This window comes from Aethalodelphis obliquidens, unplaced genomic scaffold, assembly GCF_003676395.1.
Source record: "Aethalodelphis obliquidens isolate GAN/ISIS:26980383/991018 unplaced genomic scaffold, ASM367639v1 scaffold60, whole genome shotgun sequence".
NCBI lineage: Eukaryota > Metazoa > Chordata > Mammalia > Artiodactyla > Delphinidae > Aethalodelphis > Aethalodelphis obliquidens.
The window spans coordinates 2826500-2898588 of NW_020838004.1; the positions used below are offsets into that span (position 1 = coordinate 2826500).

Genomic DNA, 72089 nt, shown 5'->3' on the forward strand with positions numbered 1-72089 from the left:
ACCAAAGAGGTTTTAGACATGTTTTCAAGGATCTGAATTTTGGTTCAAAATTTCCTTAATAATGAAAAGACTTTAAAGACTGTAAAGACTTTCTGAATTAATTTAATCAATTCCTCTTGCTCCAAGCTGAAATCTTTAAATCTTCTGCAGACATCTCAAGATAACGCACTCCATCTTTCAATAAAACATTTCCATGCCTATCACACTTTTGGGAACTTCTTTTTCACATCTGACCTGCTCTAATTTGAGCTTGTCTCCTTTTTTTTGTCTCCTTACATTTTTAAGGAGAGTAAAACTACCTGGCAGCATTCGTATAATCACCTAAAGAAGTTACTACTTCATTGTCTGACTTTTGAAAAATGCCAAGAGCTATTACCATTAAAGCTGAATAATGTCAGAGGATGATAATTAATTTGATCCCTTAACTGTTCAGTGTCATTGTCCTCCACAAAGAAGTGATAAAATATGATATATAGAGTTGTCCCTCCTTATCCATGGGGGATTTGTTCCAGGTCTCCCCCAACCCCAATACCAAAATCTGGGGATGCTCAAGTCTCTTACATAAATGGTCTAAGTGCCATTTGTGAAGTCAAGTGCCCCTAAGCCTTGCTGAGCCCTATTGTGAAAACTCTTTAGATGAAGTGCTTGGGTGGCAACTCTCAGCTACCACTGGCGAAGTGACTATCAGAAATAGCTGAAATAATTCCTAGGTTATTTTATTCTCTGCATTGGACTTCCATTAATGGAGTCTAATAGAGACACAAAGCAGCAGGTTAGAAGTAAGGAGCAAGATGCCAAACCAAGGGGTTAGACAGCACTATACTCAGGATGCCAAGTGAGGCAGATTCTTGGGGGTGAGAAGCTGGTGGAAAGGGAGCATGAGGACCTCCATCTCTTTCTGATGGGAGCCATTCTGTGCTCCCACATAGACGGACAACTACCAGGCTTGAAGACCTCAGGCTGAAACTGGAATCCTCCAGAAAGAAGGGAACACAATTGATGTGAACATAAAATGATTACACAATGACTTCTCACATTTGTTGTTTTTAAAGTTGTAAGCAAATAACTATGCTAAAAAACAAACCTACTAAAAGGCTTTTAGTGGATACAGGCAAGATTATCCTAAAATTTATGTGGAAAAGCAAAGGAACTAGAAGAGCTAAAACAATTTTGAAAATGAAGAATAAAGTCTACCAAACGTCAAGACTTATTCTATAGCTACAATAATCAGGACAGTGTGATATTGGTAGAGGAATAAATTCATAGATTAGTGGAACAGAATAAAAAACCCAGAAATAGACCCACAAATAACCCCAAATGATTTTTAACAAAGGTGTAAAAACAATTCAATGGAGGAACGATAGCCTTTTTATTGCATGGTGCTGGAGCAATTGGACATCGACAGGGGAAAATGAATCTTGACCTAAGCGTCATACCTTAAACAAAAATTCACTCAAAATGGATCATGGACTTAAATGTAAGAGGTCAAAATGTAAAACTTGTTTTGAAAGTAAGAGAAAATCCTTAGGATCTAGGTCTAGGTGAAGAGTTCTTAGACTTGAAACCAAAAGCATGAGCTATAAAATGAAAACTTTATAAATTGGGCTTTATCAAAATTAAAATCTTTGCTTTGCAAAATACCCTGTGAAAAGGATGAAAAGGCAACCTACACTCTGGGAGAAAATATTTGCAAACCACATAGGGTTAATCTGTGATTTGGTAGGGTCTGCACTCATTGTAAAGGTTTGGTTACTTTCATGTTTACCTGTTATCTCCAGATGTATTTATTCTAACTGTATTAAATTATGCTTTTTACTTAACAACATGAAACTTACAGTAACTACTTGAAGTCATGTAATGATTACATGTTTAATGCTATTGAAATTCCAGACAATTGATTCTCAAAACAGCAAGTTTAATGATTGACTTTACCTTTTTAATGAAAAATGACCGGGTGCTATACTCAGGAGCTGTCAGTACTGCAATCCAATTCTTTACCTCTGTTCCTTAATTCATCAAATGTTTATTGACACCTTGCAGTGTTCAGAAGGGACTTTTAAATTTGGTTCAGTGGCTGCATTCCTTGTTTGATTCTTGTGCAGTTCTAACCATTATGTTGAAGAGAAAAATTACATACAAATTTCAGGAGTGAAGCATGTGTGAAACATCATTCCATATTCCTCTCCACTGTGAAGTTTCTCCTCTCCTTTTTTTAAATTGTTAAAGTCTGAACAGACTGGATTCCTCCACCCCTTTTACAACAGCAATTAATCTTCAATCACCTCCTCATTTTAGGTTCCCATGTTGAGGTCTCTTTGTTCAGATCACAGTGCTAATAAGATCAGCACCTCAGCTGTTTCCATCTTTCATGAGTCGGTTATGTCCATTAATGGAATGATGGGACGGAATGTGTGAGAGGAAGCTTTGTGCTAAGTGTACAGATCATGTACCTGATCCTGACTCTCTGATGTTGATTAATCACCAAGATGAAGATGAAAACATGTGGCTTGCTCAGTCTGAGGACATTGCTAGCAACTTCTCAAACTTCGTTACTGAGATATCTCTTCAAACATCAGCGTGCGAATGTGTTTTCTCAGGGGTCCATAGCTTAACTCCATCGAAACCCTTAAGCTCAAAATTTGTTTAAATTATTGTGCTTTATTTTAAAAATTTACATGATTTTTGGATCTTAATAGTATAATTGTTTTTTGGTGTAAAATAGTATTTTTATTACCATCTCTAGCTGAGACTTACTACATGATTGCCAACCCCATTCCCTCTTCCTGGGCAAACAGAAAGACTCTCCTAGTCCCTCTTGGAATTAGTAACACAGACCATGTGATGAGGTTCTAGGCAATGGGATGTGGGTAGAAGCGATGTACCCCTCTTCTAGGTCTGGCCACAAAGCTCCACTAAAGGTTGTCCATGCTTTCTCTTTCTCTTCCTTGGTGACCTTGGAGGCCATGAGTTTAATGTGGCAGTGACACAAGATGCAAAGAACTTATTATCACTGTATCCCCACATGGGAGAGGCGGGTCCAACGTACAGCACATTGTGACATGAGCAAGAAGTAAAATTTTATAATGAGCAAGAAGTAGTAATTTTTTTTTAAGAAGTAGTAATTTTATAATGTTTACAGCTCCTAGGAGCACATTTTCCCTCTGCCTAATTCTACAGGGGTGATTTAGAGCAGCTATATTACTTGTCCCGACTAACATACCATTAGAACAATCTTTTCCTACCAGCTATACCCATCATGATGCAATTTCATCGAGTTAATCAATTTTGAAAATGAGGTTGAACTGAAGGGTGATAATATTATGAGGTTTAGTATCTAGGGAGTTTCTCTCTTTCTTGCTGTGACAATATTTCTAGACCTAAGACTAACAAAATATGTGGATACCAAAAATATTTGTTCTTTCACCTGTTTCTTTTTTCCCAAAGCTCAATGAGCTTTTTCACGGTAATCGTTGAGAGAAGATGCCCCGAATACCGTACAAAAAGCAATATTGCATTTTGAAATTTCGGCAAGTGAATCTTCTTGTCAGAGGAAAAATTGTTTGCATTGTTTGGCAGATTTAAAGGGTTTCTGATCTATTGTCATTCTGTCAGTGTCTCAATTTTTATTGAAAAATGGTGACTAATGATGCAATTTATTTTACAAAAATGTGATCATTTCCATCACTTATATTTTAAGTCTCGAAAGATTCAGTCATCCCCATATTCGTTGTCGTCACCAACGGCAAATGCCGACATTTGCACCCGTTTTCAGCACTGATTCCCAATTTTCCATGTCCACAACCAGGGAAAACCACCTGGGGGCGCTCTTTCATTACTGTCAGGTCTTCTGTAGCCTAGCCAATTCCCTTAGCCATTCCTTCCACCAACAGTCTCTCACCAGCATTTCTCAAATTTTTGTTATCCCCAAACCACCGAATGGTTTACTCAGTGTGCTCGTGGACCATTAATTTTAATTGACTAGAAAGAGACATGATAAGTATTTAAATTATAAAAATGGAACATAATACTAATGGTAAGATTAATTATTTCATGTCAGTGGAAGAGGGATGATCTCATTGCTAACCTTTTTCACTTTGGGCTCAATAATTCAAGCATTAGGTTCTACTCTACGTGCATTACGTTTCTTTCCTGCCTCTTTTACTGCTGGTAAATTAGAGGATTAAAATGACAATTATACGTGATTGGGGATGTAAATGTTTGATGGCTGCATCTGATAAACCTGGATATTCAAGTCAAACATGGACCCAGAATTAATGGAGAGATTTAATGAGTAGTACCTTGAAAACTCTAAGTCCACAATCAAATCGAAAGCTGACAGCTTATTTGGGGTAGCAACAAACAAATTCTTAATCTACTCTGGTTGCATTGTCTCTGTCAAGCACTTGTTTATATTGTATTGCTGCATCTTGATATGGCTTTCAAACATACCCACAGTTTCTTTGTTTTGTTTTCTCTGAGGCATTTGTACCCTAGCTTGTTTTGTCTTGTTTTTTGTTTTTCAATGAACAATTTGATTGCTATGTGCCTTGGCATGTTTCTCCTTGGGTTTATCCTGCCTGGGACTCTCTGCACTTCCTGAACTTTGGTGGCTATTTCCTTTCCCATGTTAGGGAAATTTTCGACTATAATCTCTTCAAATATTTTCTCAGGTCCTTTCTCTCTCTCTTCTCCTTCTGGGACCCCTATAATGCGAATGTTGGTACGTTTAATCTTGTCTCAAAGTTCTCTTAAGCTGTCTTCATTTCTTTTTCCTTATTCTGTTCCATGGCAGTGAATTCCACCATTCTGTCTTCCAGGTCACTTATCTGTTCTTCTGCCTCAGTTATTCTGCTATTGATTCCTTCTAGTGTATTTTCCATTTCAGTTATTGTATTGTTCATCTCTGCTTGTTTGTTCTTTAATTCTTCTAGGTGTTTTTTCTTTAATTCTTCCAGGTCTTTGTTAAACATTTCTTGCATCTTCTCTACCTTTTCCTCCATTCTTTTTCTGAGGTCCTGGATCATCTTCACTATCATTATTCTGAATTCTTTTTCTGGAAGGTTGCCTATCTGCACTTCATTTAGTTGCTTTTCTGGGTTTTATCTTGTTCCTTCATCTGGTACATAGTCCTCTGCCTTTTCATTTTGTGTATCTTTCTGTGAATGTGGTTTTCCTTCCACAGCCTGAAGAATTGTAGTTCTTCTTCCTTCTGCTGTCTGCCCTCTCTGCTATTCTTCTTAATTTCACTTTCCATTTTTAAGTATTTCTACAAAATGATCACCTTTGCAATCACTTTTCCCAACAGTGATAGCTTCTCATTCTTGATTTGCACTGGGGCCCCTCTCTGGCATATTCTGTGATGCACTTTGACAAGAGGTAGCTTCTCGGAACAGCCAGAGAATACTCTCCTGCGTGAGAAGATTCCAATAAACTGAATGTATGAGTCTTAGCAGCAAGGATACATTAGGCATCAAAAGTTCAGGAAAATACCCTCAGATATCAGGACTAGATATTATATTTTAGACAGACACTTTTTTAGGCAGAAATTGTCCACTTGCATTCTAAGTCAGATGTAATCTTTTGTACAATAGGCAGAAAGTGTAACCTCATTTTTTTTCCCTACAGAACAATCTGCTTGTATAAAACATGAAGACATAAAGGATTGCGAAGAAGGATTTTCAATCTTTTCCTACTTATAGACTTCACATCCATTCTCAGAATCTCCTGAATATGTTCTTAAGGCTTGACTATTTCATAGGATTTTCTATAAGGGACTCAGACTTGAGTGCTTTATAGTTCTGTAGCTGGCTGAGCTCACATACAAAGTGGGAAAAGAGTGTCGTCGGCCACAGTCATTCAATAAATAGATACGGGGTTGGAGAGGCCAGTACAAAAAGCTTGACTTGGCCCCTGCACCTGAAGATTTTATTAAGTGCCAGAACTCTAATATGGGTTTTTCCTTGTTATTTTTGTCATTTCATTCATTCATCCCACAAATATTTTTTGAGCTTCTCCAATGTGACCGACACTCTTCTAGGCACTGGATATTCAGTAGGGAACACAAATGACAAAATTGCCTCCTTCATGGAACTTATATTCTCTAGGGGAGGACAGACAGAGAGGGAACCAAAAAATGAATGTATGTATCTATACACACACACACACACACACACACACACACACACACGGTATGCTTGTAGAACTCCCAATTTAATAGAGAGATGGACACAGAAAATGAATTACCACAGTGTGGAAAGTGGGTTAATGAACCCAAGGTCATTTGCTAGTGTGAAGGAAGGAGTACACAACTCGTTCTGGCTGGGGGAGAGGCTAGATGGAAGGCTTCCTGGTAGAAGGCATGCCTAAACTGAATCTTAACAATAACCAAGGATTGGCCAGGAAACAATGGGGGAGGGAGTAGAAGGAAGTAGTTTCAGCACAAAGACGTGATGAAGTCATGCAGATGAAAACCAGATGGTGTATGGTGTGTTTGTGGTGCAACCGGCAATTTGGTGTAATTTGGAGGCTGAGGCAGGGAGTGAGTGAGGCCCTTGATATTTGCACAGCTGAGGTTGGGGAAGGAGAGAAGATTTACGACAGGGGAGTCTGTAGCACTTAGTCTGTGCCCTCGTGGAGTATTGTCAGGTACTGGAGCTACAAAAGTATGTAAGGCTCGGTAGGTCCATGATCTGAAGGCACTTGCTTCTGCACTGCCCATTTTTTGTTAACTTTCTTGTTCTACTGAAGACCTGCTCAGCCTTGATCCACGTCCAGCATACCTTTCCTCTCCACTCAGTGCAGGCTGGGTGGTCAGTGTCCAGCCCTCGTCCTGTAGCCCGGATCTAGATCCAGGATGGAGGATGGGGAAGTTACTCCCTAATTCCTTGGCGAGATGAATGTATTAACTTTCATGTGAGAAGCATTCTATTATCTCGTACAGGTGGTCCTGTGCTTCATGGCACCAGGTTAACAGTGAAGATCAAAGACCTTCATACCATTTAAGCCTTCAAACAAATCTGTCTCCATAGGGAAACTCTGAACCAAACCTGTTCTTCAAAAACTGATGTACCTTTTCTAAGAATTCTTTCCCCTGGGGTCTGTGGACCCCTTGAAATGTGAACCCCATAAATGGATATGCAAAATTTTGAGAGAAAGTGTGTATCTGTTAAGAACAAACACTAAACATTTTACATTAAAAAAAAAAAACTAATTTTATAAGGTGGCCATATTTAATTTTTCTCCTCCAGCAAGTATTCCACAGGGTATTTCATTGCATTTATACCTGTATGTTATGTACCCAGTCCTATCCCCACTCTATTTTTTTGTTTGGCTGTTTTTTTTGTTTGTTTGTTTTTGGTCTTTATGCTCCTTCTGTTGCTTGACAAGAACATGTACTCCTACTACTAAAGCTTTATAAACTCCTTGTTCCTCTCTCAAAATCTTATTTCTTTTTCTCTCACAGCCTTCCTTTAACTAGTCACTTAAAAACAGTAAAACCCATCTCTTTCTCCTAGCACTATGGTTCCACTTTCTGCCGATCCTCCTTTCTTGGTCCAAAAGCATATTTTTACATAGCTGCAGTTAAAAATTAATTGTATGTATTTATTCTTTATCAAATTACTAATCTTCAATATAACATTAGTATAATTAATATGATCCCCATTGTATGCTAGGCTAAGATATCAGAATTTATGATTTCCTTATTGTTGAACATTTAGGTTGTTTTCAGTTTTTCACTATTAAACATAATGTTGCCAATGCACCTTTAGGTATAGGGTCTTTCTCTTCTGATGAACTATAGTATGTCCTTTAATTAAGTTCAAAGAGCAGAATTATTGATGTAAACGTGTAAATACCTTTATGGTCTCTGATTTGGGGTTGGCATAATGCAAGCAAAATGTATTAGTGGGACTGGTACATATTCTTGACCTTAAGAGAGTGGTAAATGACCTCATGGATGCAGCATCTGCAGACTGCCCTCCCTGCGTTCACTCTGAAGGAAGTTCTGGTCATGGTTTTGAGTACGACCTTTCATTTTTAGTCAACTTCTGCTCTTAAATCCCAGAGGTGCATAATATCAGCTTCCAAGATTGAGGGTCACATGACAAGGAATTAACCACAAAGACTTATTAAAATGTTATTATGAGAATATACTAGTGCCTTTTCCAGTTTATGACCTTTTTCAATGTCATTTAACCTTATAAAAGAAAAATTTATTTAAAAAGGTATTTGCAAGCAAAATAATATTTTATTGAAAATTCAGAAGTTACAGTACTTTAAGACATTTTTTCATATTATAAAGAAAAATAAGTTAAAAGAGAAAGAATGAACTCAAGTGCACTGATATTTAGTTTTCATTCAAACAAACATCATTTTGAAAAACCAAAATCCATAGCTTAATTTATTCACGGTATAAACACATATTTTCCTATTTCTCATCAAGAAAACTAATGGAATAATCTTCAGAGTAATCTTTCAACACATCACCTTCCTGGATCCAATTTAAATGGCAAATTAGTATCTAACTCCACCGACTACTGGAGTGTGTGTATGTGTATACATAAGAACTAGGTAACCTTGATATAAAATTTTTAAGAATGAGAGTGATTTGTCACTTCATTTTATCATAGGGCAATAAACAGCATTTCTAAAGCATGTTTTCTTATCCCCTAGGTTAAAACCAACCACTTTCAGAAAGGTGTTTAGCCTAGTGAGCACTAGTGGCATAAATAAGATTAATTATGGTTAATCATACTGCCAAAGTGTTAGCTATTACAGTCAGCCATTTAGTATTAAGAAGTATCTTGTTATGACTTTTAGATCAAAGTCTCTCAAATTTTCTTATGAAGGGGAGCTAGTTGAGCCAAAAAGATTTAAAGACTCATTTTTTAAAAACTCATTTTATAGTATCAATAGTCTATATTTTTACCAAATTATTTTCTCAACAGAACATATTCATTGAGCCACTGGTATCACTTACATAATTTTATTTGTTATTTCCATTAGCTCTATTATGTATCCTCTCCCTTTCAAATGAAGAAAGGAGTGGGTACATACTTTTAGTAAACAAATGCAGTACTAAGCTGCTGTACTGCCATCTCTGGCATGTCAGTCCCAGAAGATGCCACGGGGAAGCTACAGTAAGCATGTCCACAGCTGGACATGGCACTAATGTAGGACGTCAATTAATATTTGTATAGTACTTTACAGTTAGAGAGCTTTTCTGTAACTACTATGAAAACAGTGAATGAAATCACCCCACGTTAGGACATTTACAACATGCACGTTGCATAAAATGCTTACAAAAATGTTAATTGCATTACATAGGCAAAAGGCAGAAATTGTTTTAATAGAGGAGAATCCAGAGAGGACAGAATTAAAACATAATGTAGCACTTGCTAACACAGTGCTTTTTTTCATTTGGTAACACCATACAAATTTGTCTTTAACTAAGAAAAAACTAGGTCTTCAGTCGTGGAGAAATCTGGCCATGGCAGGACAAGAAAATACTCTGATAAAAAATAAAAAAGGTCTGAAAGCCACTGTTTTGACAAGTTGACTCTGAAACTGGTGAAACCCTTTTGGCTGCAAGGGAACAGTGATGACTGACTTAGCTCAGAGGTCATCAGAGGCGAATAAAGCTTTCCTTCCCCCCCCCCCCCCACTCCACTAGTAGAAAAGGCTCGTAGGCACCTGATTAGCTTTCAGAGAAGAGGGTGATTTACTGTGGTGGCAGATGAAATGCTGAAGTCATTTAAGCAATAAGGTAATGGACCAAAGATACTGGATACAAAATTTGACAGGTGCAATCACTCTCATTTTTCCAGGTCCCAAAGTAAAATCAACAGCTGGTTTAATCAAAATATCTTCTCCAAGCATCTTAGAAAATGTTGTGACTCATTAAAACTAAATTTTCAGAGGAAAAATACTGCTTGATTTTTTGCAAATAAAACACATCATTAAAAATCCTTAAGTAAGAGTGCGTTTATACATCTAAATAGTATTTCTTGTTAAGAATTAAAACTGCTCTCTCCCTTCTTAGCCCCTCTTCCTTTCTGCATTTCAACTTTTCTCTTGTATTTAAAGTACTGATAATTCAGTGAATTGAGTACTGTATGTCGAGTCAGCACTCATTGCTTAAGGAAGCCTGGTTGATAATGTACTCAACATTTGTTCATTGAATTTAAAATTTATATATTGCTATTATCAGCTATTTGAAATTTCATTAAATATGATAAATTCCATAAGGAAAATAAACAAAGGCGAAAGTATAAAAATAAAATATCACACATAGACTAGAAATACTATCTGAAGACAGCTGACAAAAACCTAATAGTGCTCTCTATTAAATAATAGTCTTCAAGTGATATTATACCAAGTTATACATTAAAAAACACCTAATTTACTCTTAGATTCAAGATTATATAACATTAGTTTCAATGACAATTACTTTGCCTATAACTTCTTCCGCATTCTCCCGTGACTAAAGGTTCAACATAACAGATTTGACATAAAAGTGTCACAATTATTGGTGATTCTCAATGCAAATGTTTTTTAAAAAGTTTTGATTCTTAAGAATTTGTACCAAAATAAAGCTTCTGATATATCTTTGGATTATACTTGATGACTCAATGATGTAAGCAAAAAAATACTTGAGCTAACATTTACATATAAAAATATAGAATATATACACTACTGTGATCTTGGTGATATCTTACAGTATTACAAATTAGAGTATCACCAACCTGACTAAAAAGTTCGATGAGTTTTAAAGTATGAATTTAAAAAAAAAATCAAGATTCTTAGTTTTAAACTTAACCATTTTCATATTCCATGCCCACTGAGATTCTTTGTTTTGGTTAATAACTGGGCTTGAAGAATATGGAGGTATAAAAGGTATTTCTCTGGAAGAAGCCTGGAGTGTCTCAGTATCTAGCAGAGTTTATTATTGTCTTGATTTTTTCCTAGGCCTGAATCTTTCTCTTATTCTGCCCATTCAGATCAATGGAAGGCTATGATAAGGAAAGCCATGAGGCCGAAAAGGGTACACAAGTCCTGTATTGTGTCAGATCTCTATTTTTTGCCATTAGGAAAGATAGTGCCTACAAACCTAGAAAGAAAGAAACAATAAGGAGAGCTGAATCCACACACAGGACAGCTGGGCACCTTCTACCATCCAGCAGTTAAACCAGCAAGCATTTCTATTCTGTTTAAAAAGCATTGCTTCTTTCCCATGTTGAGGCTTACATGGCCATAGTGCAGGCTTTTTAGAGTTCCCTGACTTTCTGCTCAGGTCACATATACTTGTCAAAGATCATGACTTACAAAATACTGAAATATAATTAAACAGACTTAATACTAAAGTTAAACAACATAATTGATTCTTTTTCCAGGATGTGAAGTGAAAGATAAAAAATCCTGGACTGGGAATCAAAAGATCAGGTTCTCTTCATCTCAAGGCTGAGTGGTCTTGATCAAGTTACTTAACCATCCTGGCTATTCATTTCCTCAGGTTAAAAAAAACAAGGGAATATGTATTGGATAACTTTTAAAGTCTCTCAAATTTGGTTGAAACACTAAGTCAGAATCTTGCACAGTGCCTTTTGGTTTTCAATATGAAGATCAGCTACCATTAAAGAATAGTGTAAAAATAATTCTGGTTTGGGGGATTTTCTGATTCTTATATTATGGCTAATGAGAGTTTTCTAAACTTCCACAGGGAAAACATAAGTATTTGGCTCTCTAATAAAAACATAATCGAGATATTTCTACATTATATACAAAGTATACTTTAAAATTCATTGGTATGGTCAGATTTTAGTCACCTATACTTCTTTTATTCTCTTATTGTTGAAACCCTGTTCTCTCCTCAACTGGGTGGCAACAGAGTAGCATGGAGGTAAAAGAGAGAATCCTGGTTAAAGTGTTTGATTGAGAGAAGAATAACAGAAGCATTTTCATTCTTTAATTTTTTTAACATTTTAATTTTTTCAATTTTCAGAACTAAAATTTTTGAAATTGCTGCTAACACGTAAAACCACAAATCCGTCGTAGTTTATCAGTATTGGTGAAGAATTATAATTTATTGCCAAAATATCAATGTTGTGCCGAAAGAAAACGGTTTTTAAGTGTATGGCAATGTGTTCCAATGTTCTTATTTTCATCATTTTCAGACTTGAGGCTCATAATTCTGCTTCTACTATTTCAAACCAGATGTAATGCATGTCGAATTCAAATTTAAAGAGGAACTTTGTGGAGTGCCAGCGAAAACTTTGACAGTAGGATAAATAATTTCTTCAACAGTCACATATGCACCTAACAAGAAACCAACAACTCCAGTGAACGCGATAGCAATATTTTTCAGGATCATCCATATACTGTAGTGCTCCTTAGAAAATGTAAGAATTTCAACCAGAGGCGGCAGGATCAAGGCCAATGTGCTGCTGCTCACAGCTCCGACGAAGGAAATCACAATGTCTAAACGAGGAATCAGAATCGCTCCAGCACCTAGAAAATTGAAAATACAAATTTTCCTTATGTAAATCTTTAATACTTATATGAACACTAACTGTAGATACATTCACTACATTAAAATTAATTGATGCAAGTAGGCACTACTGAACTATTGCTTGTGGGAGAATCTGTCACATTCTGTTCTGAGCTAAAAAAGAAAACAAAGAGAGAAACCAAAACAGTGAGTGATATTTCTCGGACTTTGACTTATCAACAGAGTTTCTTACATAAACGACTTTTAATTTTTGCTATGAAGTTCTGGGTGAAGAATGTATTTTCATTACTCTGCCATATAGCTCATTCTATAAAGCACAAAACCTGGGGTGGTGTGATATAAATAAATCATTAAATAAATGAGAGAGAAGAGATAGCTATTCCTTACATTAGAATTCCAATTAACCAAAATAGAAGAAACATTGGAAATAGAAAATCATTATTAAGCAAACACCACGGTAATAACTGTTGCAGGAAAAGTCGATGAAGGATGCTAAAATTAGTGGGCAAAAACTGTATGAGAACAGGATATCTCTCTACAAGATATTTATCAATTATAAAGGGAAAAAGAGTACCTTTACAGTGGAGACATCTGACAGACACCACCTTAACCAAGTGATCAACGTTAACATCACCAGTAATAAGAAATATTGATGCCATGATGTGATGTACTGAGAAGTGCAAAGCATCACCTGTGGCACTCTTGTTAAAAATGCCTAACTTCAACCTAATCATAAGAAAGCATCACACAAATCTACACTGAAGGAAATTCTGCAAAATTACTGACACTTCAAAGACGTCAAGGTAAATAAAGAAAGATAAAAAAAGATAACTGTCAAGACTGGAGGAGACTAAGTAGACATGACAACTAAATTCACGTGGGACCTTGGATTGGCTCCTTGATCAGAAAAAGGGTATCAGTGGGAAAACTAGCAAAATCAAAATAAGGTCGATTAGTTAACAGCAGTGTCTTAATGTTAATTTCCTTAACTATACTGTGGTATGTAAGCTGATAACATTAGAGGAAATTGAGTAAAGGGCTTATGGTAATTCTACTTTCTTTTACAACTTTTCTAAGTGATTTCAAAATGAAAAGTTAAAAAAAAATAATGTACCATTATTGTCAACAGGATTTTAGTCCAAGATACCATCAAGTCTTCTGTAACTTTTGATCTGGAACTTTCTTGATCTTTATCTTACCAAATACCGACAGAAGGTTTGCAAAAATCAAGACTTATATTCAGGACTTCCCTGGTGGCTCAGTGGTTAAGAATCCGCTTGCCAGTGCAGGGGACATGGGTTCCAGCCCTGGTCCGGGAAGATCCCACATGCCGCGGAGCAACTAAGCCCGTGCGCCACAACTACTGACCCTGCGCTCTAGAGCCCGCGTGCCACAACTACTGAAGCCCGCGTGCCACAACTTCTGAAGCCCACGTGCCTAGAGCCTGTGCTCCACAACAAGAGAAACCACCGCAATGAGAAGCCCGCGCACTGCAACGAAGAGTAGCCCCCGCTCGCCGCAACTAGAGAAAGCCCGCGCACAGCAACGAAGACCCAACGCAGCCAAAAATAAATAAATAAAATAAATAAGTTTTTTTAAAAAGACTCATATTCTTTCTCCAAATTGTCCTTAGATGGTTCATTGAATGATCTGTCGAGGGTTGGAGCTGCCATCAGAAATAACAGCTGAGTTTGCTCACATGAAAGCTGTGACAACTATATCACCACTGCCACCAAAGGTGACTATGTAACCACAGTTCCAGCTGTGAGGACTCTAATTATGTATGTGTTGGCTTTCTTTACTTGTCTTCAAAAGGTATCAGTTTTCTCTCCAATCTTTGTTATCCCTCTTTTATTTCTAAGTTTACCTCCTTTTGCTTTTCTTTTTTCTCTGTCTTTGTCTCTTACTGAACTTTCTGTGGTATATGTACAATTTAATTCATGCTCTTTGTAATTAAGTCTTGAGTTTGCAGTCTACTGGCTTCTTTGCTTCTTAATTTTCAGTTTATGGTTTTCTCCCCTCCCCTATTCTCTTTGTGGCCCTCGATGTTTTTCAGGAGGATGTGGGATTAATTTGGAAACACCACATTTCTTAGAACCACAATTATTTACCACTTTTTATTTAAATTATTACAAAAGCTAAAACCCTAAAAATTATTTTGAGATCATAAATCTAGCTGCACACCTACAAGGCTGAAGTACAAGAAACCTTCCTAAGTAAAACAACTGAATTTGAAGAAGCTGGAACTCTAAACTAGAAATACTTTGTAAAGTGGACCCGTTTAATGGATGCGTGCTACATCCTTTTAACATTTCTCTCAAGGGAACTGTAAAGTATAACTCTCAAACACAATTAGAATCTTTTAAAATTCATTGACTATATCCATTTTGTGGAAACATGCTTCACCTACTTACAGTAGGTGGCAGTATTTAAAAGGACAACCATACAAACATGACTACAACCTTGCCATCTGAAGAATGGAATCTATTTTTCATCATTAGTGTCTTCCGATAATCCAATATCTTACTAGTAAATCAAGTGAAATGTTGGAAAACCATGCGGAGGAACACTATAGTATTTTAGAATTTACGCATTCAGACTAAAATTCCACTTATCAAACACTTTTAATTTTTTTGTGTGCATGTGGTACACGGGCCTCTCACTGTTGTGGCCTCTCCCGTTGCGGAGCACAGGCTCCGGACGCGCAGGCTCAGCGGCCATGGCTCACGGGCCCAGCCGCTCCGCGGCATGTGGGATCTTCCCAGACCAGAGCACGAACCCGTGTCCCCTGCATCGGCAGGCGGACTCTCAACCACTGCGCCACCAGGGAAGCCCTATCAAACACTTTTAAATCATGAAATTTATTGATTAAAGTCATTCTTTCAATGTTATATAACCAATAGATATCTGCAAGTAAAAAATGGCTTGAAACGTTATTTGGTAATGTTATTAGTCAGACAAGGAAGAGAAATATATACACTTTAGGCAAATCCAACGTAGAAGAACTCAAAAATCACAAAAACAGTAAGTCAAAGGAAAGCTTGGGATAAGGATAGTTTATTCATTACAAATATTCGCTATAGGATTACTATAAATAGGTTGCCCCATGTCATTTACAGACAGTTGTTATGAATATATCTATTAAGTACTAATTAAGCTTATCCAGTATTTCCCAAAACTATATTATAGAGAAAAAGAATGTATCCTTAAGGTACAAAGTTTCCTCTAACATGAAAAAAAAGCCTATTTAGGTCCATTTTTTTGCATCTAAATGGTGAAAGCAGATATATCAGAAAATAAAATAAAATGCTTGATATTGTAACATCAACAACAAAACTGTGAGAAACACTCTAGCACATAAATTTTAATTACACAAAGAGTGAATGGTCCTCTCCATATACCTACTGACTCTTAAGATAGAATATTAGGGTACAGAATGGTACTTTTTCTCATCTGCAGTGACAACTAACTTAAATGAAGGATTTTAGTATGTCTTCTTAGTATTCTACAAACTACCAAAGATTTATGCTTTATGTCGTCATAGTTTACTAAAAGTAGAAAGCACACTCTCAGATCCAAGGGCTTTTCAAATTAGAAATAGTAGAAGGATCAATGAATTGGACAATAACAGAAATAAGCAGTATTTAACATATTTTGCAGGTTCAATTCAAACAGGGAATCAAAATACTCGTGTCAAATCAAAATTTAACAGCTTTTTCTACAGGTCTGCTTTTAAAATAAAAGGCATTTCTTGTAGTCCAAGGTGGCCTCTGGCCAGTTTCTATCCACTCTTCTCCCTCACCTGTGCAATGCCTATCTAGCAGGTAAGTGCCTACAGGGAACATGCAGGAAGAGTCTGACCCATCCTTTCAAGCTTCTGAGTTCCACCAAGAAGATACTGTGAAACAGTGATTCAAATACTAAATGGAGACTTGGACATAACCAGTATAACCCAAGCTGATGAGCCCACTACTTTGAAGACCCGTCCTGTGAACGTGGATTCAGTACTTGGAAGGGATTATGGAACGCTGAAACATGCAAACCCAGCTGAGCCTCCACTCTCATTGCTAGTGCTGCACTGCCTGCTCTACAGATATGACAAGGTCCCATCAGCTCTCCACGCACTCATCAATAAAGAACCTGACCCAGAATCTTATCAAGTGCTTTGGAGAACAGATTCAAAACAGTCCCGTCATGAATATCACTTGGCTTTTACTTTAATTTGGAAGGATGGGCCAAAGACGTAAATGAAGCTCAGTGTCCAATGATGTGTTTCAGTGAAGTAGGACAGAATATGGCACGCTCTGTGTTCTCTTTGTTCAAAGTATGCTGTAAATATAACCCTCATATATGGTTAAGTAGGTTTACCTACTTTTAACTAAAAGAAAGAAGCAGCAAAGAAAAAGCTGCAATCCTCTGTGACATGAACTCAGCTCCTGAGGAAAAGCCCTGGCTTCTGGGAATAAACCCTGGTAACAGATGTGCAGTATGGTCTGTACCTCAGCAGACAGGCAGCTCAACATAACGACAGCAGCCCATGTGCAGAAACGGATGAAGTTATTAAAATTCAGTAACTAACTCTAAAAGGAGACATACTATCAGAATAGAACTGTCTTACATCTACTGATAAAAGGACTTTGACTGAAATAAGTCTTTGTATTTAGTAGTTGTCAGATGTCAATAAAAGCAATGTGTAAAAAATATTCCAAAATGTTTTAAAGTAACTTTTTCCTCCTGAATGTTTCATTAGTCGTCAAAGTATGGGCTTATTGACGTCATTCCTCAATGTGATTTCCCTTCTTAGTTTACTTATTTCATTTAAGTGATTACTTTGAAAAATAAGTTTTATCTAATTTTCCCAGTGTTGCTTTTTCTTTGAACACAATGTAATACACCCAATTCTTTAAATCTAGGCATAAGCTCCACCCCAAGCTGCTCAATGTAATTGACAGAGTTGCCCAGAATTTCTAGTTCTACCATTCTCTAACCTTGAGTGGGCCAAGATGGTTATTCACATCTTCTATAGAATTTCCAAAGCTGCTTGTTCCCCAAAATCCCCAGTAATCTGGTCCCTGGTATCATTCTAAGCAATCCCGTTAGTTCAGTGTTGCAGTCATCTTTCTATTTGAGATTATCGTAAAAGTGGTGGCAATGAAACAATTATTTCTAACTACTTTGTTAATATTTTTAAATGTCTTATCTTCATTTCACAGTTGAGGAAAGCAGGACTCAAAGGTGGTTTGTAACTTACCGAAAGACACCAGCAAGTAAGTGGGAGGCCTGAGTTTGAACCGTCAGTTCAGTGTGACTGTAAAACTCATATTCTTTCCACTATCCCAAACTCAAGCTCCCTCTCCACGAGCCTCCATCCTTAATTCTACCTTGTGGAGGCATTCTACAATGTGAAACTTTAATAAGAGATTATACACACCCCTTCAAATAATAAGTAAAATAAGCCACTGAAATTATTAAAGACCAAAACAGAAAAAAAACCATTCGTATAGGTAGACATGGAGAGTTAAAACATTAAATATACAAAAGTTAACAGATACAGAAAGTTGAGGAAAACTAGAAAACCAAAGTAAAATGTGTATCGACAATATAAGGGGTCTTTTATGCATCTGATTTAAATATACTTGTATTTCAATCATGAGTGAGGTCATTTCCAAAATAATAAGTTGATTAGTTGTTTTAAGTGTGATAGGAGCTAGTTTGTGTTTTTCTTCTATAGATATAGAATAACAGAATTTTAAACCAAAATGTATCCCAGCTAGGTGAACAAAATTGTTTTAAAAATATAAAAAAATATACTTTTAAGTAGCTTCATTATAAGAAATTCAACAATAAAAATCATTATGCTATAAATATGCAGTGATACTTACAAGTAATAGTAACCAAGAAGGACCTTATAGCAAATTCACAGATTTGCTTCCATTTAGCTTGAAATTTGGATGTGATCACAGGGATAATTATCTCTGCTGGAACATAGAACTGAATTGAATATGTCACAAAGATGCTGAAGGAATAGAGAATTTTCACTGATTGATATAACCTGTTAAAAAATTTCAAAATTTAGTCATTCTTTTATTTCCAGCTTTATTGAGGTATGACTGACCAATAAAATTATAATACATTTAAAGTCCACAACGTGATGATTTGATATATGTATACATTGTGAAAGAATTCCCACAACTGAGTTAATCAACAAACATATCCATCACCTCACATATTTGCCTTTTTTTTCCGTTTTGGCGATAACACTTTGATTCTGCTCTCTTGGCAATTTCAATTATATAACACATATCAACCACAGTCACCATGTTATACATTAGAGCCTCAGACCTTATTCATCTTTTAACCGAAAATTTGTACCCTTTTACCAAACTCTCCTCTTCTTCCCCATCCACCAGCCCCTGGCAACCACCAGTCTATTCTCTGTTTATTTGAGTCATTAAAAAGAAAGTTAGATTAAGACAACATGCAGGAACCTGGCAGGCATTATGCTAAGTGAAATAAGCCAGAGAAAGACAAATCCTGCATGGTATCACTTAGATGTTAAAATTATAAACAGTTTCCTAAACTGTCGTCAAGCAAGAAGGAATTCGGTAAGTCTCCTTCTATAATGTATTCATCATACGAGTGAAGGAGGAAGGAAGAAAGCTGAGTAGAAATAGATTTGAGGGAGGGGATATGGGGATATATGTATACATATAGCTGATTCACTTTGTTAGACAGCAGAAACTAACATAACGTTGTAAAGCAATTATACTCCAATAAAGATGTTAAAAAAAAAAATGAAGTCCCCAAAATACAAAGTGAAAAAATTGTAAAAAAAAAAAAAAAGAGAGAGAGAGAGAGAAATAGATTTGAAAATACTACAAACAGCATAATTAAGGCAAGAAGGAATGCCTTAGGGCCAGCAACAATACTATCTTAATTTTAAAATGATTCAAGATATATTTCTCAGCTTGATGCTTAAACATAAATGGTCAAGCTACTGAAATGTACAAAATAACCAACAGATTGCTTCATATACTCTGATACGTAATTGTGGAGAATTAAATGAATATTCTTATCAGTTTATTATTACAACATTTCTTTTTTTCTAATTATATTTTAACTTACATGTTTTAAAAATATGATTACCAATATATCTAAAAATATATCATTATGTATATAAGTACAATTACTTTTCTATTTATATAAAACAAATTGTATGCGTTAAGAATCTGGTTATTATTAACACCATTCAGTAATAATTATATGTAATTACTATCACTTGGTGTTACACAGAATAGAAATGGGAAATAAAATGGTTTGGGTCTTTTAGAAGCTGGTATATTTGCTAATCATCCACCAAAGAGTAATATAGAAATGAGTGTTTAAGAGAAGCGCTACAGTCTTTTAAAATCAACTCTTCCACTTTTACTTCTTTTTTGTTTTAAGAACCCACTAATTTCTATGTTTGATATCTACATTTTCAAGTACTATTTTTCTCTACTCAACTTTTCTATATCTTATCAACCTTTGTTCTCATTTTGGTTTAAGCATGTATCTGTGGTAATTGTCCATAGGTACTAAGTTTTAGAAATGAAGAGTTGAAAGAAGAATCTACCCAGTAAACTGTCTCTCAAAAGGATAAAAAAACTTGCTTAAAGTGATAGGAATTTGTTTTGATGATATATAAGAATATAAAACAACTTTTAAATAACATATGGTACACGTTAAAAGGTATTTTAAAACTCAGTGCCAGGGACTTCCCTGGCGGTCCAGTGGTTAACACTGCCTTCCAATGCAGCAGGTGTAGGTTTGATCCCTGGTTGGAGAACTAAGATCCCATGTGCTGTGGAGTGCAGCTAAAAATTTAAAAGAAAGAAGAAAGAAAGAAAGAAAGGGAAGAAAGGGAAGAAAGGGAAGGAAGGAAGGAAGGAAGGAAGGGAGGAAGGGAGGGAGGAAAGAAAAAAAGAAAGAAAGAAAGAAAGAAAGAAAGAAAACAAGTCTTAAAAACAAAACAAAACAAAACTCAGTGCCAAAGTTCTTGAAAGTTAGAGGCTATGTTTTATTCTTCTCAGTATAACCCCTCATGCACTTGGCAGGGGATAGATACTTATTAAATGTTAATTAAATTAATATTAATGATCAAAAATGGGTATGGATAGGTGATTCTTAGAAACTACGTCTAATCATTATCACAAATAAAAATACTTCAAAAATGAAATGACTCTTGCTTGAAAACAAAGTCTGTTATACTGGTAGCAAAGAAATGTAGTATCTTAGTAAAGAGCAGAAATATATTTTTTAAATAATTATTTTGCAGTCAATATATAGAATCAGATTATGGGGGAGAAAACAACTCAATAGTCCAGTGAAAACATAAGTTTTGAAAACAGAGGATTTCAAAAACTGCAATGTTTCTATTCTTTTCCCCACATTGGCTAAGAAATCAATACCTAAACAAAATTCATAGATAAGAATATCTTAATTTTTTTAAAGCTAACCTGGGAAATAAGTGGCTGACTGATTCTCTTTCTCTCAAGGTTGAATACAGAAGTTACTCTTGGAAAGAATCTAGTAAGTCACTTTCCCTCTTGGACCTTTCATGACTGTCAAGAATCTCGAGGGTTAAGATCTGTCAAGAAGTCTTTGTGCGAACTAGCTACAATCCTGTAGCATGTTCACTAGAATGTAAGCACTACGAGGGAGAGATTTTTTTATCTGTTCACTGCTGTTATCACTAGTGCCTGGGAACACTTTCTAGTACAAAAAACACATACAATAAATATCTGTTAGATGAAAAATGAATTTGATAGACGCCCTATATTTTAAATGTAATAATATTCACTGTGAGGAAGAAAATGACAGACTGAGGAAAGGAGAGGCAGAAGCCGTTTGGGCCGGGATTCCTAGATACAGGCAACTTTAATTATTGGAAGATCATGAAGAATTACTGAGGGAGAGGACAGAGGGAATAGTCGAGAATATACAAACCTTCTTTTTCCAGTTTCCCTAAATTTACTGCTCTACTTCTTTGTTTACTGTGCCTCTTGGTGAGTCCATTCTTGCCTAAATATTTTCATCTCAGGGGACAAACTCCTCAGAGTTCAGCTCCCTGATTGTGTGGTAGGGTCAGTTAAGGTGTAGTGTAGCTTGATTACCTGCCACTATTTGTGAGTTTTATTTCCCAGAATACTCAGCCTCCTATAGCTCCTATATGCTGCAAGCATGAGCTCAGACTGAAGGTTTGTTCTGTTTTGGGGGGAAAATGAAGTCCCAGTTCAATATTCTAAATAAATTAAAATACCTACTCCATACCTTCCTGGTTCTTATATGCTTCTTTCCTATTTTGGGTTGAATCTCCCCTATCCATTGTGTGCTTCACGAAGAATGACACGTGTGAGGCAGCAGACGTCACCTAACTGCTTCTCAGTGTTTGTCTATATGAAAACCTAATATCCTTGATATCTGTTAGTGGAAGTGTGTCTGCTATTTGGGTTACTTTAGAGGAAACCTTGGAAAACCTCTGCTAAAACATCATTCAACCAAGACTAGTAGTAATAAGAGAAATGCTTTTATGCCTAGAATACTATTTAACAAACGTTTACTAAGTGCCTCTTAAATGCTGAGTAATGCGCTAGATTGTGGAGATGCATCACGAACCCCGAAGATGCAGGGTTCCTGCCCTCAAGGTGCTAATGTTCTAGCTCAGAATTGTGAATTTACTTCATTATCATCTTTAAAATACACCCTTTACTTCAAAAGCTAAATGCAATATATTGAACAATATTATTCGTAACTAGTTTTAAAAAATGATGCCTCACTAAGATTGAGGGTAATAAATAATAATAACTTGGAGCCTCTCTAATCCATACTCGCTTTATTCTGGGGCTGCTTTCTAATTCAATCTTTTCTTGTAGAACTACCCCGTATGAACTCTGAGACTTTAAGTCAATGTGGCATCAAAGGCCCTTTACAGCTTCCCATAGCTAGCGGCTATGAGTTCCCTAGGCTCTTGTGACAGTCATTGGATTTCACGCCCAGCCGACAAAGAGTACACTGTATGTTCTCTAAATTGCTAGGCCTATGGCCTGAAGCACGGGTGGGTTGCATTTCAAGAAAGGAACATTAGATATAACCCCATGACTGTTCTAGTCCAAACTTCTCATTTTGGAAGACTATCACTATAACAGACAAGCATCTCCTCTCCAGCATCCCCCAGCCATGGCTAGTATTTTAACTGTCCCAGCTGAAGACCATAAAGAAATAAGACTATAGGCCACAGAAGGTATATATACACAATGAGAAGGTGTTACAAGTTCTCTGAAGGAGAGTATCTTGACTTGCTTTCCTGTTTTTTCCAGATTTTTGTTTCTTAGGATACAAGGCTCTCCTCTTCTAAATAAAAAAGCAGGTGTCTAGCTAGGCTTTCTTGAATAGAAACTATGATCTGATAGTCCCTTTTTAATCAAGGCTTGCGACTAGTTCCGTTCTAACTGGGGAGCCACAGCAATTAGGGATAAGGCAAGAGGTAGGAAGGGGATGCAGAAAAAGGGAAGGATTAATTAAAGCTACTGCAGGGACAGTATCACTCGCTCAGGATTTAGTTGTGAATACCAAAAGCACTCCCTCCACAGCCTTGCCCACTGCTCCTTCACCATGTTCTTAATTCCCTGTGGACAGGAACATCTCAACTTGACATGCATGCACTCTCACCTTTGCCCTTAAGACTTTCGGTAAATACTTTCGTGAGTAAGAGTAGGGAAGAATTCTGAGATTGTTTCCCCACTACATTTTATAGTTGACATTAAAAGTACTTGTCAAATTTATTTATAAATTTGTTTTCAGGATTTAGTCTGAATATTATTCCAAGTGGAGAAAAATACCATCCTATTTTCTAGACATTATATTGTCTTTGAAAGAGGAACTAAGCTACCATAATTTTTAGCCTTGATTCTCTTATATTAAGCTACTTAAGTTTCTACTCCACATTAAACTGTTACCAAAAAAAAAGAAGCACATTTGAAGGAAACAAAATTACATAATCAACTATAAATAGGTTAATGAAATAAATGCTGAACAACCGTATATCTTGTTTGTAGTCATGTCTCCAGCTTGAAACAATGTATGACATTAAAACATGTTCCATCTTGAAATACCTTTGTAAATATGTCATAGCTAAAGTAAAACTATAATTAAAAATAAATAAATAAACACACTGCATGTATGCCTCTTGTGCAACCTGGAAACTATTCTAGGTACTTTCTCTCTGTCATAAATAGTTCCCTACATACCTTTGTTCTAACAACATTCTGGACTCCAGTAAAGACCCAGGATTCAAATGATTACTGAATAGCAGTCAAACTCTCATTAGGAAGCCAACCAAAATATATACTATTTATTTTATTTTATTTTTTTAATGGGAAACAATGCTTTATTTTTTCTTAACATCTTTATTGGAGTATAATTGCTTTACAATGGTGTGTTAGTTTCTGCTTTATAACAAAGTGAATCAGCTATACATATACATATATCCCCAGGTACGTATACCCCCTTGCATCTCCCTCCCACCCTCCCTATCCCACCCCTCTAGGCGGTCACAAAGCACTGTGCTGATCTCCCTGTGCTATGCGGCTGCTTCCCACTAGCTATCTATTTTACAAAATATATACTATTTAAACTTAAGGTTTCACAGACTTCTACCCAAGCAGCTAAAGGAGTGGTGTGATTTCAATTAAATCAGCATTTATTCTTTGCATTTATCAAAACTAAGGAGTTACCTTCCATTTCATAAATAAGGTAGCAAGTCTGCATTGTAATGACTGCCAATATCTTTTTTAAATCTCCAAAGACCAATCTCTGGAAGAAGAAAAAACCCTGTATATTGCTTCATTTAGCAGAATATGGTTCTAATATTAAAGAAAATATTAAGATGTATATAATATTAATATGAATATTAATACTATTTACTTACAGTTGACCCTTGACCAACATAGAGGTGAGGGGTGCCAACCCGCACAGTTGAAAATTCGCATATAACTTTTGATTCCCCCCAAAATTAACTACTAATAGCCTACTGTTGACTGGAAGCCTTACTGATAAACAGTCAATTAACGCATATTTTGTATGTTATATGTATAGCTACATATATTTTATAGATTTATGACATACCTAACTTTTTAATTTTTTTGATATTTCTAGGCTATGTAGTTTCTGAGTTTTTTCAAATTGTCGCAAATCTCAACAAGTTTTTCAAGGAGGTGGGTCAAAAACATCTTGCTGCAATTTATGTCAAAGAGTGTTCTACCTGTGTTTTCCTCTAAGAGTATTATAGTGTCTGGCCTTACATTAAGGTCTTTAATCCATTTTGAGTTTATTTTTGTGTATGGTGTTAGGGAGTGTTCTAATTTCGTTCTTTTACATGTAGCTGTCCAGTTTTCCCACCTCCTAGAGTAATGAAAATAAAAACAAAAAGAAAACCATAAAGAAGACGAAAAGACAACCCTCAGAATGGGAGAAAATATTTGCAAATGAAGCAACTGACAAAGGATTAATCTCCAAAATATACAAGCTGCTCATGTAGCTCAATACCAAAAAAAGAGACAACCAAATCAAAAAACAGGCAGAAGACCTAAATAGACGTTTCTTCACAGAAGATATACAGATGGCCAACAAACACATGAAAAGATGCTCCACATCACTAATTATCAGAGAAATGCAAATCAAAACTACAATGAGGTATCACCTCACACTGGTCAGAATGGCCATCATCAAAAAATCTACAAACAATAAATGCTGGAGAGGGTGTGGCGTAGGGAACCCTCTTGCACTGTTGGTGGGAATATAAATTGATACAGCCACTATGGAGAACAGTATGGAGGTTCCTTAAAAAACTAAAAACAGAACTATCATATGATCCAGCAATCTCACTACTGGGCATATACTCAGAGAAAACCATACTCAGAGAAAACCATAAAACATGCACCCCAATGTTCACAGCAGCACTATTTACAACAGCCAGGACATGGCAGCAACCTAAATGTCCATCAACAGAGGAATGGATAAAGAAGATGTGATACATATATACAATGGAATATTACTCAGCCATAAAAAGGAATGAAATTGGGTCATTTGTAGAGACGTGGATGGACCTAGAAAGTGTCATACAGAGTGAAGTAAGTCAGAAAGAGAAAAACAAATATCGTATATTAACGCATATATGTGGAATCTAGAAAAATGGTACAGATGATCTTATTTGCAAAGCAGAAATAGAGACACAGACGTAGAGGACAAATGTATGGATACCAAGGGGGAAGGAGGGATGGGAGGAATTGGGAGATTGGGATTGACACATATACACTATTGACACTATGTATAAAATAGACAACTAATGAGAACATACTGTATAGCACAGGGAACTCTACTTAGTGCACTGTGGTGACCTAAATGGGAAGGAAATCCAAAACAGAGGGGATATATGTATATGTACAGCTGATTCATTTTGCTGTACAGTAGAAACTAACATAACATTGTAAAGCAACTATATTCCAATAAAAATTAATTTAAAAATTTTTTCTAATATGTTAATTGAAAAAAATCCACGTATAAGTGGACCCATGCAGTTCAAACCCATGTTGTTTGAGGCTCAACTGTACAATGTGGCCTAATTGTGTTCAGAAAGGACTTGGGGCACATACAGTATTAAAGGTGACCAGTAAAACAGTGAGGGCCATGAGTGATGGGTTGTATTATTTAATCAGGAACCCAGAGTGTTGTATTTTTGACAGCAAGGATAAGTATTAAATTTTTTTAATAAGGTGAGTGTATATTAAAAGATTCATGTTTTGTATGGACACCAAGGGGGGAAAGCAGCGGGGGGTGGTGGTGGTGGTTGTGTGATGAATTGGGAGATTGGGATTGACATGTATACACTGATATGTATAAAATGGATAACTAATAAGAACCTGCTGTATAAAAAAATAAATAAAATTCGAAAAATCCAAAAAATAAAAATAAATAAATAAAAGTCATGTTTTACTCTTATATGTTACTCAAATTTGGAACACCCTATAATTCTGAATCTTTTAAAAAAATCCCACAAGAATATATAAAATCACAGGTGATCTCTTCTGGAGATTATGAAAAAAATTTAGATTACACAAATAAAGAAATCACAGTAAAGATTTTAAATGTTTAAATCATAAAACCAAGAATACACCTTTATCATGAAACATTGGTAAATTATACTACAAAATACACAAACTAGGTTAACAAACTCTTGTCTACCTACCACACATCTTGGGGAAGATTTAAAGTTATGCTGCCTTTGATTTCATCATGAAAACACATATATCCTAAGGTAGCTAATGTTACATACAGAGTTGTAACAATTCCCATGCCAATATTCAGTGCTTGGGTGAAGCGTTTTGATTCTTTCATTTGGTTTTCCAGTGGAAGGACCTAAGAAGAGAATGCAAATAATTTAAAACAATCTAATATCCCATCTTATATGTACACAAATTAATCTTTCTATAGTTTATATGCAAACATAATTGTTGATGTATTTTTCTACGTGTTATATATTTTTTCACACTACAGATTTTTTTATTCTTAAAATAAAAAGATTTGAAATCAGCTCTTAGTAGGCAAAACTATCTGTCAGGTTTTTTAAAATAAACTTCTTACTCTGGAATAATTTTAGATATACAGAAAAGATGCAGAGATAAACAGAAGACTCCCATATATTCCTGACCAGTTTCCGCTATTGTTAACATTTCACACTACCTAAGTACCTGTGTTACAACTAAGAACCAATATTGGTACATTACTATTAAACTCCAAACTTTATTTGCATTTCACTAGTTTTCCCACTAACGTCCTTTTTCTGCTCCAGGGTACCATCCAGGACAGCACATTGCATTTTGCTGTCCTGTCTCCTTAATCTCCTCTGGTCTGTGGCAGTTTCTCAGTCCTTCCTTATTATACGTTACCTTGACAGCTTTGAGGAGCATTGGTTAGGTATTTGGTACACTGTCGCTCTATTTGGGTTTGTCTGATGTTTTCTTCATGACTAGACTGGGAAAATAGGTTTCAGAAAAGGATACCACAGAGGTGCAGTGCCCTTCTCATCACCCATGCTATCAACGTGACTTATCACTGGTGAAGTTAATTTTGATCACTTGGGCAAGACAGTGTTTGCCAGGTTTCTCTGCCTGTAGAGATTTTTCCTCCTGCCTCATCATACTCTATTCATTGGAAGTAAGTCACTACAGATAGAGGGGATTAAATTAGAGCTCCTGGAGGGGGGGTATCTACATAAGTTATTTGAAAATCTGCCCTATGTATTTATTTATTTAATCATTTATTTGTATAAGTATGGATTCATGTATATTTGTTTTATACTTTGAGTATGAATCCCAAACACTATTATTTATTTTGTTGCTCATATCGTTCCATCTTTGGTCTCATGAATTCTATCAGGTTGGGTCCTGTGTCCCTTTGACATGCATCCATTCTTTTGTTTTTTGAGCACTTCCATACTTTCTGGCACTACAAGATGCTCCAGACCCACAATGAATTTCCTTGCTTCAGCCCTACAATCAGCTCTTTCTCCAAAGAACTTTGGTTCCTTTGTTGGAGAACTGTATTTAGAACTCAAGATCTGGGCGCTAAGTGTGCTCATTGCTACTGGGTGCCACTGCTTCCAGTTCTCTCAGCAGACAGAGTTAGGAAATATATGTATGTATACTAACCCATGTATATACATGTCTATAACTGTTCCTATATCTATCCATCTGTATCTAATGTCCGTCAATTTAATAAGATGAATATTTTCATTATGGGGAAAAAAAAAAACCTTTAAAGGAAAAAAGGCTAACTGAAAGGTTAATTTTTTAGGCAAATATTTGGAGATTTTGACCATACAATTTGACCATGCAGTAAAAGACACTAAGTAATAATAATAACAAGTATTTACTGAGTGCTTACAATGTGCTAGGTATTTTTCAAAAGCTTTGCATGTAATACGTCACATCGTATTTACAATAACCTCATGAGATAATAACTAATTTCATCTCCACTTTTCAGGTACGTTAGTCAGGTCTACGTGGAAATTTTAAGTGATTAACAGAAAACAGAACAGTGAACAATTTGTATGTTCCGGAGATAATCCACACCTGAAATAAGAAGCTAAAGCCAAGAACTGTGTCAATGCAGCTAGAAAAGGAGGAAGAGAAGGAAATGAACATTTACAGAGGCTCCCTCAAGCAGCATTAAGTGTTTTACACATAATCTCCTTTATGGAATAGATTTGGGGAAATATGAAAAGAAGACTCAACATGTCTTAATTACTGACTGGAATGGGGAAACCAGGGACACAGAGAAAAGAAATACTCCAACATTTCAAGCTTGAGTGACTGGAAGTAAAACTAAAATAAATAGAGAAATGAGAAAGTGAAACTGGTTTTAGATTTAAAAAAAAAAAAGGTTATCTGTCAGACTTCGGAGTTGTTGAATTTGAGATGTCAGAGGAACAACACTTAACTGGAAATGTCCAACAGTTAACTAGAGCTTACTAGTTAAAGCAGAAATGAAAATCTACACTTATGTCTGTAACACAGATAAGTGGAGCTGTAAGAATTAGTGAGAATTCTATGAAGGAGAATTCAGAGAGAGCAGAAACCCAAGTAAAATGGCATAAAATTGTCTTTTAGTTCTGTTTTGTCTGCGGTTCATATAAATAGATGTTTATGAGTGGTTTTGCTCCCATACCAAACCATCAGGCTATGAAACATAAGCTGTGGAGTAAACAGCAATATTCAACTTTCCCCAAATCTACATATTCTAGGCTTGAAATGAACTGGAAGCATCTTTAATGGAAATATTTAGGATCTCAGAATTCTCAGGATGTTTGTATCTCTTGGTATTAGCTTTATGATGACATCATTTCTCAAAACAAGTATGATACGTATAAATCTAAGAAGAGAATTTATATTTGACTCTTCTTATGCAATAGTAACTTTGTAACAATTTCAATTCATTTAAAATCATCTAGTCTATAAAATATGATGTTTGGGATTTGTCTGAATATAACCCAGACTTGCTAGAGTAGACAGAATACAGATCAAACAAAATTAGCCATAAGTTAATGGTTTTTGAAGCTGGGTGATGCTTACATAGGCGTTCATCACACTATTCTCTAAGTTTTGTATAGGTTTGAAAATTTCCACGATAAAACGTTAAAAAATCATCTATTCAAATGTTCTCACTTTACAGATTAAGAAAAAGTGATACATCTAAGATAAAAGTCTTGGTAAGTAGAAGTAAACTATAATTCAAGTCTATCGTACCAAAATGCAAATCGTTTTCTAGGAATAAAAAAATAGAAACAAAAGAAAAACAGGCATTTTTAAATGTAAATAAGTCCTTGTGTTAACTTAAGATTTTAAAACAACAGTAATAAAGACTAAATCCTTACCACTCCTATGCCTTCAAAAGCAAATACAGCAGTACCAAAAAAGAGAGGGTATTTTTTCCAGCCAGCCACTACTGGAAGGTTGTGGGGATCTGGCATATTCTGGAGAAAGAAAAAATAAGATGTCAATAAGTTACATCTTTACTTACTTGAAAGAATTTAAAATGGAAGAGCGAAATCATATACTTCTGAGCTTCACAGCAGCAAACGTGTATTATAAATGTGAATAACTCTTTCAATAAAAACTTTAAGCATCCTATGTTAAACGTAGCCAAGCCGTTAGGATTTCACTGCCAAAAGCAATTGTTTCCCTCAAGCCCATACATTCCATCTGAGCTAAATGCTCCTGATTACCTGTTTCCACCTGTAAGTCCCAGGCTGTTCTCACTGGGTATGGCTCCTGCCACAATAGGAAATACATAAGCATATTCAACGTCTGAGCTGAGAGCCATATAGCCAGTTATCAACCAGTGCTGACGGTGTCCAATGAAATTCATTCCCCACTCTACTTTCCTTGCTCTTTTGGTCTCTGAGATTTCCCGACTTTGGCTTTCTATCTCAATAACGCTGTGCTGTTCTCTAGAACAGGTCTCCTCGTGGTTTCAGCATCTTACTCTTTGACCTGACAGCTGCCATTACCCTTATTACTTGTGCCTATGCCTTGACTCTGGCTTTGATTTCTTGGTCCTGACTCACATAGCCTTCTTCTAACTCTCATTATCTGGAAGCTCACAGACTGCCCATCTTGTTCAAGATCCCTGGGTCCACACTGGCCACTTCTTCCAGCTAGCCCAAGTCTCCTCACCAGCCTGTGTTCTCTGCCTTTACCTGACTAGAAGTGGAATTCAAGGCCAATGAAAGAGGATGAACAAAGAAACTGAAGTGTGACAGCACAGGGAAAATTTGGGGAATAGATTTAGAAGATCTGAAGCATAGGTAGAACTGTGTGATATAATGGTGAAACATAAGCTAGGGTCAAAATGAAAAAATTATTAAAATGTTTGGATTATTGGATAACGCTAAACTGTACTTCAAGGCTCACATGGTTCCCTCTACCTAAGGAGTCTCCTTTTCTGCTCCACTAACTCCTACATGTCCAGCCAAGGGGTCACGAACTCCAGAAAGCCTTGTGAGATCTTCCTGCCTGTCCCCTTTCACTCTCACATGCTATAACAAAGAGTCTACAGGCTTTGGAATTAAGATGGGGCAAAAAGGAAACATAGATCCATCATAAAAGAATTTGTAATGAATTGCTAATGGAGATTTTAGGACAACTGCTTTGGCAGCAATGTATAAAATGGACTGTATCAGGAAAAAATAGGATTCTCCACCTTTTTTGAGTCACTGGCTCCTATGAGAGATGAAAGCTATACAGCTGCTCAGTAGAAAGATGCATATATACATACAGAAACACTAAATCTTATAAATAATTTTAAGGGATTTGCAGATCCCCTGAATCCCATCAATAGAATATTTTAAGGAAACTTGGCTAAGGATCTCCAGACTGCCGACAATGAAATGAATTGAGGTTATTGCATACATCAGATAAACAGGTTACAGCCTAGTGCAGTGGCAGTGAACTGAAGTGGTGGCAGCAAATAAAGGTTCAGCAGTGAAAGAACATTATAAAATCACGTCTATATTCCCATCTCTTGTGATTGGTTTAAATCTTAAAGGAGTAAACAGAACACTAACGAGTTCTTTGTTTCACGTTAGGTAGTGCACTAAGGCACGATCCTAAATCTCACAGCTCTAATAAGTCAGGTATTACTATCTTCTGAAGCAACATCATACAGCCCAGAAACATACTTACCAGGATTCAAAACCAGATCTGACTACAAAACCTATGCTTTCAATCTCTATGTCATATATTGCTTATTCAACTAAACAGTATCCCCGAGAAGGAAACCAGAGTTCCCTGATTATCTCCTGTGTGACACATATGAAGTAGAGTCTTTACTTATCATTACTTTTACCTCCAAAGTGAAAAATATTTACTTGTTAAGAAACATATGACACGGTTAAAAACATGTTATACTTACCCTAACAATGTACTGATAAATTATCACAAGACTCACAGCCATGGAAACGTTGGCAAGGAATGAAAGCACAAATAGATTCTTGAGCTCACGAATGAAGACCAAAAGAATCAGAAATGGAAGGAAGCAAAGCATATATATCCTTAGGTCAATAGTTCTTCTCTCACATGGATCTGATGAATTGGTACTATTCAAAACAAACACTTCACTCTCCAGGAACCCTTCATGAACCTATACAGGATTACCAGGAGAATAAGGAAGAGGGGGAAAAAAACTTCCATCAACTTATAATAATAAAGGAGAAATATGAAGAAAATTATGATCTATATACACTCTATGATAAATTCATTTACAATAAATAAAATACACAGTTTTAAGATACTCTAGTGTCTTAGAAATATATATATCAAATTTAAGGATAATTAAAATAGGATAATCTTCTTTGCAAAATAACTTCATCATACTGTGAAAAGAAAGTTCACTAGAAAATTATGAGGATGGATGTACTAATTTATTGTGAAGCTTTGTGAATGTGGTGCTCGTGATGCCTAGAAAGGCTCAACCTGCTTCTCAGATAATCAGAAGTGGAAGCATGCTTGTCCAAAACGGCCACTGGGTATTCTACTAACATACTTTTTTCAAAGTAAGAAACAATCTCTAAGTACCTCTTAGAAATGTACAGTACTCAAAATTAAATTTAGAAATCAGAGCCTAACTTTAAAGGTATTTTATAAGGCAACTGCTGATGAATTATCATCACTGTCAATAAATATTTGTTAAAAATCAACTATCTTCATGCATGCTAGACACTAAATAGATTTTTATTAGAGCAAAAAACTTCTACAAGATAAGTCAACTTTGCCTCAAAATTTATTCAGCCACGTCTATAAAACTATATTCAACTTTCAAAAGAGATTCAATGATTATAGGCTCCATTTATTAAAAATTGTCCTTGATTCAATTAATCACATAATCCAACTTACAAAAATAGAAATGAAATTATAGAGGACTTTAAAAATAATCTTTAAAACTCACAGCACAGGCAGATCAAACTATAATATAAATTCCCGTGAAAATCTATTTGCCCCAAATACTGTATCCTTCTTTGAACACAATGGAACGCAAAGACTTATCAAGTCTCTGGATACATAAATTCTTAAGAACCAGACCCTATAGTAATAACAGCAAGTATTTTCTGAGTACTTTCTATGTGTCAGGTACTGAACTAAATGTTATACAACATCTCATTTAATCCTCAAAACAACACTCTGAGGTGGGTGGTAGTATTATCAATTTATAGCTGAGGAAACTGAGGTTTAGGGAGGGTAAAAAAAAAAAAAAAACACCCCATATAATATCAAGCCAGTAAGTCCTGGTTCTAGGATTCAAACCCAGGCCTGAGATCCCAGAATCTAGCTTGTGACAGGTACATGTTTACCTGACCAAAATGCTGCAATCCTTAAAGAGGGGCCCTGCCCAAGTAGCCACCTGGCCTCCACCTTGACATCTCTCTCTCTCTCTCCTTAAATACAGTAACAAAAGGCCAAAAAGTCAGAAGTACAGAACAAAATCCTGATATGAATAATAATTTAAGTGTTTAATTTTACACTTATCCACAATAAGCAATGTTTAGTGTCACTACAAATGTACATATCATCTTAAACTGCAGGGAATATATCTACTAGTTTTAAGTTATATTGGCAATTTATAACTCACACAGGACTAACAAACTCTCAGGTTACACCATGTACCATTTAAGAAATGCATAGCTCTCATTTATATTGTAATTGCCCATTAAAACTTTTAATTTTATTTTCTATAATTTGAAATAGAAGCAAATTTGATAATTCACATTACTTGGCTTTTAAGAATGTATTTTATTTGTTGACCCAATTTCCTCTGTAATCAAATTATTTACAGCCAAATACTTCTGTATCAAAGAAGTACGTCCAATAATCAGATTAGATAATGATCAAAGTTAAGCTCTAACAAGGATACCTGGTAAGAGAAAAGCAGTTATATAACCAATTTTAGAAAGGACTGTTTGAGTCTTTAGGTGCTTGGGAATTTGAAATCAATTCTACCACAAATCTCTCATAATAATTAGTATTCTTTGGCAGAAAGATGATTATAAAAATTCTCAAGATTAAAAAATAAAGTAAAATAAAAATGTAGATACATACCCAGAGCAAGATTCAGGTAAACATTTGAATCCTTTGGTGCCCTCTAGAGACAGAGACTGGCTATCTAATAGGACTTCCTATGATCTCACATGTTTACCAAAATGCAAAACACTGAAATAAATATTATAAAATAAAATTACTAAATTCAGTTGTTTCCATTGAGATCTCAAATTTACTAAATTCTACTATTTATTAACTTTTCAATTCAGTAATTTAATGGTTAAAATTCCAAAGGCAGATTATGTTCTTCAGCAAAGCTAAAATGTAGAATTAAAGACACAATACGTTACATTTGCATACTGCATATAAAATGCATAATGCATTTTATAAAGGCTTTTGCAAACCTTTTGTCAGCTGAGCCTCACAATAAATTTATGAGGAACATGGGGAGATTCTGCTACCGTTCCCATTTTACAAATAAGGAAACCGAGGCTTGACGAGGCACAAGAGGGTCTTACCCAATGTGTGAGTTAAAACTGAGAGCACGGATTTGAATTCAGGTCTTCTGACTCTAAAGTCCATGGTCTTTGGTATCACAACATTTTTTTTCCTCTGAATGTAAAATCCCTTCCCAACTCTTCATGCTCACATACACTACTTTGTCTACCTGACATTTTCTTGAGTATCTTAGAGTGAGAACAGAGAGGAGCTACTATAACCACCACGGACTAGAATCACTGGAAGCACCACAGTTCTTTTCCCCCTGTCGATTGTCCACAGTGGCTTAACGGGATCAAGAACAGCCATGTGACAGTTACAAAGCAGGAGATGTACACGTTTGTATGCGAACTAAACTCTTAATTCTTCGATTCGATGAAATACTGAACCTTTAATTTTATGTAGATTAAGGAGGTAAAAATCTTACAAATTTTAACTGTAAAAGTAGTAGCAAATGGTAAGGTTTAATCAAACCATGTGTCTTTTATTGGAGATTGCTATCAAGTGTGAGAACACCTCTGCAGAGAGGGAAAATCTCTGATGATGCTGTTTCAATGACCATCTGTCTGCTCTGCAGAGGTGAGGTGCTCAGCGTTGCAAAATCAGCTTTTCAAGTCTCAAGTCTGACTGAATGTCTTTTTCCATGTTGCTCTTCATGCCTCAAAAGATCTTTCATCTATCTACAGCAAGCTTCTCCTTACTTTCCAGAGAGTCACTTTTTCTACCTGGTCTTCTTAGGATATGTGCAAATGAGTTAAATTCTTCCATTCAACTTTGGAAGCATCTGATATCATTTCACAGGAGAAAGTCACCAATCCTAAGCTTATATTTATTTTATGTACTTAACACAGTCTATGTCACACACATACACACAAATAAAATCAGACAATGTCCTGCCCAGTGATGAACAATTAATATACTGTGTGGCAGCTATGTCAGGCACCTAAGTTTCTGCCCAATTCACATGACCTAGGGGACACTGCTCATGCTCTGTGAGGCTAGGTTTCCTCATTCATAAAATGAGCATAGAATTTATATTACAGAGTAGTTGTAAAAAATTAAAGGATATATATCATAGCTTATAAATATAATATTATAAGGCATTATTAGCATTATTTATAACTTTAAATCAAGCTTGTTGGTAGCTCTCTTAGGAGATGATAGAAAAGATATAGTACTACCATGCTGCACAACCCTAGAAAGGCACCATTTCCACTGTATTCTATGTAAATGACTGCTAAGATGGTATGTCTATCTTGCCAATAAACAGCCTCTTAACTTAGTTAGCAGCCCTAAAAATATGTGACTTGTGGAACTAAATACTTGTAAACCCAAAGGCACATCATCTATAATGAGTCGTGCTGATAAAACCATCAACTCTCTTATTTATAAGAGAAAGACTCAGTGACCCTTTCCAACATTAAAAACCTAAGCTGGTGGTTTTATTAAACTTTGGCCTGCAGACCAAACCCATTCTACCACCTATTTTTGCAAATAAAATTTTATTGGAATACAGCCATATCTAATGTATTGTTGTCTATGGCTGAGTTGAGACAGAGATCATATGGCCTGCAAAACAGAAAATACTTATTATGGCCCTTTATAAAAATGTTGCCAAATCTTGGTCTAAATATAAAACGAAGCAGTTTATAACTTAGAAAAATGAGTCAAATATATGCTTAGATATATAGATTCTGTAGAACACATATTCTGCATTAAAATACTTATGAGAAGTTCTACATATTACTATATATAATGCCTACTACTGCACCATGCACTTGTGTATACTAATAAATGTTATTGATTAAAATAAAGAAGAGCAGAGGGTGAAGTAGGAATAATAGGCCAACTACCAGTTAAAGCACATAAAGAAATGTGCTTTGGCATTATTCTGATAGGGGAGCTTTTTTATTTCAGTGCTTTGCATGTTTGTTCAAATTGACAGTCTCTACCAAGACTGCAAACCACTCTTAAAACAAACCTTTATAATATGGAGAGAACTACTGTACATTTCTGGACACAGTATCTTTTTAGACAATGGCAATAATTATGAGATTTTAATAATGCCCACTTTTTAACTTCACTTTTTAGGCTGCTGGCTAATGCCTTATATACTTTTTTATAAAATATCAATGTAAAAAATATGCTACCAAAACATCCGTGTATCTGCTTTTGAGGTCTAAATTCCAAATAGCCAAGAATCAGTAAATTATGCCTGTTTTGATCTGAAAGAACAAGCATTATTGATATAATAGCAAGAAACGTAAAATTCAATTATAGCAGAATCCAACTTGCAAAAAAAAAAACGAATAAAGGAAAATCTAGAAAGATACATGATTTATGAAAGAAACACATTTTCATATTCAACCACAGCTTACTCAGAGGAAATATGATGCCATAACCATGGCATCAGAAGAAAATGATTTCAAAAACTGGAGAAAAATACTTACTTGTTTCACATTTTCAGCTAAGAAGACAATATAAACACTACAGAATCCCAGCTGTGTTATCACCAGAAAAAAATCAACCACACTCCTGAAAAGAGATACCCACAAATAAGTATTAATAAGAGCTGCTAAGATGTCGATGTATTTTTTCTCTTTTTAACTATTTTAAAACATTTCATAATAGTATTTATTCTTTTTACTTCATTACAATAAGAAATAGGCTTAAAGCATTTATTTTCTACAAAGAGCACGTATTTATGATCTGTTTATCACTAGAATTATTATTAAGCAAAAATATGTTACATAAGTTAAAAGCCCATATTTTCCCATCATTTCCTTCTGAAATTCAACAGTTTAAGAGTATCTGTCTAGGGCTTCCCTGGTGGTGCAGTGGTTGAGAGTCCGCCTGCCAATGCCGGGGACGCGGGTTCGTGACCTGGTCCGGGAAGATCCCACATGCCGCCGAGCGGCTGGGCCCATGAGCCATGGCCGCTGAGCCTGCACGTCCGGAGCCTGTGCTCCGCAACGGGAGAGGCCACAGCAGGGAGAGGCCCACGTACCGCAAAAAAGAAAAAAAAAAAAAGAGTATCTGTCTATAAAATGATTTCATGAAAACATTTCATCAGTTAGTTTAAGCCCATCTCTCCTACTTCTCAAGATCTTTTTCAGACCAACCCAGTGTATTTCCCAGCAAACAGGATGAACATATTCCCTACTATCCAAATCACTAATAAGAACAGGAATGGGAGAGGACTGGAGGCATGGCCCTAAGTCATTCCACCAGAGACCTCTCCAGGAGCTTAGCTCTGTTAATATTCTTTTAGATACTCTAAAAAATTCCAGCTACATAAAACAGCACATGGGAGTAGGAAAGGGGAATCACCGGTCAAATGAGCTTTATTTGGGTATTATTATAATCAAAAGTCGGCCTACATGTTATTAGTATACAGCCCATACCTTTCCCTATTGTTCTGGGAACAATTAGTGACACAAGAGCTTGCATTTACTAATTCGTTATAGTCTCTTGTTTGACCATTAATGTCAAGCTGTCAAGCAACCTAGTCTAAAAAATCTACAGACCCTCCTCCTCCCATTTGAAACTTGAAGCGCCCGTGCCCATCTTCATTCTTGCCATAACTCTCTAGTTCTCTATCGTTCTTCAGGGATCTCATTTAGTTAGTAATTTTGGTACCTTGAAATGAATTCAAGTTTCTTCTCACTGATGAATTACATATAAGGTATTCCCTTAAGATCTCTTCATCCACCTTTGATTTTAGTATCCTTACCAACAATCATTCCAGCCACTTCTATCTGAAAGCCATTCTTTTTGATAGAAAAAAATAGACAAAGTTGCCTATAGACTGGGGGCAAAGAAGGAAGAAGACAGGGTTCTGGGGGCAAATCCCTAGGGCATTAGGCTCTGTTTTCTTCCTTCTCCTACACAGCATATCAGGCTGTGAACTCTGAGCAGCTCATAAACACATCTAACGTCCTGAAAATCCCCAGAAAGGCCATATTGAACCATAAACTACTCTACTAACACTGCTCTTTTCCTTCTTTTAATTTCCACCGCATGTATCATTTGTACCATAGCCAGCATGTTGTGAATTGCCTGTGCTTATTTTCCAGTCCTGTATTTCCCTGATTTTGATTAGCCATGTCCACCAATAATAAAGTTACATTTAAACAATACAAAAATAAAAACAAGATTATGCTAAAATACATACTATGGATGTCTTAAGAACATGTAGCTAAACACCACAATTTTATTTGAAATAGAGATAGCAACATTTCTCTTGCTCTTTTTCCTTTACTTAATTATTGATCATGATTATACCAGAGGTTAGCTAGGTGCTTTATAAATATCATTTTATTTAGACTACCATAATAATACTTCACAGGATTACTCATTTGATAGTGAAAAACTAAAACAAAATAAAAATACTTTGACCCAGGTCATAAATTTGTAAGATGGTAGAGTTGAGATTTGAATCCAAGTCTGTCTAACTCTAAATATTGTTTCCTCCCAACTTTATCACACTTTTGTTAATGTATCTTGCCAGGTTGAAATACTTAAAATTAATGTAAGTTTAAATATTATTAATACTTAAAATAATTACTAATAACATAGCAAGTACTTACCGTCCCCATGCTGCTTGCTTCTGCAGACAACTCCAAGGACTTACTTCCATAGCAAAACTCACAGTGTCACTATACCCTAATGTTGACCTTTTAAACCTGAAATTTAATGACATACATGCATATGAAAAAGAAAAATTTTTAATTGGTCCATAAATCCATTTCTTGAAAAGAACATCAGATAAATGGGCTATACACTGACAGAGGAGTTTTTGAAATTTTGAGATCTGCATACTTCTAAAGTTATCTCATGAAATTAAAAATTTTTATATACCCTTCTTACCGGTATATTAGTTTTTATCCACTGTTAAAGTTTATGTATTTGTTGCATTCATATAACGTAGTATTTGTGTTTCACTGATTTAAATGTTTCAATTATCTAAAAACATCAACTGCACTGTTCAAGCTTAAATTATTCCATTCTTAGAACGGCATTATTTAATACATCTGTACAGGGCTTTATAATATATTGTTACACAAACTACCCTATTTAATCATCAAAATAGCCATATTGTCTCTCCTATTTTTTTAAGTATATATTGTTATTTAAAGATCATAAATGACGTGCCCGAAGTTTTAAGAACATTTAGCAACAACAAAAAAGAGTTAAGATTAGAATGTTAGTTTATCAGAATAGACAATACTCGTTTTTTTAAAAAGTTGGTTCACTATCCAATAGAATCATTTTATGATGCAAAAATAAAGAAAACAAAATATTGTTTCATTGACTATCTACCAACCCACATATCAGCAAAGAGCAGCAAAGGCATTACACCCAAAATGAAATTACTAACAAATTAAAGACCATTATTCTTTAACTAAAAGTAGCCCTGCTGCCTCCACTTTCCCCATATAACTTCCCTGAGTTTTTTCACTTACACTAAATAAAAGAAACCATTCTATTTCACTTCTTTTAAAAGAAGTATATATATTCTGACTAGATTGCAATCATATGAAATCCTACGTTTTCCCATATTCATTATCCTAGACTTGTCTATGTTACAGATTATAGGAAATACAACTTCTAGTCGCAAAGCACAGTAGAAATATAAGACTATCTGATACTTTAAATAAATATATAGATTTAAAATAAATTAAATAGACTTGACAAATCCACATTTACCTCTGACATAGAAAGTGACTGCAACGTACCAAAATGTGCATACAGTGAACAGAAATAATTCCTATAAACACAAGGCTGATTGGTCCAAGCTGTGAGGGAAACATTTTATAATATTTAAATATTTCAGTTTAATAAAAATCAAGTTACCTTATAAACAATGAGACAACAGACTACTAATTTGCAGTGAGTAAATATTTGTTAGACAAAATGATTAAAGAGTCATTTGCATAAGGGAAATTAGTGAACCTGATACAGAAAGAATTTAGTAATATTTAAGACAACCACATATGATTCCATTTTATCGACTTGGCTATCCAAAGCTATGAATGTAGAGTATAGGTATGCAACAAAGTAGAATAGAATACAACATCATACTTAACATCGGATGGCAAATCTGTGACTATCAGTGTCTCACCATTATAAGTATATGCAACTATGAATCATTATCTAAATGATTAAAAAGCACTGTATCATCTGGCATTGTGGGCAATCTACTTCTTCCATAGATTGCTTGTTGAGAATTACGTGTGAGAAACTGTGCCTAGAAAATAATTATTTGAAAAAGTGGTACATAAAAATTTTCAAGTACTTATTTACTAAAATTAAAATGATGCCTGATTATTGAGAGACAGACAAAGTGTTGCCAAAGTTTATTTTTATAATCAGAAATTTTAAAGTTTCTCTAAATCAGGGTGGACAAAGTCCAATGCAGAGAAAGATGATAGTTACAACTGTTGTTAAGAAAACTGGTCAGTTAAAAAAAGTTAAATATAATTTCACTACTTCATAAGTGAATTCTCCCCTATCAGGATTCTCTATAATTACAATAATTGGTTCTAACAAAACTTTGAATATTTGTTTTCAAAAGATATTGTTATTCCTAGGGGCTTCCCTGGTGGCGCAGTGGTTGAGAGTCCACCTGCCAATGCAGGGGACGCGGGTTCGTGCCCCGGTCCGAGAAGATCTCACATGCCGCAGAGCGGCTGGGCCCATAAGCCATGGCCGCTGAGCCTGCACGTCCGGAGCCTGTGCTCCGCAATGGGAGAGGCCACAGCAGTGAGAGGCCCACGTACCGCAAAAAAACAAAAACAAACAACAAAAAAAGATATTATTATTCCTTTTCTTAACTATTATTCTTTAAGTCTGAAAACTACATATTTTATTTGGAATCTAAAAAACTATAAAATTTCACCAATACAAATACTCTATAAATGTTTGTTGATATGAACATATTACTTAAATTCCTGAAAATCCAAAAGAATAATAAGATATAACCATACCCGGAAAAATCAAATAGTGATTTAGGATCTTTCTGTCAAATATTATAAATAAGTAATTAAGTAGAAATGAAAGGAGTAATTAACTCTCATTTTTAGATATTATTATCACAGTTCACAAAATTTTATCAGCAACAGCTAAATGATTATCTAGTTGTCACCTGACCAGGTTATATTTGACTAGGTCAGATGTTAACTTGTAATTTTTGCTGTAAATTAAGACTGATAACCGTATTTTAACTAGAGATTACAAAGATGAGTCTTACCACTATGCCTGCATTTTTTATTGCCAGTGGAAGTCCTAAAAGACCAGTTCCAATATTTCCCTTAAGAAGATGCATAAGAGTTTGTACAAATCTGAAAAGTAAAAGTTGTAAGATTTAAACATTTTAGAACAAAAGCTATTAAAATCACATGACCATGGTTTTAGCATTAGAAGGGAACTAAAAATTAATCTAGGCAAGGAATCAAATTAACATTTCCATTCAACCAGAAGTTGAATGAGCCAAAAGTTATATTTGGTTCAAGTCCTATCTTTGCTACTTAAAAGTGGAATACAGAGGGTTACTATGGAGATTAAATGAGTTATTTAAGTGAAAGTATTTTTGTATTTATTAAAGTAATAAAGAAAAGGTAATTTTCTCATAAGATTCTTTGCTGCTATGATATTCAGAACAATGTTGAAGACTATATACAGCTAAGCTGGTAAAACAGCAATTTGTTGCACTATCTATGTAATCATGATATTAAACATAGCTGATCTATGATTATCAACCTCAGAGGAAGTTAATTAAAAGAAAAAACATACAATTTCTAAAATTATGTGTATCATCAGGTAAGATAAATACTAATTAACTTTCAGACAACATGAACTCCCAAGGGATTTCACCTAAGAAAAGTTTCCAAGAGGCATTTGAAGGAGGTCTCTTGACCAAGAAAAAACAAATTAAACTAGGAAGAATAGCACAAATTTTTAACTTATGAAACAAAAATGCTTGCCTAAAAATTTTTTTACTTTATTCTTTTTTGATCAATTAAAATGTTACTTTGCTTAACTGTTAAATCACTATTAGAATAATACCTTATTCAAATCTATTCATGATGACAAAATAACAAAAAAAGTTTAAAAAATGTTCCACTGCTTCCCTGGGACCATGACTTTGTTCACTCAACATAAAGAAGTGTTTACTACCTACTTCCCACGGTCTAACTCCTAACCATTTCAGAAGCCCCTTCTCTTAAAATTTCTCTTCCTCTCAATCTGATCTCCCTTCTTTCAAGATCCATAGCATTTGATACATATCATCATTTTAGTAATTCCTACACACGGCTCTGTAATTTAGATGTATTTCTTCCTTCCCAAATAGACTATAAACGCCTTGAGGGTGAGAACCGTATCTTATTCATCTTTGTGTCTTCTGTAGTATCTACTTAAGTGCCTGGTCCATAGCAGATGATTACAAAATATACACTGAGTGAAAAGAGAAAATGACATTTAACCTTAACACTTACGAAATACCCTCTTGACCATCAAGCTGGTAACGCTTCTGAACAGGCAGGAGCTCTTGCTCATGTTCTTCATCTGATGTCCCATCAAAGTTTTGCTCATTTATTAAGGGTCTCATTATATCCATATCTTTAAAAAGAAAAAGTGCTTCACTACCATTTTAAAACTTGGCTTAAAGCTGGTATAAATAACAGTTTTAATAGGACATGCCATTTGTACGCATCTTTACTATTTCCACCCTAAGTTAATTCACATTAATACTTTTGAGTTCTACCGTATTTAGAAAGAAACAACTAGACTCATTTGCTGGATATTTGGTTTGGACTAAGCAGTGCAAAGTGAAAAGCATAAGTATTCAATGCAAAATGTTTTCTGTTTTGTCTACCTGAGGTTTATAGTAAATGATGATAGAATTACAGGGTGAAAAATGTGAAGAAATAATAAAATGAACTTCCATCTCTTGTTAGATTCAAATCATACTGAGTACATAAATGGTAATCATATTTTTATTTATTTTTATTCTTAAAAATTAAAAAAAACTTTTTAACTGAAGTAGAGTTGTATAATATTATATGTTACAGGTGTATGTATAGTGGTTCACAATTTTTAAAGGGTATACTCCATTTATAGTTATAAAATATTGGTTATATTCCCCATGTTGTACAATATATCCTTGTAGCTTATTTTATATCTAATAATTTGTACCTCATAATCCCCTACCCCTATATTGCCCCTCCCCGCTTCCTTCTCCCCACTGGCATCCACTAGTTTGTTCTCCATACCCATGAGTCTGCTTTTTTGTTATACTCACTAGTTTGTTGTATTTTTTAGATTCCACATAAGTGATATCATACAGTATTTGTCTGTCTGACATAATACCTTCCAAGTCCCAACGTGTTGTTGCATATGGCAAAATTTCATTCTTTTTTATGGCTGAGTAGTATCCCATTGTGCATACATACCACATCTTCTTTATCCACCCATCTGTTCATAAACACTTAGGTTGCTTCCATATCTTGGCTATTGTAAATAATGCTGTTGTGCACATTGGGGTGCATGTAGCTTTTCAAATTAGTGTTTTGGGTTTTTTTGTACATATACCCAGGAGTGGAATTGCTGGCAAGCATAATTTTAAATGCTTTAAGAAAATTATAAAGCCATTCCAATCTTAAAATTTTAGTACCACAATCTATTCTTATATCTAGCAATTTTTAGCATGATTTTGCTCCTTCTGAGGAGAAAGATAACACTAGTCATCACTGTCCGTCTTGTTCTCGTAAAATTCACTAAATTCAAATTTATTGAGATGACTGATATGCATTAGTAAGGTCTGAAGTATAGGATATTTTAAAGAAGTGAAAGTTTGTTCCATTCAAATACATACAATAAACCTACGTAACAGGGAATTGGGGTAACCTAAATGATTTAGTTGGAAATGACTGATTGACATAACTTTTTAAAACTTATTTTGTAATAATTTCAAACTTACATTAAATTTGCATGAATAGTACAAAAAACCCTCCCATGTACCCTTTACAGGCTCAATAAATTTTAACATTTTGCCATGTTTTCTTTTTCTCTCTCAAATGTTTATCACTTGTTATTAACTATTTGAGAGTACATTACATATATCATGCCATTTTACCCTATCACTAGCATGTATTCCCTATGAACAAGAATATTTTCCTGAATATTCACAGTAATCAAGTTCAAGTAGTTTAATATTGATCAATACTTTTACTTAATCTACATTCTATTTTCCAGTTTCATCAACTGTACTAATAAGGTTCTCTTAGTAATTTTTTTTTGGATCATGTATTGCATTTAGTTGAGCTATTCTACTAGCTACCTTTGCCATTTTATCTTTTATGGTGCCCTTAATCCTCTTTTTTTCTTATTCTTTTTTTTTTTTTTTTTTGCGGTATGCAGGCCTCTCACTGTTGTGGCCTCTCCCGTTGCAGAGCACAGGCTCCGGACGCGCAGGTTCAGCGGCCATGGCTCACGGGCCCAGCCGCTCCGTGGCATGTGGGATCTTCCCGGACCGGGGCACGAACCCGTGTCCCCTGCATCGGCTAGCGGACTCTCAACCACTGCGCCACCAGGGAAGCCCATTCTTATTCTTTTACTATCTTGTTTATCAGTTTTAAATGGTGTCCTCTGACTTCCACCTATACAACAATTAATGGTCTAATTCTACTTTTGCCTTTCTGTGTCTCTTATTCTCTCATCTTTCAGTTGTATTCTTTCTATCTACTTTGGCAATTTACAAAATGCTTTACATACTGTTGTTCAATCATGTCGCCACTCATGTCTTAGACTTAAATCTACAATCAATGTGTTAAATGCTTGTGATCAGTCCTCTGCCAAAGTTTCCTCCATCATCCCTTTGCTGGAAGAAGTTCATTCTCCTGTAGAATGTGCATCAGAACCACCTGCAGGGCTTGCTTAAACACAAATTGATATACTCCATGCCAAAGCTTCTGATTTTAGCAGGTCTGAGGTGGACCTGAGAATATACATTTTTAACAAGGTCCCAGGGGACTCTGATGTTGCTGGTCTGGGGACTACACTCTGAGAACCACTGCTCTAGTAGATTGCTCAGGAAGGACTCATGAGCTCAGTATTCCCTGAATTTTTGTATGTTTTAAACTATATTCTATAGCCTTGATATGAAGGACAGCTAGACAGAACATCCTTGGCTCATACTTTCTACCCTTGAGTTTCTTGGAAAATGCTGCTCTACTCTTACTTTACCTTGTATGCTATTCTTGAGAAGTCTTATGTCAGACTAATTTTCTCAGCCATTACATAATTTGTTCTTTTCGCTTGAGGTCCTGAGGAATCTTCCCTTGTTTTAAAAGTCTAATGGTTTTATTATATGTCTTAGGGTTGAGCAGTCTGAGTCAAAAGGGTACAAAGTAGGTCTGTTTGATATACAGATTTAGGTTTTCTTTACTTCTGGAAAATTTTCTTGGATTATATCTTTAAGCATTTGTTTGGTTCAAATATTTTGGTTTTCTTTTTTAGAGATTCCAATTACATGCTGGATCTTTGTTGTCTGTCTTCCATTTCAACTACTTTCTCTAGAACCCTTTTACTGTCTTTCTTTACCTCATTTAAATTCTTCTTTGAAATTCAATGACTTAAATTTTCATTTCAATATTTCCCTTAGGCACCTTGTAATTTATTCTTTATTTATGATTTCTCCTATTGCTAGGCATTTCATTGACAGTGATCCTAGTTTGACAGTATTTCCTTCTGTTAGTACAGTGAAGTTTAGTTTATTTAATGGATGATGTTGAGTTATCAGGGGTCATAGGGAGTAACTGGCATGTCTTCTGGTTCTTTTCCATTTCTGCAGAATCTTCAATTTCCCCCGTTACTTTCCTTCTTCTCTTTACTTCCACGGATCTGAGGGGCATTTCCACTGCTTTTTATCTCCTTCTCCTCCAGAGGCAATGTTTTGCTAAGGCTGCCTCCTCTATTCCTGCTAATGTTCAAATTCCTTCCCTGTATTCCTGGAATACAGGAATACCCTGTGTTCCTTCCCTGTGAATTACCAACTCCCCGACCTGACCTCTGTTTAGACTTTTAACACTTTAGTTTAGATTTTCTCTTTCTAAGGGAGATTTTCACTGTGCTTCTTCCAAGCCTCCTGCTCCCCTTCCTCTTTTCCACAGAGATTCTAAAGACGACTCCTCCATTCTCCATATTTGCAGCAGTGACAGGAGCTCTGTTTGAAATTTTGTTTATTTTTCTATTTACAGATTATTTGAAGTTTGTGGTATCCTTGGTCTCCTATTAATGCTATAAGAATAATTTCATGAATGTGTTTACTTGTGCTCCTTGTTGAATTAACAGGTTTTGGGGGAGGATATGTGAAGAGATTAGGATTTAGGCAGCTGCCATTATCCCAGTGCTATTTGGAACTCAGCACAACAGTTTTTCACAAGAGTAAAGTTATGCTTTAAGATACTGAAAGATTCTTTAGCTTTGTAATATATTTTGAAATCAGGAAGTGTGATCAGCTTTGTTCTTTTTCAGAATTCTTTGGGATATTTAAGGTCTTCTGTAATTAAAGCATTATGATATTGGCATAATGACAGACATACAGACCAACAGAACAGAATAGAGAGCCCAGAAATCAGTCTATGCAACTGATCTTCAACAAGGGTGCCAAGAATACACAATGTGGAAAAGACAGTGTTTTCAACAAATGGTGCTCAGAATACTGGGTATCCACATACAAAAGAATGAAATTGGATTTTTATCTTATACCATACACAAAAATCAACTCAAAATGGATTAAAAACTTACATGTAAACTTGAAACTGTAAAACTTCTACAAGAAAACATAGGAGGAAAGGTTTAGATATTGGTTTTGGCAATGATTTCATGAATATGTCACCAAAAGTACAGTTAACTAAAGCAAAAACAGGTAAGTGGGACTACATCAAACTAAAAAGCTTCTGCACAGCAAAGGAAACAATCAACAGAGTGAAAAGTCAATCTAAGGAATGGGAGAATGTATTTGCAAACCATATATCTGATAAGGGGTTAATTTCCAAAGTACATAAGGAACTCCTTCAACTAAAGAGCAAGAAAAACAAAAACAAATAAAAAGAGAACCTAATAACCTGATTAATAAATTGGCTAAAGATTTGAACAGACACTTCTCCAAAGAAGACATACAAATGGCCAACAGAAAAGATGCTCAATATCACTAATCATCATGAAATGCAAATCAAAATCACAATGAAATGTCACTTCATACATGGTAGGGTGGCTGTTATCAAAAAGCAAAAGGCAAAAAAGCAACAAGTAAAATTAATTTTAATAACATTTTATTTAACCCAATATATCCAAAATATTATCATTTCAATGATAATGTAATCAATATAAAAATTATTAACAAGATATTTTACATTCTATTTTTCATACTAAGTCTTAGAAATCTAGAGTGTATTTTACAATTACAGCATATTTTAATTCAGACAAACCATATTTCAGATCAGATACACATATGGCTAAAGGCTACCATGCTGGACAAAAGTAAAGTTTTGTGCAGAGGCATGACATGATCTGATTTATATTTTACCCAGGATTCCTCTGGGCCTATCTTTTCATGTAGAAAATGAGAGTAGTAATTTCTACCTCACGGGGGTTTTGTGACAGTGAAATGGGATAATATATATGAAGCATAGAGCCTCATCCTTGGCACATAATAAGTAATCAATAAATATTAGTTTTCTTCCCCTTCCTACATAATGAAATATTAGAAAAAAAATTTGTTTTACAGGATTTTAAAATATAAATCTGACATGAATTTAATTCATTTACTACTAATAATTAATAATTCTGAGCACTTATGCGCTACAAATGGTGCTATAATACTGAGTATGCATACAGACAAAATATGTTATGCCAGACAGAAGGAAATTGAGACTAGTGAAGGAGACAAATACTTAAAAACCTAACATTGGATAAGCTTTAACAGAGGTAAGAACATATGAAATAAAACAGGAATACTCATGCAAAGTAATTAAAAATTACAAAATCCAACTTACATTACACATAAAGTCTATTACTTGCCAATGTCTTGCCTTTGGCCAAATATTGAATTGGACAGCTCTGAAAAATGCTTGTGATTACTATAGTCAAGAATTAACAATGCTTTATATGGTGTTAGAGAATGTTCTGATTTCATTCTTTTACACGCAGCTATCCAGTTTTCCCAGCACCACTTATTGAAGAGACTATCTTTTCTCCATTGTATATTCTTGCCTCCTTTGTCACAGATTAATTGTCCATAAGTGTGTGGATTTATTTCTGGGCTCTCTTTCTGTTCCATTGATCTGTATCTGCTCTAGTGCCAGTACCATACCATTTTAATTACTGTAGCTTTGTGGTATAATCTGAAGTCGGGAACTGTGATTCCTCCAGCTTTGTTCTTTTTTATCCAGACTGTTTTGGCTATTTGGGGTCTTTTGTGTTTCCACACAAATTTTAAATGTAATTGTTCTAGTTCTGTGAAAAACGTCATTGGTATTTTCAAAGCGATTGCACTGAATTTGTAGATTGCACAATGGAATACTGCTCAGCCATAAACAAGAATGAAATTTTGCTATTTCATTCTATTTGCAACAACATGGATGGACTTGGAAGTCATTATGCTAAATGAAATAAGTCAGACAGAGAAATGTAAATACTGTATGATATCACTTATATGTGGAATCTAAAAAATACAACAAACTGGTGAATATAACAAAAAAAGAAGCAAACCCACAGATATGGAGGACAAACTAGTGGCTACCAGTGGGGAGATGGAAGGGAGGAGGGGCAATAAAGAAGTAGGGAGTTAAGAGGTACAAACTATTAGGTATAAAATAAGCTACAAGGATATATTGTACAATGTGGGGAATATAGCCAATATATTATAGTAACTATAAGTGGAATATAATCTTTAAAAATTGTGAATCACTATATTGTACACCTATAACTTATTTAATACTGTAGTACACCTATAACTTATTTAATACTGTACAGCAACTATATTTCAGTTTAAAAAAAAAGAATTAACAATGCCTTATAAAATAAATTATTAATCAATATATATCAAGCTACCTAGACAAAATTATTTCTATTTACAAATAGAAAAATATAAATGAATAAGAAGTACTAGCTTCATTCAATATTATAAACCATACATTATACACCATATGTATACATTAATGGTGCATACAATTGGAACATTCTTAGGCAGTGCTTTTTATGCTCTCTTATGTTGCCCAGGCAATTGTTTCAACCTGAATTTTCTAACCTAAAATCAACCTAAATTTCCACCTGTTGTCAGAATAGAGAAAAATCACATTCATTTAGCAATATGTATTGAAACCTTTAAAATGTTTATCCTTTTCACCGAGTAATTCCACTTCTGCAAATCCAGTATATGGAGAAAAGGATTTCTGCACAAAGATCTTAATCAAAACACTATACTGGGGCTTCCCTGGTGGCGCAGTGGTTGAGAGTCCTCCTGCCGATGCAGGGGACACGGGTTCGTGCCCCGGTCCAGGAAGATCCCACATGCCGCGGAGCGGCTGGGCCCGTGAGCCATGGTCGCCGGGCCTGCGCGTCCGGAGCCTGTGCTCCGCAACGGGAGAGGCCACAACAGTGAGAGGGCCGCGTACTGCAAAAAAAAACAAAAAAACAAAAAAACCCACTATACTGAAAATTTGGAAACAACCTAAATGTGCAACAATCAGGAAACTGCTAAATTCACTACAGCAGTGATCCCCAACCTTTTTGGCACCAGCGACCGGTTTCATGGAAGACAATTTTTCCACTGACTGGGAGGGGGAGGGTGCAGCGATGGTTCAGGCGGTAATTCAAGCGATGGGGAGTGGGAGATGAAGCTTCACTCACTCACCTTCCAGAGGTCCCCATCCTCTTTGAAATAATGTGCAGACCTTAAGGGAACCTGTATCTTAAGAACTCTACCAGTGCTTTTCACACAGACACCCCATTTTTTAAATTCTTTTTTAAATTAAATAATATTTGGTCATTGTAGAAAATCAGAAAATATAAAGATAAGCAACATTTTTGAAAATAAAATGACCTCATCACCTAGAAACTACTGCTGGCAACATTTTAGAGTATACACAAACACATACACTCACTCCAGTATATTTTCATTCAGTCCCATGGCTTTAAATATTATCTTCATGATGATGACTTCCAAATTCATATCTCCAGCCGAGACATCTCCCTAACTCTAGACATAAATCCACCTGCCTACTCGACATTTACACTTTCATATCTAATAGACATTTCAAACTCAGCATGCCCCAAACTGAACTCCTCATCTTCACCACCAAACCTGCTCTTCCTGGCTTAACCCATCTCAACTGGCTATGGATTACTGTATAACAACTTATCGCTGCCATCAGGATGCCTCAGTTCTAGGCCATGTGGGCCCTTCCTTACAATTGCTTATCCTTGCAACATGGCAGCTGCCTCTCCCCAAGTAACTAATCCAAAAACGAGAGCCTGGCACAATGCCTTTTAGGACCTAGCTTTGAAGTCAAACATCATCACTTCCACCATAATCTATTCAATAGAAGCAAGTTACTAAATACAGCCCACACTCAAAAGGAAGGAAATTAAGTTCCTCCTCTTGACGACAGAAACATCAGAGAATCTGTAGACGTATTGTACAACAACCACAACATCTCATCTGATGGCAATTTCATTCTTCTAGACACTCAGGTCCCTGGAGTTATCCTTGTCTCTGTCTCACTCTCACCCCTCATCTAATCTGTTAGGAAATCATTCTCATTCTACTTTAAATATATATCCAGAGTCTAACCATTTCTCTCCACTCCCACTGCTGCTACCACTACTGCTGTGAAGGACATGTACACCTGTCTCCTGAATTGCTGAAATACCCTGCTTCTACTTTAGCCCCGTACAGTGCACTCTTCACACAGTATGATCCTTTTAGAATTTAAGTCAGATCATGTCTCTCCTCTGCTGAAACCCTGCATTGGCTCCCCATTCTCTCAGAGCAAAAGCCAAAGGCTTCACATGGAACTGCAAGACCCTACATCAGAGGCCTCCAACCCCCAGGCTGTGGACCGGTACCGGTCCACGGCCTGTTAGGAACCAGGCCGCACAGCAGGAGTTGAGCGGCAGGTGAGCAAGCAACGCTTCATATGCCGCTCCCCATCACTCCCGTTACTGCCTGAACCATCCCCCCATCCCACCCCCCGCACTCACCGGGTGGAAAAACTGTCTTCCACGAAACCAGTCCCTGGTGCCAAAAAGGTTGGGGACCGCTGTCCTACATAATCTGGCCTCATCACCACCTTGATCATTCTGCTTCAGCCTCCTTGCCCTCCTCACTACTTCTGTCTTTACTCCAGCTGTTCTTTCTGCCTAGAAGAGTCTTTCCTCAGATATCCACTTGACTAATTCCCTCACCTCTTCCAAGCCTTTGCTCAAGTCCCACCTATTCAATAAGGCCCATTCTGACTACTTTATAAAATGCTATAAACTGCCTAACTCCCACGCTCTCTCCGGATTTCCCTTACTCTGCTCTTTTTTCCATAGCACTTTTAGCCTAATGTACTTTAAATTAACTGATAATTGTCTTTACTGTTCATTGTCTGCTTCCTCTTACTAGAATATAAGTTCCATGAGAGCAGGAATCTTGATCTGTGTTGTTCACAAATGTATCACAGTTGTATCCCAAATGCCTAAAGCAGTGCCTAGCACATAGGAGAAGCTCCACAAATATGTGTTGAATTAATGAAGAGACATAACTTTAAAAAATTAAAATAATTTAGAAAACTTTTTCAGTTAGTAAAAATACATATGGCGAACATCTTCCCACATGACTTTAAAGGGCTATTCAGTATATGACTATATGGCTATATCACAATTTACCTAAACAATTTCCTTTAATTGGACATTTAGATAGTCACCAGCTTTTCACATTTATAAATAACGTAATGAACATCTATTGATATGTTACATGACTTATTTCCTTGGGAAATATTTCTAGAAGTAGAAATGCTGAGTCAAACGATGTGTGCATTTTTAAGGATAAGTATATTATACTGCTTTTACCAGCAATGCATGAGAATGCACATTTTCCCACCTTTAGCATTCTGCAAGGCACCTTGAAGAATGCAAAGTAGGAGGGAATTTGCCCCATCCATGTTGGAGTTCTGGTAAATTCCCACCTCGAATTTAAAACAGATAAACCTGGATTCCTATCTGGGTACTGCCATTAATGAGCTTAAAATTATTCTATCTATAAAACAGGGATAATAATTGCACCTACCTCCCCATTGTTGTGAGGATTAAAGGAAACAAAACATATGTAAAGCACTTACACTGCTCGACACAGCAAACATTCAATAACATGTTACGTTTATTTCTACCATTACTGTGACTTGAAAGAAATCAACTGCAAAGTGCCCTGCACATTATTACAGGACAGCAATCTGTTACTATAATAAAGTATTTCTTTAAAGCTCAACTTCTTTTTTAATCATTTAGCAGCGAATTACAAATATTCCTAATACAATGCATCTAACTGGGAGGAACAATATTATTACTACCTCGATCTCTATTTTTGTTTTACTTTTGACAGCGGGAAACCATAAACAAAGTTTCGCATTCCCTGTCGCCAAGGAGACAAGACACCAGAGGAAAGCAGGCAAACAAACTCTGCCAAGTGAGCCAACTACACGTCGTATCTCAGTCTGGTCAGCACGTCCCACTCGCCACTCCTGGGGTGGCAGACGGTAAATTAAGGATTCACCAGGGACTCTGAACAGGGCTGCCGTGTCTGAAAGGCCAAACCATGGCAACTTCCTTAAAGCATCGTTGGAAAAAAACAGAGTCTGCGAAGGCTCTGCATTGCCTTTGAAACGTACACCAGCGCACGACAACCGTCAGCGCGCGCTGGCGCGCGCGCACACAAACACACACACGTACATTTTGACGCCCTCTGTAGGGCCTAGCTTTTCGCCTGACCCAGCTCTCATATCGGACAACTCGTTCCTGTGCAGGTGCTGACTCGGAGGTCAGTCACCTCCTAAGCCTCGGCTCAAACCAAATGTCCCAGGGAGGTCTGCTTTGATGGTTTTACGTTCAAACCTACGCCAGACCCCCAACCCCAAGAACCCTGACCCCCAAGAAACCCCAACAACGACCGGAAAGCCACTCCGCGTTTCTCCCTGTCTAGGGACAGGAAACGCGAACCCTGACGCGTGGGGCAGGGTGGGCGGCCGCGCGGGCGCCCGCACCGCCCCCAGACCCCCGGCCGAGGCCGAGCGCGGGCTCGGGGCCTCGGCGCTTCCCGCGGACGCGCATCCCTGCGCCACGTCGGCCAGCGCCCCCGCCCGCGCCCAGCACCCACCGAGCTCTTCGTGCCCAGCCGCCTCGGCCGCCGCCGGCGCCGCAGCTTCCATCTCTCGGGGGTCTCCAGGACGCCGTCGCCCCGGGACGCGCGCTCCTGCCGCTGCGTGGCTAAGGCCTTCCCGGCTGAGCGGGAACCGCGCCCGGCCCGGCGCACCGCACCCGCTCGGCGGGGAGCATGCGCAGTGGGGCGGCCCGGCCCGGCCGAGGCGCCGGGGCTCGAGGAGCCTTCCTGGGGCGTTGGGTTGCGGCCAGTGAGCAGCGCTCGTGGTAGAAGACCCGAGTGAGAGGAGGTCCGGCTGCAGGAGGGCAGGGTAACGGGAGAGGAGGGACGTTTTGGAGATAACTGGGGGTAGTAACTTAGAGCCGGCGGAGACCCAGGCCTATAGCTCCCTGGTGGGGATGAGGGTGGGGAGGGTGTCTTTACAGATGACCACGAGCTCAAATTCCAGGACGCCATATACTTGCAAGGCTTTAGCATTCTGCAAGGCACCTTGAAGAATGCAAAGTAGGAGGGAATTTGCCCCATCCATGTTGGAGTTCTGACTAGTTGTTTTTCTGTCTCTATGCCTCTATTTAGAGATAGAGGGTGCCCTCAAGTAGCGTTTCATTTAGTCAGATAGTTTCACTTTAAGGATTTTTCAGTGCCCTTCAGATACTTGACGTTAGCCGCAGTGTTGAAAGGAAATTAAGGTTAAGAGTAATTATACTGATGCAGTGTCAGATATTCTTAAGCACTGTACATGCATTGTCTTATTTAATTCAGATGACAAGCCTGTGCGATAATTCTAATGTGTATATCCATTTTACAGATGTGGGAACTAAACGCACAGAGCTAAGTAACCTGTCCAAGGATAATAAAGTAGTAAATGGCAAAGATGGAATTCTGTCTGCAGCCAGAGCTGGGGCTTACAATATGCAGCTGGCCCCTCAGGTGGGTACATCTGAAGCCGGCTTTTGGACAGAATGAAAGCGCTTTAATTTTGAAATTGCTCTTTTTTTTTTTTTTCATTTCATAGTTCTTTAAAGCCAGGACATAAGACTTTTTCTTTTTGTCCGTTCTATTTCAGTAGGGTCTTCTGAGGAAAGTTGGTTTGTTGTTGTTGTTTTGATGGGGGGGGTGTGTGTGTCTGATTTCTAGGATCACTGATATAACTACATGGTGATAGTGATAAATATTTAAAATGCTAAGATTTAAAAAGTACGCAGTTACATAATATCTGTACCTTTCCTCCTGTTGCATCTTTTGTGACTTTTACTAGTGGTTTGCCAAAACCCTTTGTTTTCCTTAAATCAACCCCAGTCATTCACAAACATACATTTGCAAACCCCAAAGAAAGGTTTTCTGTAAAATGTTCCTGACACTTAACAAAGATGTAGGGGAGATAGAGAAAAAAGAACTCTATCGTGGTGGATCATAACTAGAGGAATAGTCCCTAAGCCGTATCGGGGTGGGGTACCTAGTTACAGATCAGTGGGAGAGAAGACAGGCATCGGATAGGTAACTGTCCAAGAAACCACCCATTGTAGTGAGAACACTTGGGACAGTGTCTTGAAAGAGCAACATTATCCTTTGAGTGTTAAAAGGGATCAAAAGCCATTGTCCTCTAATCTCAGCATCAGGAAAAGCAGATCTGGCAGTGTGGAAGGGAAAAAGGTCTGACCTGTAATGGAGGCCTGGGCCGAGGCAGGCAGCCAGGCTCAGTGTTTTTACAGACTGATATGGAGATAATCCAAGTGATAGGGATGGCCGTAAAATTCAAGACAATTATATGGTTTCATATTGCACTACTTGAGAAGGTATTTACTGTGACTTCTGCTCCAGATCTTGTAAATTGGAAGAGGGTATAGGGAAAAGCTATATTAGAATAAAGGCATTATAAAGAATCTGACTATTTGAACCCTGGCGATTCCTTTCTTTCTTTTCCTCACTTTAACTTCCTGGATCATATGTCAATTACTTCCTCCTTTGTAACTACCATACTTTGTTCATATCTCTGTTGTAACATCTCTCCCTGTGCATTATAATTATTTCCCTGTCCGAGTCTTATGCTATACTGTGAATGCCTGCAGGAGAGAAGCTGTATCCTTGTCTGTGTCTCAAAAGGCCTAGCAGAGTGCCCTGCATGTATCAGTGGTTCAGTAAATAGGTGTTGAAAGTTGTTGAATATAGCCTCATGGATACATGAAGGGAAATATTTAGAAAGCTTTAATTTATCCAAACACATTTATGGAGCACCTCCCCTGTGCCAGGGACTATGCTAGATGCAGGGTCTGTAATGGCAAAGAATATTGGTATGAACTGGAGTTCATAGTCTAGTATAGGAGGATGCAAAAGAAAAGAACTAAACAAAATATTAACTATGTAATTACAGTGTTGGTGAAGAAAATAGTAATAGGGTGCTACTGGAGAAACTACTTCAGATTGAGTAGGCAGGACAGTCTTCTCGGAGAACATTTAAGCTGACACCTCAAGATTAGAAGGAGTTAGATGTATGTAGGGAGAAAAGCAGTTCAGGCTGCGAAAATAGCCTTCACCATTTCACAGATGGAGAAACAGCTGTGTTTCAGACATGTTGATTTGAGACACCTGTGGAACATCTAGATAGCATCTTTTATACAGTAGTTAGATCTCAAAAGTTTCTTCATGTGTAAAATAATATTTCCAACCTCACAGTTTGTTGTGAAGATTTAATGAGATAAAGTATTTAGAACATTAGTCCATTGCCTAGTTCACAGAAAGCATCAAGTAAACTGAACATATTAATTAGGAGTTTTTTATTGTACTAGAGAGAGGGACCAGCCTAAACTAACTTAAGACAAAGGGGGACTTCTACTGAGATCCCCAGGACAGAGATTTGACTGGGGTCAGGAACAGCTGATTTTGCTGCCTCTGAGACTCTGTCTCCTTCTCCTGCCATTGCTTTTCTCTGTGCACCTGCTTGTATATCTGTGCAGTGTTTTGCTGCAGAGGTCCTCTGCTTCTAAGGTTTACCTGGCAGGAAACATGGTTCCTAAACCCTCGCAATTTCTATAGTTTACAGTTCAGGTGTCCAGAAAGACACTAGTTTCTTTTTTTTTCAGTTTCAGTTTTTAAATTTCTCAGGAAAGAATTGTGATTAGATCAACTTAGATCAGGTTCTCACCCCAGACTGGTAAAGTGAGGGGTGAACAAAGTCATATATGTGGTAGGTACTGATGAAATGATTACAGATGACAGTGTGAAGAAGGTAACAGTTTCCAAAAAAGAAAAGCTGAGCGGACCAAATCCTCAGCATTTACTCTATTTTGATTCCCTCTGTGTAAAATATTATTTATTATGTATCTTAAATATGTTTTACCCTCTTATGTTTTCAATGTATATAGAGATAATTTCTCACCATCTTCTAATTAATATCCACTTTAATGACTTCTGTATTCTGTTGAAGAATTTAGGAAACATGCTGACCAGCACTGGTCCTCTTAAGAGTTTCTTTGTTGGAGTAATTGTTGCTGATAACCATACTTTTATTACCAATAAGTTTGTTTTATTTAACTCTTTATGACTGAGTTAGTAGATTAAAATTAACTGAAAACTGTGCCTAGGGGAAAGAGAATGCAAGTAGTACAAGATAACTAAAAAAACCTGATATTCTCAAATAAAAAATTTTTAAAAGATAGTGCATCCATAAAACAAGAATAGAATACCACGGAAAAAGGAATGTTCATGGAACAAAAAGTAGAACAAAAAGACAAAAAGAAAGGAAAATAGAAAAAATAATAAAATTAAGGATTCGTCTAGCGGGTCCAAGGAGAAGGAAAAACTCAAAGTAATAATACAACAGAATTTCTCAGAATTGAAGGGTATTTGTTTCCAAATTAGAAGGATTGCCCAGTACAACACTGAATGCCTAGTACAGCAGATGAAAACAGACTTAAGCCAAGACATATCTAAATTGTAAAATTTTAGAATACTGAAAGGAATAGGGAGATCCTAACAGCTTTTTGAGATAAAAAATGAATAAATAAAAGGTAAGGAAGGGATCACATTCAATTGCAGTTGCATCTAACTGCCCAGTAGCAACAGCAAAAGCTGGAGGACAGTGGAGCACTGCATTACAACTTCCGAAGTAAAACATATCCAACTTAGAATCTGATACCTAGCCAAACTATCAGTCAGACGAAAGCATAAAATAAACACATGTTAAGATATATAAGAGCTCAAAACATATACTTCCTATGTTCCTTCTCTTAGAAAGCATGGGAGGAATGCTCCATCACAATTAAGGAGTAAACCTAGGAAGAAGTAGACATGGGATCCAGGAAAGCAGGGATCCAACACAGGAGAGGTGAATCCCAAGAAAATGCCAAATGCCAGGGTCCCAGTTGTGCAGCAGTCCTAGAGATAAGCAGTCCCAATGGGGGCAGGAGAACAGAAGGTACCAAGAAGGGATACCTTCAAACACAAAACATTGATAAAAGAAATACAAGTACAGTGTGCCATTTTCCTTGGCAGTGAATAATGTGTCAAGTCATAATAATAAAAACACAAAACATAACTTTAACAGAGAATGTATTACAACTCTGTTCGAAGATGTGGGTGTGGTAGGGAGAAATATTCTCTATGAAGGCTGTGTAGAAGAGCTAAATTCTCACTTTTCAGAGTTGTGAGAAAATAGATACTATCTAAAGCTGAAACATCAGTACTACTGTAAGAGTGTTATTTACAGATACGGAGGTAAATACCAAATGAAACTACCAGAGGAGTTCGAAGTGGTTGCCTCTTGAGAAAGGGAATTGTAGGGAGAGCTGGTTTTTCATTATGTCTTGTTTGATTCTTTGAGTACATGATAAAAACAAACACTAAATTTACAAAAAGGGAAAGTCATGGTCCCTGCCAAACACTAATTTTTGTCAAGACAGGTGTTCAAGAAAGTCATCTATATGTGAAGTTTGTTATTTTTTAAAATTTACGTTTTCCTGTTCTTAGTTGATTTCAAATACTTCATTTTTAATGTCAGTTATCTCTGTGACTGGGGAGACAGCAGTTTCAGAATTTACATTCGAATGACTGGGAACAACTGAAGAGAGGAGATTTTCTCAAAAGTCCTTTGAAATTTTATAGTCAAAATGAGAGGGACCCGTCTTGAGAAAGACGGCTGGCCTACAAGAAATAGAATTTTTAAATATCAATTTATCCAGCTACTGCTACATCCTGCTTTTAGATTATTTATATGCAAAATTGTATCACCATCATAAATAATGTCTTTTTGTCATTTGGATTGGGAAAAGGTAAATTCTCCACACAACGTGGCATTTATTGAAGACTCTGAATTGAATACTTGTTTCATTAATGGACCCAAGAAGGACTCCCTAGAAAAGCTTGACACTTCAGGACAAAGGGAACCCAAATGAACTGGGTGTCAGTGGAATTACCATTAAATCCCAGATCGACCACACTTAGGGTCCTTTCCCAGAAAGCTGAAGCAATACAGTTAAGATTGTGCTTGAAACATGTACCACTGAGCATACGAGACAATATTATCGGAAAAATCCTCTTGACAATAAGCAGACCACTGAAATACATTTCTGAAAATGTTCAGAAAGTCTACATTTATAAAGCTTTGAACGTTTCTGAAAAATTATTGGATTATTTGCCACTCACGCCCACAAAGGTAGAGCTAGAATTTGAAACCTGGTCTGTGTATTCTTTTCTTTGCTGTAATAACTATAATTACATACCACCTAGGCACCAGACAAAATACTATGTGCCTGAAAGCGTTCTCCACTTGTCTTCCATTTCCCCCCCAGATCCTCTTTCCCACTTTTTCCATCCTGTTCTGGGCCCCAGAAGGCTGTCCTGTATAGAATGCTTCAATGGGCCTCCAATTGGTTTTGAGGTTTGGAGATAGTGGAAGGAGGTCGATCCTAGGACAGAGGTGAAGGAGGTCAGGAATTCATTTTTCTGGTACCCTCCTTACTAAGTCCCTACAGGGTGGCTGCATCCCTCTAAGAAAGTCACAGCTTCTGTCGGGCAGCCCTCTCCAGGGTCCTGGTAAACACTCCTTCTTATTGCCTTTCCAGGCATAGAGGCAGGAATGTTCCTCCTCCCCACTGCCTGCCCTCGGATACCACATCATCCCCCGTTGATGTTCTTGAAAAGCTGCCCATATCATTGTAAATAGTTCCTCTCCTCGACTCTCCTCAATTAGCACTTTGTATGAGTATGTATGCATATGCCAGCTGTTTCCTGGTGAGACCTTTATAACTGCACATACATAATCTCATTTATTTCCCTAAGAAGACTTCATGTATTATCTCCATTTTACAAATGAAGAAACTGAGAGTAAGAGAAGTTAAACGATTAGCTCAAAATCCAATAGTACCGTCAAGTTTCAACTACACTGTCTCCAGAAACATTTATTCAGACAATGGGAAATCACACCCGTATCCCAGAAAGTTCTTAAAATTTGGAATCCTGTATGGCTTTTGTTACCACCTCAGGAACTTTCTTGGGGGTGGTTATTGATTCAGGCCAATAATCGTCAGGTAGGAAGGTGGCAGTTGGTGAAGCAGCTGTTGCCTTGATTTTGGCGAAACACTCAGGCTTCTGACCAAAAAACTAAAGCATGCTGGGTAGAGCAGTACATGGGTACCAAGTGAGGGCCCCTATCATATGTCACTCACTCTGCCTATCCATCTGTCATCTCCAGGCTCTTCCCCTTTCTTCAGGGCTGTTAAGTTGGGAACAGAATTTTCTGCAGTCCCCTCCTCTCATCTTCCCTTCCCCATGTCCAGTTCCTGGAGGGCCCTACTGAGGATATACTGTCCTAGGGCTGTATATTAAATTGTCAATTATCCTGCAAAAATTGTCCACGGAGGCTCCATTTTTCTGCCATTTGGCAGTGGGGCAAAGATGGGGTTAAAAAGAGGGGGTAAAGTGATAAGAGCTAGGGTAGGTTAGTTCGGTTTGGTCCCTTTAACTAGATTCTTGCTCTTAACCTTTTCTTCTAAGTCATATTTGAAAAAGGTAAGAAAATGAGTTCTCACATCACAATGGTCTAGTTAATTTTGTTGAAAGTACTCATAGTAATAAATGTAACAACAAGGGAATCTAACTTTCATGGAGGCAAGCCCCACGCTAAGTGAGTTTCACTCATAAATTACCCCATTTACCCTGCACAGCAACCCTACGAGGCAGGTGTTGTATTACCCCATTTTTTAGCTGAAAAAAAACTGAGGCTTAGACAGATGAAGCAACTTGCCCAAAGTCCCACAGCTGAAAACCAAGTTCAGTTGCAACGCTGGGATGCATGTTGCAAACCACTGAGCCTCCCAGCCACTTGAGGGAGGGCCTGACTCCTGAGCTGGCAGGTTGTGGGTGCATTTCCACGCTGCAGGCCACTGGTTGGTGGTGTGATTGAGTCATTAGTGCGTTGTACGTATTGTCTGTCTGTTCTCACAGAATGAAAGGTAAGGAAGATCCTCAGGAAATCAGGTAATTGGGCTTCACTGTTGGGGCTTAACTGACATAAATGTCACTACCCACATATTCAACATTGTCCTCTGAAAATATTACCCTGTGAAGGGCAATAGAAAAAGTGACTTACGGCAAGTGCTAGGAAGCACACACTTATTTTCCCACATGCTATTTATTCCTTTTGGTATTTAATATAAATGGTAAGAAGGCTTAAAACTTGTACTTAAATAAATCCCAGGCGTCCTTCCAAAAGGCTTAAAAGAAGAAGAGTGCTTTCAAAACTGTGCTGCTTTCCATTTTAAGCATTATGTATTGGTTAAATATTAACCTATAAGGAAGTTATTTAACCTTCATTGCCTTCTAATGAAACTATTGTCATGCCAAGTACAGAAGTCTGGGTTTTCTCTGGTCACTAAGAATTCAGTATCCTCACGTGTAAAATTTAACTGGATAAGCCCCCTCCGTTTCAGGATTTAACATCAGGGTCTGGTTTGGGATTTGATTTGATAGGCCATACCCGTCAGTTTTTGTGTAGCCTACTTTTTATCACAGTTCAAAGGGAGTATGTGAAAGACTTACTTATGGTAAGTAGGTCACCAGAGACACATGTCAGGCCTGAGGAATCCTAGAATTTCCACTACTTAGAACACTCTCCACGGTGATCTGAGGAGCTTTCTCACAACTTAATAACGTTGAGTGATACCAGCTGCATTGGGAAGGAGTAGAACCATACCTCACTAGGGAAATCTGCCTAGGAGATGCCGATCCCCAGTGGACCTCATTAGAGAAAATAAGTACACATAATCTGCTTTTTTGTAATGAAAAAGAGTGGCATGGAAGTTAGAAAGTTTCCACTCAGGAGACAGGAGATGTTCCAGCTAGAGGATTGCATTCCAGCTCATGTCCTCAGAAGTTTATAAGACAAGACGTCCTTAGAAAAAGGTACCCTTTTAAAAAGAAAATGTCACCACCCTGTTTCCTTTAAGGCCAAGCTGGTAGCCAACCACATTAGGCTCCATTTATATGGTTCTCTTTCTGTCAATTTTGTTTCTCAGTCATAATAGCCCATAATTGTTCATTGTTTGATTTTTCCCTCATAAAATGGCTAAGCACTTTGACCTGATTTTCTCAATAGACTGCATCCATTTTATAATAAATTAGATCAGTGATTGACTTCTTAAAGATGGACTATTGTATTAAGTCAGAGAAGTGAGAAATTGACCAAGGAACAGTTCATTTTGCATAATGTGTTTCCTAATTCATCCTCTAATCAGCTCTTTGGATCTACATTAATTGTGTCAAGAAATTCTTTACCATCTAACAAGTTTGACTTTATTGGCGATCATTCAAATGTAGCTCTTTGAGGAAATAAAAGACAAAGCTATTTATATCACAACACTTAGGTTTTTAAAAACAAGACTCTTAGTAATAATCTTCATTTACATGTCAATTACCACAACTTGATTCTGACATAGAAAACAAACTTACGGTTACCAAAGGGGAATGAGGGGAGGGATAAATTAAGAGTTCGGGATTAGCAGATACACACTACATATATATAAAATAGGTAAACAACAAGGACCTACTGTATAGCACAGGGAACTATATTCAATATCTTGGAATAACCTATAATAGAAAAGAATCTGAAAAAGAATATATATATGTGTTTATATATAAATATATAAACTGAATCACTATGCTGTACACCTGAAACATTATATATCAATTATATTTCAATTAAAAAAGGTAAAAACAAAAAAACTTGATTCTGGAATATAGCTCTCCGTGCATAAAATTTGCCTGGCCTCATACCTTCTGGACTTGGACTAGTACAGTAGGAATGGGGACAGAGTAGACTTCCCATTCATGGTGGATAGGTTTTCCATGCATAAGAGGGTACCTCCTGGAGTTGACCATATATTACAGCCTCGTGCTGTACAAAATAGTGCCTTACAATTGCTATGCATGTTCCACAGCTTGATTTCTTTAAGCATGTCCTGAAAAAATGAAGCCACTAGCCCAAATTGGGCTGAATTCCAGGTTGTTACAACTGAATGGTCAAAGAATTTCCCCCAGAAAAGCTGCTCTCCTGTACACTATCCAAACCAATGGAAGAACATGTCGGTAACGGCTGCTATTCACAGGAATCGGTTCCTTGCAGGACTCCTGAAACCCATTTAACGGGTTTATAAAGATTTGCTGCTGAACCATCTACTGTCTTTGTAATTATCTTCTTTTACTGTTGAGAAAGAAAGATAAACCAGGAAATATTTAAAAAGTGTATTTTACAACAGTACTTTCCACCAGGTCTAGAGTAACACACAAGCATATCTTAACACCTTAAGTGAATGTCCCTCAAGCCAATTGCTATCCCCATGCCCCCATTTTCCCTCCCCTTCCACAATTTATTAGTATCATTGCTATAACAGAGATTATTCATTGTCCCTTCTTTTTCTTTCATTGAAATACAACTTTTAACTCTGCACATGGGAACCTAGCCATGTGTGCTGTATGACTAGACTCTGGCCAATACGATCTGAGCAGAAAGAATAAGTGCAGCGTATGAGTCTTGCCCTTGAACCATGCACATAAGGGTAACACTCTAGGGATGACAAGCCACCAAAACAGAAGGAGCCTGGGCCCTTGATGATTTCCTAGAGTAGAACTAGTAACATCATCTTGGACTTCGTTGTGAGAGAGAAATCTTATTTGTATCATTGTTACGTTGGGTCCCTGTCACCCACAGCTAATGAATACAAGCTTTCATTCAGATGACTATAAGGTTTACGGTAAATCATACGAAGAAAAGATTACAGGCTCTTACTCAAGTCTGTGTTAGCCTGATAATGTCAGCAGAAAACTTGCTCCACACAAATCCTCTGTGAAATTTTGTGTTTGTCCCGATAGACAAAGGAAATCAGTTTACTTTTCTGGTTAACTTGGAATTTACAGAAATACTTACCAGAAGTTTTGATAGAAGGATGCCTCATTACTTGGAGAGCAAAAGAGCTTGGGCAGTATCACGTTCTATTGGTTCACTTCTCAAAGTTGGGTCCATGGACCAACAGCATCCTTGTCTTTCAATGAAGAATCTCAGACCACACCCCAGATCTACTGATCAGAATCTCTATTTATAAAACAATACAATGTGACTGGTGGCACATTCAAGTTTGAGAAGCATTGTTCTAGGAAATAACATGAGAGAGCCTGGTGGAATTTCTATATTCTATAACAGTAGTTCTCAAAGTGTAGTCCCTAGACCAGTAACATCAGCATCACTTAGAAACTTGCTAGAAATATAAATTCTTGGCCCCCACCCCAGACCTACTGACTCAGAAATGCTGAGGGTGTGTCCCAGCTATTTGTATTTTAACAAGCCCACCAGGGTGATTCTGATGCATGCTAAAGTTTGAGAGCCACCATTTTAAAGCCGTATTTCCTGAAATTTGTTTTTGGAATAGTAAAGTCAGTGTAAACAAATGTCATGTGGAAAGTGTTCCATGCTCAAGTAAGTTTAACAAAACGAAACAGTTTTATTTAATGCAGAGTTTTCATAGTCTCTAATATGTTAATGTGCATGGCCATACCCAAGAGGGTGATGCAGAATGCAGAATTTAACAAACACACTTGACATCAGAACCATTTTTCATGAATTAACTCTTAGGACTGGCATCCCCTAAAACAACATAGGGAGCCCATTCAGCTTGAGGATTATCTAACATTTACTGAGCACTTACTTTGTTCTAGGCCTCATGCTAAGTGCTTTCTTATATGTTATCTCATTTAATCCTCGCAACAGCCCTGCAAAACAGATGTTATTATCAATATTTTAGAAATAACTGATGCTCAGAAAGGAAGTGAATCCCAAAGCCCCATAGTAAAAACCAGACCCAGGACCCCAATTCTGATCTGATGGATTTTAAAGCTTCTACTGATTATACCATTTCCACTGCATACTTCAGGCTGTCAGCATCACCCTGCCGGCTAAAATATTGACTCCATGCCGCTGTGTCTCTAAGCAATCTGATTATCCATACCAGATTAGGATAGGGCTTTTTGGTAATGTGTTGAGAAATAAGGGGAAAGCTCAGGTAATTTTTGAAGTTAATAGCTCTTCCACTTGGAACAAACCCAGGATGGTTCTACATACAAAACAAGCTTCTCAAAATCAACAAGTATTCATTGATCATTAAGTCATGTGCGTGGAGGAGGGACAATGGTTCATTTGCCCAATCAATTTGGGAACACAAAACAGTCCACGTGCAAGAACACTTACCCATGCACAGCTGTATATGCCAAGGGCGGAACAACTGGACTGAACGACTTCCCAATGTGACAGGGGTTAAAAATAAGTAGAGGTGCCTTCTAGTTGGGCTGGTGATGCATTTCCCCTTAAATCTCAAAATCTGTAGTAGAGGAGGTATAGCAGTTCTGAGGAAGTGGGAAGCGGTGGCATTTGAAGGACCGTGAGAATACTTACTAGAGCAGTCCACCTCTGACTGAGCCTTGAAGGTGGAGTCAGGATTTGGAGAGGCCCTAGGATGACCCCTTGGCTGGAGAGTCCAGAAGACGGCGGATGCAGTCAGTGTGACGACCGCCCCCCACTGACACTCCCAGTTCAGGTGTTAGCTTCAGTGTCCAGGCAGAGTCCATGCCTCCCCATTGTCACAGGGCGGTGTTTACAAGAAGAGGCCTGACTCTCCGCAGCCGACCCAATGCATGACTTGCTCTTTTGATTGAGAAGCCTGCTCTTACGTTAGGTCATAGTACAGAGACCTATTGAATAGTTCAGTCACTTCAAGATTAATCCGGCACATCCAGGAATCTTTGTACTTGCTCTCAGGATTCACACCTTCTCTTTTGGTGCTTATCTGTTGTTGAAAAGAGCGGCTGCCTCGACTCCACTTCCCATGGGGTGATCCATGCTCTGATAGCAAAGGTCCCAGTTTGCCTGGGATAGCCCCAATTTACTCCGTTGTTTGGAATGTCCCAGTTCGAATAGTAAGTTTATGGCCACCCTATGCACAGTGCTAGTCACCTTCCAACATGGGAGCACATGCCCAGAGAGCCACTCTTGTCCCTTGTTCCAGCAAGTTGGATCTACATTTCTGATACCATTCACAGGGACATAATGCCATGGGCCAATACTGTCACCCCTCCCAGGAGGGTGGATTTGGGTAAAGCCACTGCTCTTTGAAACTCATCCTTCCAAAACAATTTAAATAGCCACCTAGCCGACAGTAAGGACAAATTATAGATATTTTGACTTTTAACAGTACGTTACACTTTTCAAAAGAGCACTGCTAACACATCAGTCACAAATTGTGCCCTTGCTTGACAGCTCTGGTCCCGAATTCTCAGAGGAAAATCTTGAGTACCTGGCGTTACCACCCAGTGAACTGTTTCCTCTTTACCAGGCTCAGAAACAACTGGGGAGGTGCACTAAGCAAATGTCAGACGTAAATGTTACATTGAGCAAACAACGGGAGGGAAGAGTACGTGACGAGGCAAGAGCAGCTCCACGCCACACAGCTGTTCCAAGGGCGAGCAGACCATGGTGTCCTGGCAGACGGTATGTACTCAAACAACGTTAATGTCTTCTTCTCCCCGCTCTGATTGGAAATTCTCTTGCCACTTTTAATTTAAAGGGCTCTTAGGCTTCTCCGCTGCTGAGCTCTGAGACAAGACGTCCTGGGCATGAAGGCTGGAAATGCCCCTTAACATCTGCTTCTGGCTGGATTGGCAATGAACATGGATCATTTAGAGCTCAATTTAAAAGAGTAAAAATTTGTTGAGAATATAACTGTGAGCAAGACTAAGTGGGGACTAGAGGGGTTTTTGTTTGTTTGTTTTTATAAATTTTATTTATCTATTTTGGCTGCGTTGGAGCTTCATTGCTGCCCACGGGCTTTCTATAGTTGCGGCGAGCGCGGGCTACTCTTCATCGCAGTGCGCGGGCCTCTCATTGGGGTGGCCTCTGTTGTTGCGGAGCACGGGCTCTAGGCACGCCGGCTCAGCAGTTGTGGCGCACGGGCTTAGTTGCTCCGCGGCATGTGGGATCCTCCCAGATCAGGGCTCGAACCCATGTCCCCTGCATTGGCAGGTGGATTCTTAACCACTGCGCCACCAGGGAAGCCCCGACTATAGGGTTTTGAATATGATGTGATCCTTGACCAGCACAGAATTCATCAAACAAGGATGCACTTACCAGGAGAGGTGAGGCTGGTACAAAAATAACTGGAAAATGAAATAGAATCTGACAAGTACCCTAAAAGGAGTAGAAACAAAGGGCAATGGAAACAAAAAAGAAGGAGAGAGTAGTTTTGCCTTAGGGGAAGGTAAGGATTCATGGAGGTAGAATTTTTAAATTTATATCATCATAATAACAACATCCACTAGTATTTATGAGGGCTTATTATCACTCAAGAGCTATTCTAAGTGCTTTAAATGTATTTTTATCGAAATTAGTCTCATTTAAGCTTGCCCTTGAAGAAAAGGCATAATTGAGAGAAACAAATGGAGAAGAAAGGGTATTCCTGGTAACAAAAGCAGACTGATGAAAGGAGGCATTCAGGAAACAGTAACTGTTGTAGTCAGTTTGCGCCAGAGTTTGGGATATGTAAGGAGTAAGGGAGATAAGGCTCGAAGCAAAAGTTAGTGCCTTAAATATCGCAATAACAAATCTAAGGTGTTTTCACTAGGCATTGAGGTTCCATTACAGCAATGAGTCTTAGTCATCAGAATCCCATGAGGAGCTTTCTCAAAGTACACAGGCCCTTGCCCCAATACCAGAGACTAAGTAAGTCTCATTTGCAGTTCAGTTTTTCAAAACTCCTGGGCAATTTGGGGAGTCATCCCAGTTGAGAACCACTAATCTTCTGGGGACTGCTGTGATTAGATTTTAGCTCTAGGAAGACGTAAGCAGCAACATAGAGGATAATCAGGTGGGACACAGCCTAATCTCGGGGTGCTGTGTTAATACACCCCTGCAATACAAGTGAAGTGTGAGGAGGCCTGATGGGAGGTGACAGTGGGCATGCTCTGCTGAGGTGAACATAGCACAGTGTTAGAACCAGCTGGGTCTGTGCATTGGCCAGATGGGGGGAGGGAATGAGATAACTCTGATATTTAAGCTCAGGCTAAATTGGTTTGTACTGGTTGGTTGGTACTAGTCCTGGCAGAGATGGAAAAAACTGAAAAAGGATCATATTTGAAAGCTCAAATGATGAGTCTGGTTTTGAACATACTGAATTTGAGATGACCCTGGGCAACCTTAGGTGAAGGGTACCAGACAATCAGAAATGTACATCTAGCCTTCATCCCTGGAAACCTGTCAATCCTGGCAACCTAGGAAAGTTGGTCACCCTACCACTCTTAAAGAAAAGAGCACAGTGACCTTAGAATGATCATTAGATAGCCTTAGATTTAACACTTTTAACTGTTCAAAATCTGTTCTAAGGAGATTTTTTCACTATGATCCCACTGAAGGATAGAATAATAATTATTATTAACAATAGCTATAATAATGCATTCATTGAGCAATTGCTACTTTCTAGGCAATGTGATAAGTTAATGCAACAATGCTGTGAAATTAGTAGTATTATTCCCTAGCAAATGTCTAGCTCCAGTGCCATTTATCTGGACAAAAGTGAAAATCAAGAAACTAACAATTTATTCTATAAATTACAACCAAAGTAATTGGTAAACCTAGAATAGGAGGATACTCCCTTCACACAATTCCTGTCCTAAACCAATAGCACACATCAATTTTTATGGTAGAATACTAGAGACATTCTACTAACGTCGGGAAGAAAACAAGCCAGCTATCACTGTTATTATTTAATTTTATCCTAGAAGTTTTAGACTCTAAAATAAGAATATTTAAAAGATTAAATAAATAAAGATTGGAAGGGTGTCAACGTAGTTATTAGTTGCAAATCATGATTGTTTATCTGGAAAAGTTACACAAATCAGATGAAAAACTGCTAGCTCTAATAAAAGACTTTACCTATATATCCAGAAGAAGATGTTTTGATAATAGTAACCACTGGAAATTTCTAGTTGAGGGTTATGGTGGAGTTTTATTTTCTTCTTTTTCTTGTGTTACAGGTGACATGCTAGGGATTTGATGGGACCCAAAAGAACTATCCTGAGAAATTACCCTTCTCAGCAGTAACTTCCCTTAGTGCTATTGAGTGCAGGCCTTTGAAGAAAGGGGATATAGGGATTTAGGACAACCAATCTTCGAAGGGAGGGCGGGGAGTTTCATTGTCTGGACTGGAGGTAGCCCTTTTATGTTCAAGGACCCCAGAAATAGGGAACTGCTAGACAGGAGAGGCCCCAGGGAGAGAAAGATGGTTAGAGCTTTGGGTACGTAAGCTGCTAGACTCCTAAGCCTGCCCTAACTCAGAGGTCCATAATCATTCCAACCCCCTGAAGGAGCTGTGCTGGGGAAGATGAAGCACAGAAGAATTGTATTTAGTGTGATCATATAATTTATTGACAAACTTGGGACATTTTTTGTGACTGGAACAGGACGCGGTAATTACGCTAGGTGTCAGCTGAGATGGTCAAGCAGCGTATGTGCTTTGTGAATGCACATTGGGCCAGTGCCAGGGGCTGGGGTGTGCTCGTCCAGCCTGGCTGCCACTCTGCAGTGGTTGTTCCTTCTCGTGGTTCCAGCTGACCTTGTGGGATCAGGCTCCTGGTGACTTTAGGAATCTCAGCTTTTCTCTCATGGAGACATTGTTTGCTAATTCTTGGGTCCATATTGCAGGGAGGAACTGCATCAGATATATACTCATATATACATGTGAAAATGCACATATATGTAGGTGTATATATATATATATATATATATATATATACACACATGTATATATCTGCACTTACATAAGGAGATATACTTAGCTGTATTTTTAAACTTTCATCTGAGAACATATGCCATTTCTATAATAATAGTACACTGAATTTTCCCAGGGCACATCAGTCTATGGGTAGAAATAAGGCCATCTTCTCATTAATTCCCAGTTTTCTCTGGCTCAATTTCCCACATACCGTGACCTCCTAGCCCCTGAGAGTCAGTAGGAGGTGTTATGTGTTAACAGACTGTGCTATCTGAGCTGCCCCGAGCTGCTGTGTCAGGAGCCAGCATCTCTGTTGCAATTCTACTGAGCATAGCGGTTCTCTCTGGGTGCCAAAGCTGGGCAGCATTGGAAACTGTTAACTGTGGTTACAGTGGGTGCCTGTGGGGAGTAAGTGTGCGAGGGAATACTTACTTTTTAACTGTATGCCCTGTTGTGCTTTTGAAATTTTCTCTATACTTATAGCATTCTTTCAGATATAGAAATAAGTAACAAATTTAAATAGCTGTGTAGGAGCCAGCTAGAATGCCTCTCCGGTTTCTGTGTTATATTCGGGTAGAATAAACCAAAGCAGGCCTGCTTGTGCCTCAGCGTGTTCCAAAACTGCCCTGTCGTTTTACTTCTCAGTCCTTGCTCTCCTCAGGGCCAAGACAAGCATTTAGAAGACATTTACGGGACAGAATCAAATGCCAGCCACTTGCTCTACTTCTCTTCCTTCTGATGGTTAAGGCTTTGTGCCACAGTGAGTCAAACTCACTCTGCCTGGCTTTTCAGCCTCAGCCCCTGAAAAAAAGACTCCATTGAGTCACTTAGAAACTCACCAGACATTCCCAAGATGAGTGAACCACCAACAGGGGACCCGACCAAGGGTTAACATGAGTTTGACGAAAAAGGTTTTTAAAAAAGAAAAGTGCTCTGAGAAACACCAATTATAAATGAAATTGTTTGTACAACCCTATAAAGGGCTCTTCGTATGCTTAGCCAAACTCCTCCTTTCCCAGGCAGGGTAAACTGTGAGGCCATGTTTATGTAGTTAGTGTTACGGTTACAGGAGCAGCATGGGGAAGGCTTAGCTCTTTATTAAAGGGGAAACTTTCTGTCCCTGAGAAGCCTCTAAGAAGTAGCGTTGTCTCAGGGGCCCTGAACACATGTAACAATGCCTGGCATGTAGCAAATGCTTAATACATGTTAGCTTTTAAAATTATTGTTGTAGTTGTTTCCATAAATTCAAGTGACTTAGAATGTCAAAAACTAAAATTCATTTTAAAAATCTGGAGTTTAGGTCTCTCAGGAGACCAACAATGACATCTCAAAGCCATGTATCATCGTTTTAGCAACAATTACTCCCTCCAGAATGGCAGGATCTTTCAGAAGATTCTCAGACCTAGTTGTTGGAAAGGAACAATGATTAAGGTAATACCGTGGGCTCTGCTGTCACCTAGTGGAAAATTAGATTATTATAAGCTGTCCTCAGTTATAACCTCATTGCGATCATTGCCAGCTGGCTCCCATTGACCTGCACTATACGGTTCATCACGATTACAAAACACGGACAGAGTCCATGTCTGTGTTGCCACGCTTTTTTTTTTTTTTAATCCTCCCCAAAAGCAAAGGCTCATGATCTTGTGTGAGCTGCCCAGTCAGAAACCAGTGGCTGTAGAGAGCGTTCTTGGCAACTTCCAGGTCTCCTGGTCACTAGAACATTGCCGGAT

The 72089-nt window shown here is 37.3% G+C and overlaps 1 protein-coding gene across 4 annotated transcripts; it reads right to left on the minus strand.

Moving 5' to 3' along the window:
- Positions 1-8228: 8228 nt before the first annotated feature.
- On the minus strand, positions 8229-54379 carry SLC36A4 (solute carrier family 36 member 4). Of its 4 annotated transcripts, XM_027087847.1 has the most exons (11): positions 54056-54379; positions 43134-43257; positions 41888-41978; positions 40345-40433; positions 39225-39320; positions 37086-37170; positions 32018-32245; positions 29979-30077; positions 26793-26962; positions 18391-18560; positions 8229-12507 (listed from the first exon to the last, which is right to left on the minus strand). In XM_027087847.1, exons 1-11 carry the CDS (start codon positions 54105-54107, stop codon positions 12200-12202), a joined length of 1512 nt encoding a protein of 503 aa, XP_026943648.1. In that variant the 5' UTR covers positions 54108-54379; the 3' UTR covers positions 8229-12199. The 4 variants fall into 4 exon arrangements, with proteins under 4 accessions (XP_026943648.1, XP_026943649.1, XP_026943647.1 ...); XM_027087848.1 differs by lacking the exon at positions 54056-54379 and having other exon boundaries at positions 40374-40433; positions 43134-43261; XM_027087846.1 differs by lacking the exons at positions 40345-40433; positions 41888-41978 and having other exon boundaries at positions 54056-54198.
- Between the last annotated feature and the right edge of the window lie 17710 nt (positions 54380-72089).

Excerpts from the sequence above, each read along its gene's own strand:
- SLC36A4 (XM_027087847.1), bottom strand. The coding sequence starts at position 54,107 with ATGGAAGCTGCGGCGCCGGCGGCGGCCGAGGCGGCTGGGCACGAAGAG. Across the intron at positions 41,979-43,133 it reads GATGGTCAAGAGGGTATTTC|ATTTGTACAAACTCTTATGC; the intron begins GTAAGTGTTAAG and ends TTTACTTTTCAG. Across the intron at positions 37,171-39,224 it reads AAGCAAGCAGCATGGGGACG|GAGTGTGGTTGATTTTTTTC; the intron begins GTAAGTACTTGC and ends ATCTCTTTTCAG.